This window comes from Clarias gariepinus, chromosome 12, assembly GCF_024256425.1.
Source record: "Clarias gariepinus isolate MV-2021 ecotype Netherlands chromosome 12, CGAR_prim_01v2, whole genome shotgun sequence".
Classification (NCBI taxonomy): Eukaryota; Metazoa; Chordata; class Actinopteri; order Siluriformes; family Clariidae; genus Clarias; species Clarias gariepinus.
In genome coordinates, this window is record NC_071111.1 from 14,000,585 (window position 1) to 14,072,673 (window position 72,089).

Here is a 72,089-nt window from a genome sequence, read left to right on the forward strand (position 1 = left end):
TCGTACTGTATCTGCTATTTATGCTCTGAAAAGTCTTTATAACGACTCTAATCTGAAATGCTGTTAATTGGTGATTTTTGAGGCTGGTGACTCTAAATGAACTTCTTCTCTGCAGCAGATGTATGTTTTGGTCTTGCTTTCCTTTAATGGTCATCATGAGAGACAGTTTTATCCTGGTGCTTGATGGATTTTGCAAATGCACTTGACAATACTGTTCTTGCAAAAACTATTCCAGAACAGCTGACCTTCATGTCTTCAAACATTAACTGACTGTTGGTGTTGTTACTTAATTACCTAGATGCCATATGTGTTATTCCATAGTTTCGAAAAAAAAATCTGGAATTGCTCTTAAATGTAGAAAAAGAAGACAAAAACTTAATTTGTGTCCAAACTTTTGCCTGCTATTTTATATATAAATATAAACTGACATATATTTAATCAGTCACCATGCAGTGGTTTAGGTATTCCTTCTCTATGTCAAACACTTAAAGACATCGCGATTTCATAACTTTTTAAGCCTCCACACACACACACACACACACACACACACACACACACACACACACATACACACTTCCAAAACATCAAGCAATTGAGCAAAAGAGCCTGAAGTATTTTAAGTACTTTATCCTTAGTGCTTCATTGGCCAAAGCGAATGCAAATGACATGCCAGTCAAATCACCACAGAGGCACGAGAAACGCTAGGAGCCTGTTTAAAAAGACAGACGCATAGCTGTGGTTTACAACACTCCATAAGCGTAGTGAGAAGAGAAAGAAAAAAGACAAACTCTAAAGATGTTTTTGAAGCTAGCAGAAGCTCCACAAGGGGATTCCATGCACTCATCATCTTGTTTAGAGTGCATTAGCAGGCAGCGCCTTCGCTCCTCTCGGTCTAGTTTTCTTGTTGTTGAGGTGGAGTGTCCTGAGGCAATAACAGCCCCCCTCACAGCTTCTTTCGGAGACGCACATGGGCCTAATTTTCCATCAGTAAAGCATGAAATCATCACAGAATGCACCGACGAGACCCACTTTTGCCTGTAACAGTCATACATCAAGCCTTAAAGGCATTTTTACTCCCATGTAGTGAATGTACAGGACCCAAACACAAAGACCCTCATCCTAGTCTTCGGGTATATTGTGAATTCTCACTCAAGCATAGATCAACTTGATTGGTAAAAACAACATACGTTCATCTTTTGTAAGCACTGTATCCGGGTCAGGATCTGTGTAGATCCAGAGTCTATCAGAGAAAGACTGGCCATGAGGTCAGAATACATGCTCTCAATGAACAGTCGATCACAGGGCACAGGATTTAAACATACATAGTATGAGGGAGAATATGCACAAGATTCCAGACAGTAACCTGAACACGACTAATCTTTAAACCAGAGCTAAAAGGTGATAATGCTGCCTGCTTTGCCCCCACACTGCCCATGATTAACACATACAGTACTGTAAAAATGCTGCCTACTAAGTCTTAGGCACTCTGTGTTTTTAGTATAAACGTTCTTATTTATTATTATTTTTGTTTATTTTTGAATTTTAAGTCAGGACATTTAAGTCATGATTTTTAACCATCAGTATTCCACTACAAAATTAAAAGTTAAGAAAAAAATATTTGCATGCCAGGAAAGAAAGCAGCACATTTTGGACTAAGGTCCCAGGTCCAAATCCCACGAACACCAAGTTGTCCATGTTGGGCCCTTGAGCAAGCCCCTTAACACTCGATGCTCACATGTATAATGAGGTTAAAAAAAAAAAAGGAAGTCACTCAGGATAAGGGTATCTGCCAAATGTAAAATATAAATGTCCATTTTTTAGAAAAAAGAAAGCTACTGGGTTTTGCGTGCAAAAAAAAAAGGAGCAGGTGCAACAGCCCAAGTTCCTCGTAAGACTGTACATTATAGTATGTGGTTCTGCAGAGTACTCAGTAAAACTTAGTAGTCAAGTTCCCTAGAAAACTGCACAAATTGTACCTGAGACTTAAGGGTACTCAAAGCGTTGTCGACACGAAATACTGATTTTATTTCATTCAAGTATTTCTTCCTTTTTTCTAAAACACATCCTTGATCTACAGTATTTATTTGCATGTGCCCAAAACTTTTACACAATACTGTACATTCATACATATTGTACTGTATAACTGTATACATATGACAATGTTCACTCCTTGTCACCTGAACCTAGTCAGTGTTTGATGCAGATATGACTATATCTTAGCAAAGTGTACAGTAACCAGAGCTTATGGGAAGTTCTTTAACTTTACTAAGTACTGTACGCTACTAACGAAAACGACTGATCCAGTATTCATGTTATTCTATAATTTAGTAGCCTAAAACTGTATCAGCATTCTTTCTTCCGGCATACTAAAAGTGAAGACTCGTTTGAGGACAGTGCCTTCTACAAACTCAACACGAAGGCCATTTCACAGCGCTGACAACCGAGCCATGCAAAATGAATGACGAGAAGCAAAGCGCACATAACAAACTTGAGCCATGTTCAAATGATTTTTCCCTTCAATAATGAATCACCACCAGCGTGGCATCAACATTCAGAGAACAAGAAAATAAGTCAGGCTCTCTGGGAACAAAACTTCTATATTTAATCTGGAAGGAAAAATAAAAAGAGGCTCGCATACAAAGTACTGAAAAACAGAATGCATCACAAGTTCTGTGGCATGCAAATTGCCTCCTGGATATACTCTAAGCTTATCTGTCCTTGTCTTTGTGACTGACAGGCTTTTTTTTAATGTGCAGATTATAAATATTTATAATTGGGTTGATATTGGCAGCCCAGTGTTGCCAACTGCATCTATTGAACTAAGGAAGGCAGAAAGACAGACAGAGCACTGTAAAATCTTGGAGCGCAATATGGCATGCAGATGGCACCGGGCTGCAATAAATAAGCCAAGCTTCTGAGCGCTGCCACTTTTTTTTTTCTTCTTTTTTTTTCTCCCCAGGAGTTAATGAGTGTAGCTATTTCAGTTTTGAGCTGTCAGTGTTGACGTGCACTGTCCTCAGCGGACTGAGCAACGTTCCATAGGTTCAGGTGAAAGTCAACACTAGCTTTCCAGCACTCTAGAAAGGAAGGTGACGGAGAAGGAGGAGGAGGAAGAGGAGGAGAACAGAGGATTTGGATTTGGACACTGAACCATTCCCAGGAATGCCAAAGAACAGGCAGTAAGGCTGGGTATACTGCCCAATAAACTTAGATTGAGCAAATCTTACATAAGCACTACAGTATATAAAGCCTGACAGGGACAACTCCTTCGCTTTCCCCTCCATCCAACCTCTGCAGAGTCGTCCAACATCAACATCTCAGCTCTGTAAAAGAGTTTGTAGCCTCGCTGAACGCTGCAGAAGGGCACAGCTGTAAACAGTGGCCAGTATTCTTCAGTATGGCGGCGCAAGGTGAGGAATTTGGACATAGCCACAATGGCTTCATTATTCTGCTGTAGCTGAGCCTGCTGTGTGCTTGCTGTGAACAGCTGTCAGCTGCCCTGTCTGCCTCTCCCACTGTGCACAGAGCAAGCAAGAGAAGGAATAAAGTGGGGAGAGAGAGAAAGAGAGAGACTAGAGAGTCAAATACTCGACTGAAGAAGAAAACACCTTCTTCTCTATGAAGGAAAACCAAATCTCAGAAACAATAATCACCAGCAGGTCTCCTTTGGGCACTGAATGATTTTTCTTGAAAGAGAAAGAAATTACAGAGCACAAGAAAAGGTTTTTTTTTTTTTTTTTTTTTTTTTTCTGTAGATTGTAATAATGGCAGAAACACTGGCATTATTCTGTGTAAAACTGAAAGAATTTCATTTGTTCCTCTAGTGAATTTATTCTATTTTACACACAATATGATGCAAGGTGTCCCACAGGTCCAGCATTATAGAAGAGAATAAAAAAATAAAAAAACTCAAAACAATAGCTTTGAATTTAAGAAACTGCTCAAGCTATACCTTTTTTTGTAATTTTAATGTAGTCATAAGAAACAAAGCTCCAGGCTTCCTGAAGAACTTTTTTCGGCTCACACTTCCGGCTCTCGTTTTCAGTGTATCGAACTTCTAGTCCTCCTGTACCTGACCAGTTTCGGAGGAATGTGTTTTGTTTGTTAAGCCACATGGTAAACTATGAATCATTCAAGCATAAATAATTATTTAACCAGTAAGAAACAGGTGCAGATGATGACATATGATCAGAAGAGTAATTAGTATACTGGTGATGCTGAATGCTGACTGGGTGGGAACAGATGAGAGGGGAAATGAGGTTGCTGCTGAGATTGTTACAGAAACAACCGATTTTTTATTTGTAACCTTCTGTACTTTGCAGCCTGAAACAGTAAAACATTTTGTTGGTTAATTTAATCTACATCTTTTAATTTAACGAAATTTATTTTTATAGCACAAAACTTTTGCACAGTCCAATACACACCGTTGTGCTCAACAGTTTGCAAACCCTGAAAGAAATTGTTAAATTTGCTATTTAATTGAAAAATAGGGCTAATATTGCAAATTAAACAAGTGTACTTGTTTTTATATAAGGTGTGAAGTTATTATTTGAATCCTTTTAAAAACCACTCAAACAACCCTGATCAAAAGTTTACATATTGTTAAATGTTTGGTCACATTATAAACACACACTGCACTGACTTTTCTGGATACTGCACCATGGGCAAGACAAAAGAACTGCCAATGGACCTGCGTAATAAACTTTATAAAGCAGGAAAAGTAAATAAAAAGAGCTTATACTCTCTTTTTATACTCTCTAGAGCTTATAAAGCGGTGGGAAATGAGAGGTTTTGTTGGTACAAAGCCAATGGTCAGGTAGACCAGGAAAAATTTCACCCAGAAGAATTGTTCAGAACGAAAAGAATAAACCCACAAACACCTTAAAGAGAAATACAGTCTTCTCTGGAAATGGTTGAGTTGCCAGGTGAAAGCGGTCACTGTGCCCGTGGCACAAAAAAAACCCGCTTGCAGTGCACCAGACAGCACCTAGACAAGCCTCAGAGCTTCTGGAGCAGAGTCATCTGGAGAGACGAGACCAAAATCAAACTTTATAGTCACAACCTACATTTATGGTAAAAAGTACACTGTAAGTCATGGTGGTGGATCTCTTATGTTTTGAAGCTGTGAGCTCCAGTGACACAGGGAGAGAAGTTATATCTTCAGTATTGATAAATGCAGCATGGCATCAGAAAATACTAGCAGACAATTTGCATTCTAGAGTATCAAAGGTGTGCATGGGACTCTCTTGGATGTTTCAACATGATAAAGATCCAAAGTTGACCCTCCAGTGTCAACAGCAGATAGCTACTTTGGAGAAATCTGAAATGTGCTGGTAATGCAAAACAACAAAAAAGTTTACAGGCACTGGAGGCATTTTGCCATGAAGAATGGGTGTATATCTACTGTACATCACCTGAAAAAATTTAGTTTAAAAGAGATTTATTGGCATTAATATTAACAAAAATATTACAGTGGAACCTTAGATTACAAACATAAATCGTTCCGGTAGCAGGCTTGTATTTCAAAACACTCGTAAACCACATCAAATTTCCACATAGGAAATAATGGAAACTTAAATTATTCATTCCACAGCCCCAAGAAATAAGTACAGAAAAATAATTAATACAAAATATTAAGTAAAAATAAAACAAATTAACCTGCACTTTACCTTAAAAAAAAAGTAAAAATAAATGTTTCCGTTTGCAGGCGCTGTGTGTGTGTGTGTGTGTGTGTGTGTGTGTGTGTGTGAAGCTAAAGTGAGGAGCCCCTCCCACTCTCCCCCTTCTCGTCTTACAGTTACCCTTCCTCCACTCTTTTCACTCACACGCACATGCACGCAACGAAAACACTGTTTTATCATAAAAATAAACAAAAAAAATCTCTTTAATGACACTCGATTGAGCGAAGCACTAACGGAATCACTGCTGTAAAGTGAAAATAAAAGAAAATTAACCTGCACTTTACCTTTGAAAAGAATGGCGACAAAGCAGTGTTTCTGTGTAGAGCAGAGAGAAAGAGTGTGTGTCTGTGAAGACGAAAGTAGAAGGGGTCTGTGTTGGGGCACAAAGAGCAGGCTGAGCCTTGAGCAGAGAGAAAAAAATAATCTTTAACCTCTCTAATGAGACTTGCTTTTGCTTTACACGCGCACTGTACACACACGCATACAGACACAAAATAAAATGTGTTTTACGCACACACATGGTCACAGTGTTATAGTAAACAGTACACGCATGCAAGGATGTTGATTATACCAGTGAGAGACGCGCACTAAGACCCGGCAAGGGAGACGATTACGCACAATTCCACAGCACAAGAGAAAGATCAACCATTGGCTCAGTTGTAATCACGTGATGCTCGGCATCAAAACAAGACTTGTTAGTTTTACAAGTCAAATTCTATAAAAAATCTGCTCGTCTTGCGGAACACTCTCAAACTCTTTCACTGTAACTTGTTGCCAAAGCAATTATAAAACATTTATTATATTGTGGCGTGGGCGGGGCGGCGGCTGACGACCAGCATGCCTTGCGGGGATGTGTGAAATGTACATCCAATTCAGCACTAGCTTGAACTGGAGCACATTTCACACGTCACACACCCCTCACACAAACAGGGCCGAAGCCACCAACCCAAACACCTTTCCCCATCATGGTGAACACACACCGACATCCCCGCAAGGCATGCTGGTCGTCAGCCACCGCCCCGCCCACGCCACACTGCCCCCACCCGAGCTGTGACCGTCCCTGGTCACCATGAAGAACTCCATTTCGGAGGCGTGGAGGCGGTCGGCGCTGGCGGTGGGAACGCCGGCGTCCTTTGGCAGGTGAGGAGTGAACGCGAATGTAGTCCTGAGGCGGTCCGGCCTCCAGAGTTCGATGGTTCCCCGGCGTGCGGCTGTGGAGGCGCAAGACGGTCCCGGTGGGGCAAAACTCGTGCCCGCCCTGCCAACCGCACCCGGTAGATGACATCGGAGAGCCGAGCTGGCTGTGAGTGTCCACGCCCATTCGCCCCTTCTGCCTGGCGATGAGCGGTTCACAGTTCCACAACCCGTGGGAAACAGTGGAGCCGGTGTCCACGAGCGCCCGCAGTAAGACGCCGTCCGGCACACAGTCAAGGTAAAGCCCCGCGGGGCTCCCCAATCGTCCACCCGGCGCTAGTTTAGCAGCTGCTAGTGAACGCTGTCCCTCAGGCCTGAGAACGTTACAGCGGTAGTCCGGCTGTCCCTCAGGCCTGAGAACGTTGCAGCGGTAGTCCGGCGGTCCCTGGCCTCGGCGTCGTCGCGGAATCTCGGAAGCGGTGTCGAGGCCTAGCCGCGACGGGTAGCCCTGTCCCCGGCTAGGTTCACCTACCAAGCGCCACTGAGCTGCGGGCGGTCGCTCGGCTCTTTCTCGCTCTCACTTCTGACACCAATGTAGCGTTTTTACGCCGGGAAGAATGCTGGAGAGACGAGTGAGCTTATTTGCTACCCAATGCAATGGCTGGGAGTACTTTATTTAGCACACAGCCGGTAATGGCATGAGCAGCATCTTCACTCAGGAGCCTACTTCTAATTCAGCGTCAGCCTGAACTAGAGCACATTTCACACGTCACACACCTCAACACACACACAACAGGGCCGAAGTCACTAACCCAAACACCTTTCCCCATCATGGTGAACACACCGACATCCCCGCAAGGCATGCTGGTCGTCAGCCGCCGACCCGCCCACGCCACAATATTATAAATAACATCAATCTGAATTCATAAACCTATATAATTATTATGAACATATTAGATATGGATGAATATCATATTAGGTAGACACAAACAAAACAAAAATAATAATAATAATTATTATTATTATTTTCTTTTTGTAATTTTTTGTTTGATGATTGCGCCATTCTGTTTTAACTTATACACACTACTGTGCAAAAGTCTTAGGCACCCTATTCTATTCTATTCTATTCTATACCAATTATGTTATATATGTTTATCATGTCTGCACAATAATGTACAAAATCATTTAGTTTTTTTATATATAACCTACAAATTAATAAATAAATAACATTACAGAAGAATATATGCATGGCTGTAAAGAAAAAAATATAGTACAAGACAGACCAGTTTTTAGATGGAAACAGAAAATCTAATGTATGCTCCTGGGATTTGCATAAAAATAGAAAGGAGCGAGTGTGACAAAGTTACCAGAAGAACTCATATTCTCCAGCAAACTCAGTAAAACCTTACAACTGTTTTACTTATAGTACTCTGCAAAAGTCTTGGGCACATACAGAAATATGGCATGAGCAAAAGATGCTTTCAAAAACATTTCTGCATAAAAGAAACTTCTATAAAGAGCAATAAAGAGTAATAAAATAAACAGTTAGTATTTGGAGTGAAAAGTCATTGCTTAAAATCTGGAGTTTTAGAGACAAATCTGTGCAGTTAAAAAAAAAACTGGTAATACTTATACTGTTGTCGCAGTCTCTTCAGAAGCACACTGTTGTGTAACTTTACATCTTCTATTGACCCCAGATTAACTGATCCTTACAAAAGTTGCATCGCAAAGTGTGGATTCATATAAAACATTATTACTGCACTGCTCTACCTAAAGATAAAAATGAAATCAAACGGCGAACAAACTCCCCAACTTTTTACCTTAATCACTACAAAATATTCTCCTTTTTTCAGCCTGCACATGTTAGGTTCGCAAAAAATCACTCTGTTTAATTCTCCAGTAAATCACAATCATGCACAGATAATGCTGGAGAAACTAGTATATAAATTATGCAACCGAAGTATAAACAAAGTATATTCACCATCACAACATGGACTATTTTCCTTTGTTTTTGTCACACACACTTTATTAAATCTCACAGGGTGTTTGAATTTAATGTGAGCATGAAATACAAACCCTTCAAGCAGATTAAATTCGGAATCAAGCTGGCCATGTAAATGATGTGACGACAGGGGGCCCTGTGCAATTAGCATGCCAGCTACTGCTAGTGCAATTAGGCAAAACAGACAGCTAGAGCATAGGGGCCAGGGACAAGGAGGAAGAGAGAGCATTTCCATATTACTCCAAAGGACAGTGGGTTGATGTCAGAAAGAGAGAGAGAGAGGGAGATTAAATGTGAAGGAAAACAGGTCAATCTGTGTTGGTGAATTTAACAAAATTGTACAAGCTGAAACAGAGCCAAATCTCATTAACAAAAAAAAGAAATAGAAACTAACTGTGATTCACCGTCACTAAACTACAAACATTACAAACAATCACAGGTGAACAACCTTTAAAAGCAAACACTTCAGGGGAAAAGACATTCATGCAAATCATTCAGGTGAATCCAACAGCATGCCAAGATACAAAAAAAAAAGAAAAAACACCAAGAGAAATAAACTAGGTCAAATTAGCTAATCAAGCATGACAAGCAACATCGTCCTCTTCAACTATGCATGAATGCATCGAATTTAAACATAAGGGGAAAAGTAACAGGTAAAAACAGGCAACCGCATGACACATCTCGGTATGTTTTTTTCACTGGAATGCATGTAAATGATTTAAAGCACTTCTGTTGCCTTTCCAGATGTTGACGGATAACTCTTTGCGTCCTTGTGTATTGAGAAAGAGTAACTATGGACCAGAGCACTGCTGGAACGTATTCACAGGTCAAACTTCTGATATCCCAAACTCTTACAATGACAGCTTTTGTCAAACGTTATGCCGATATCTCGGCACCATTTTGCAATGCATGTTTTATTAATGTGGACAACTGCCAGGGAGAACAGCATAAGATGCCCTATTGCCTGACTGGTAGTGCTGGCGAGTCGTGTGATCTCCCATTGGGTTGAGTGGCTTTAGCCTTGGGGCTTAAACACATCTCATACTCCCACAGCTCACCTCTTACCACGTGACTACCTGTCAGTGCAGAGGCAATTGTGCTTCTCGGCTAACAGCTGAGGTCCGGCACATGCACACATATACACACACACACACACACACACACACCAACCTGAAGTCCTTTTAATGGGGCATGTAGTCACAATGGCAGAGTTCTCCAAGATGTCTAACCTTTCTAGTGCTTATCCTAGTTGCCCGGCTCTCAGCTGACATCCATTAAGATCAGATCCTGACTCAGGACTGAGCTAACATTTATAGCACAGAAGCAAAGAAAGCGCTAAACTGGAGCACCAAGTCTACCTTAAAGCTATCAGAATAAGACTGCTGATATGAGCAACTGCCAGATGGACAGATTAAGGATCTGCTCTGTATCTAATTAAAGACCAGAAAAAAAGCAGGAGGCAGATTTAGAACGTATGCGGCCGACAATGGGATGATCAGCAGAGAAACTGAACAAGAAAACATTTCAAAACTCAAAAAGTGACACCCTGGTGCATTCAGTTAGTCACACACTGAAAGAGGATATCAGAGCTTCCCTTTTCCATACATCAGGAAGCACATGGTTCCTTAACCTAACAACTTTTTTTTTTTTTTTTGCTGTAGTCAAATGATCATCGCGTGTTTGGGGAACTGCTCTCCGAGCCTGGGTTTTAGCAAGCATTTGAGCAAAATTAAACATATTTCTCTGTATGCAGCAAGCCGTGTTATAGCAATGTTAGATGTGTATTTACATTAAACTCTTAAAGTCTTCAACTGCATGAAAAAATACCTCTTCTAAGCAATGGATATCTCTAAGCTACTATGTTAAAAAGGGTAAAAATAGTTTAACCAGAAAGACATTTTTTTTTTAAACTTTCTTTTTTTTTTTTAAGTTGTGAAAGCAATACAGAACAGATCTGCACGAAAATGGAATCACCATGAGGCGAATTAGTAGCATATTTATATTGTAAAAACCTGAAACCCTGAGCAAAAGCAAGTGCATATGGCAGCAGCAACCTGCGTGACATTTACAGATCAAACTTTACAGACACATGATAATCAATGTTAATGCAATAATCAATGTTAATTGATAATCAATGTTAATGTAAACGTTATGTGGTGTTGATGTTATATGTTTTCAGGTTCGTTGTTCTTTTGCAAACCAAATGATGGTCCTGCTGATGAAGTTCAAACCAGATGGGATGGCTTGTCGCTGCAAAATGCTGTGTTAGCCATGCCGGTTAAGAAAAAAAAAAAAAACCATAAAGCACCCTGAGGAATCGCCAGTTCCCCCTTACCACTGTTAGGACCAAAAATCCTAAATTTTGACTCATCAGACTCATCGGTTTCCACTGATCTAACATCTATTCCTTGTGTTTTCTTGGGACAAGCAAGTATCTTTTGCTTGTTGTTCTTCTGAAGTAATGGTTTCTTTGCTGCAATTCGACCACAAAGACCTGACTTAAGCAGTCTCTTCTGAACAGTGGATGTTAAAATGTTTAAATGCTGTGCGGTCTTGGTCACTTCATACAATCTTAAAATTAAAACATATACTGAGTTATTGAACACTTTTTGTTTTTACTACATAAAAAGAGTTTATATACAGGTATAAACACTGTGCATCTCACTGGTTGTGCAAAATGAATAAAATAGAGCGAATCCCACAGAGCTCTGTGTCCCCCATCAATGGCTCAATGAAATCATCTCTTATCTGCCAAGAACAAATGGCACTAAAACACAGGCTCATAGTTAAGAGGACTGCTCAACAAGACCACACATGTCATATCAGATGAGATCCAGCAACGAGAGCCTTTGTGAAGTGTATTATTTGTATGATGAAATATTTCAATTCCACAGCAGACTCTGGTGCACCTTCTAGGGATTCCACTCAACTATCCAGGAAAAAAAAGCAAAAAAAAAAAAAAAAAGCTCTCAACAGGTAGAAACTGCAGTCTGGTGAAGATGCATTACTTTCTTCAGTTAAGTGAAAAAGAAAAACAGAAGCTGTGTGTTATGTGCAGTGGATGCTGTGAGGTAGAAAGCGTAAACAGATAATCGTCTTTCAACCGATGGTCAAGGTTTAGCGCCTTTCCGCCCTGTGTCTGGATATAGATTCGAGAGCTACCGGTAGCAGCACTCATTCGAGCTTCCAGATCCATACCCGAGTGCTTCTCTGCTAATCTGTATGGAATGAGAGAGGATACGATGATGTCACAAAAGACAGAAAAGATAAACATATGGGGATAATAATGAAAATGGTATGAAACTATTTCAATCGACGTGCTTAAAATCAGTAGACGCGAAATACAATAAAGAAAGTCTTTTCATCTTCAATGTCAGGAAAAGCGGTGAAACAAAAGGTTTCACTAACAAAGCTTTCCACTGAGACTTGACACTGGTGTTAGTATCTATTTACATACTGAAAATGCACTGGCAGCAATTTGCATAATGTTTTTCTGTAGCCGTGTGCTCTGGGGAGCGGCATTGTAACATATTGATGCTTAATGAACTCTGAAAAAAAATTGATTTTCCACAGAGTAAATTAAGAAATGCATTATAGCTGTTAAAGCAATCTTGTGGGAAATCGAAGCCTTCCACTGCTAACCTACGCTTGATAAGTAATAAATTACACGTTACAGTTATTTGCTTTAATTCATGCTAATTTCGCCCAATTAATGTATCACAGCAGCTCTGCAGTCTGCCACAGGAGGTTTAATTATTATCTTGCTTTCTTAGTCCGTATGTTTGTGTTTCCTGTTTGTACTGGATGCATGCATAATTACATATACCCTACAGTATATATGAAGGTACATGCTTATTTAAGGACGCAGGCCAGTAATAACGTGTCGCACATTCGACACACATGGAGCTAAAACAAATATCATATCATGGCCTCAAATCCATCCATGTATCTAATTTCTAAAAACAAGTACAGTCATGATAAATATTTTCTGACAAATGTTATTATTAATACACCATTACTACTTTTTCTGTACACTAAGGTCTGCCTTCTTCTTCTTCTTCTAAGGCACCATTCCCATGAGCTCTGCTGTTTTTTCCTGTGTGTGTTACTCTGACAGGACATCGCTCTTCCTTCCTTTCTCTCCTTCCACATGCTGATGACACACTGTTTACAGACTCTGAAGCTCTGCTATCCTATCAGGCCTTTCTGATGCCTCTTTTCCATTCAATCAGTATGTGAGCATGTGGCAGGTCGACACACACACACACACAAACCGACAACACTGAACACTTCTCACCCTGAGGCTCAGCTCCCTGTTTCTGGAGACATTTCTTATGAAATCAAAGCTGGAGGAAAACAAACACTAGATTTTCTTCGGAACAGTAAGACGCCACAAACATCTGTCGCTGGGCAGGAAATTTCACACCGCATGAACATCAGGGACTGTTCAGGACAATACAGTTTTTCTTTTTTTACAGCCCTATCAACGACTTCATACTGTACAGTATATCAAATAAATCCCATGTTCGCTCACAAAATTTGGCAGCGTCACTGGAAAAAGTTACTCCTTGATCAGCCTTTTATTTCTCTCGCTGTAGCGGATCTCTTTACCTCTACAACTCGGCACATCAGTACACCCTTAGTGACAATTTAAAGTATACAGGAAGCAGTGCAGTGCTATTTCGACTCTTTTTTTTTTAAAGAGAGAAAAAAAATAATAATAAGACAGCGTGTCGTCTTTTCTAATAGACTGGCAGCAGTCGCTATTCGGCTCGCACTCGGAGTAAAAAGCTTAAGCGCTGCTGGTTTTTTTCACTAAATTAAAGAAAAACTAAATCTCCTGATTAGTCAATTAAGTGCCACATTAGCTCGGGAGTTAATTAAAAGATAGGGCACAGTCTTTAACAATATGCTAAGGCAGAGTGTTTAAACAGGAGACTGAACAAATGGTGCTTAATAAAACTTACTGTGAGTCACTTGACATCTAACATAGCTGTACCTAGAGCTACACAAACAGATTGTCAGACTGGGGCGCTCCCTATATCCATCTATGCTAATATTCTGGAGACAGCGAGGAGAAGTGAGACGCGTCAGCAGCTGGCACCGCGGGATGTAAACGCTTACAAAAGCAACGCCTGAGCTACGTCAATTACTGAAGCGAACACACACCCACGCGCAGACTTTAATCTACGTCAGCACTGCGATCAGTATTCAGTGTGACCGGCTAAACAATTAGCAAATTAACAAACCTCTTATGATACAATTAACAAATTAACAAATCCTGTATGATGATTCTTTTTTATAATTATATGTGGATGTACTGTATACAGAACAGAAGGCTATTTTTGGATGTGCACTCACTGACCATTTTATTAAAAATACCTGTACAACCAGCGAATGATCGGGCAACGGCAACTAGCATGAAATCATGCAGATACAGGTCAAAACAGTGCTAAAGTTAATGCTCAGAAATGTGATCTTAGTGATTTTAATCATTGCTTGGCTGTTGGTACCAAATGAGTACTTCATGAACTTTTGATCTCATTAAAATCTCTTGTTTTTTTTATAATCCTGAAAAAAATTGCTAAACTGGTTCCTCGGGTAACGCAGATACAGTAAGCACTCGTAATAACTGTTTTGAGCCAAAAGGCATCTCTAAATGCACATTAAACCCTTTAGATTTTGAAATGACAACAGAAGACGACATCACGATCCGCCGCTCTCAGCCAAAATCAGGCATTGCCACAGTGTTGCAGGACGTTACTTTTTAAAGTAACTAATTACATTACAAAATTACTGTCATTAAAAAGTAATCAGTTACATTACAGCGTTACTCTTTGATGAAAGTAACTAGTTTGAGTACATTTCCATTACAGAAAATGAAAACTCCTTTGTGATTCCTCATGCATGTTGTTTTAGTCAAGACCTTTATAACATTTCTACCATCATCACTCAGCGAAAACTATTAATACCCCTATCTCACCTACGTCAAACCACATAGATGAGATAGGGGTATAACAGCAGGAATAACAGAGGGGGGGCAGGTCATTGGGGGCGGGGCTAGTAGGATGACACACACACTAACGGAATGACTGCTGTCTGGCTAATGGATTACATAAATTGTCTGAATATGAGGGATCTAACAAGAATGTAGTAACAATGACGTTTACTAGTAGAACAACTACTATTTATTGCTGGTGCAGTGGTGGCTCAGAGGGCTAAGGCACTGAGTTACTGATCGGCAGATCAGCGGTTCGATCCCCAGCTCCACCAGGTTGCCACTGTTGGGCCCTTGAGCAAGGCCCTTAACCCTAACTGCTCCAGGGGCGCTGTATCATGGCTGACCCTGCGCTCTGACCCCAGTTACGCTGGGATATGCGAAGAAGGAATTTCACTGTGCTGTAATGTATATGTGACAAATAAATGCTTAACTTAACTTAACTGAACTAATAACTAACAATTGGCTTAATTTACATACTGTACTACAAGCATGGTGCAGAGGTGAACGGTTCTGAACGTTCCTGACTGAGGTGTCATTGTGTTGTTGCTCCGTCAATGAAGTTCTTACAACGACCTTTTCGGACTAGTGCTATGAGCAGGGTACAGCAGGTCCATGCCACGCTGTAGAAAACCACATCAAGTTCATATTACGTTCTTCTAGTAGCTACCACATTCATTGCGTGCATTCATAGTGACACAGTGTGTGTCGTGGTATTAACACCAACTGGCCGAATGCAATGACAAAAAACATAGTACAGTAAGTGTATGATATGATATGATAAGCGCCTGGTAAGATAATCAGATGCAGTAATATCTCAGGTCAATCTCATTGGACATGGAGAGCATGTGATCATGATGTGACATGGCCAGGAATTCGTATGAACTAGATAAATTTATTAAAATAAAACAGATTTATCCCATTTTGGCTGCGTTCTTTGAAATTTAAAAAAAAATTTGCAGTGGTACAGGAACCTAAAGCTGATTTTCAAACATACAATAATTGTGAAACATGTATGACCCATCCCTTCACTCTTTATCGGGGTCTGCTTGGACATTTTTTATTTTTTTTGCATGCACACACACACACACACACACACACAAAAAAAAGGCAAGATGGTGCAGGTGCCCTGAGAGCTGATAGTCGCTACACTGAGACATCACAGTTCACTGGCTGTGTTGCCATATCAGCGTCACTTTCCATCCAGAACAATGCGACAGCTGACAGCTTGCACAGAGAATCATCCTGCTAAGCTGAATTATTTCTGCCACGTGTTAATTTATTAACAACCTGTGCATGCTCTAATGTAGTGAATTTGCATATACATTTTTAAGCTGGAAGTAAGATCATGAATATTCCTCAGGCAGCCAAGCACTTCTCTTTGTTAGTCACTTTTGATTCGTAAAAGAAGGGAGGGGGAGGAAGAAGTCACAACTACTAGAGTGCCTGCAGGGCCTGTATTCTTTTAGGGCAAATAACACTTTTATACACAGAATGGTTAATGAAATATCATTTGAAACCTATTATTATTATTATTATTATTATTATTATTATTATTGGTAGTAATAGCCGTAATAGTAGCAGTAGCAGCAGCAGTAGTAGTAAAATTCTAATGTAAGTAGTATATTATAATGCATAATATATATAACGGAAGCAGTGTTTGTGCGGTACAGTGGGAATGGAGATGTTCTAGCGCGTGTGCAGGAGTGTTTTGAGGCAGAATAAAGCCAGCACGTAATTTGTATGAGCTGCACTCCTAAGGTATCAGGACAAGAAGAGTTATTCCTACGAGACAACTCCACAGGTTCCTTCTCTCTGCACCTGTGAAGTTTCTTGTGTACGCGTCTTATTTTGCACAGAGATGCAATGCTTAGCCCTGAACATAAATAATACACTGCCTTCCAGCTGCAACACACTTGTCTGTACAACAGACTGCTTTTGAATGCTGAGTGCACAAGACAAACAGAGAAAAAAAAACAGATGAGCCTATTGTCTGAAGAAACAAACCGTGACAAGATAATAAATTAATAGAACACGTTGCGTTATTATTACTGCGGGTACTACTCGGGGTAATTGTTATTCTTATTTATTTATCATTTCCGCGAGGCTCGACAGAGAATAGCAGACGTGCGAGTCTGTAAACGCTGAACGTATTGTATAATATGATTAGCAGATCTAATGAGTTAGCAGCGGGCGAGATAAGTAAGTGATGAGTAAGAGATCTTATCGGCACGCGATGGTGTGATTTGTGGCCTGGGATTATTACTACTGCCCGCGGCTTCGCATGCCGTATGCCCACTGGTAAACAGTGGTGGGGGGCGTTAGCCTTTAAAGTAACTAATTACATTACAAAATTACTGTCTTAAAAAGTATTCAGTTACATTTCAGCGTTACTCTCTGATAAAAGTAAATATTTAGAGTACTTTTCTATTGCAGAAAAGGAAAACCTTATTTGTGATTCCTTATGCATGTTGTTTTAGTCAAGACCTTTATAATTATTCTACAATAATGACTCAGTGAAATTTAGCCCATAATTTATTAACTACTGCTGTCTGGCTCACAGATTACATAAATTGCTTAAATAACGGATTTTTTAAAATATAACTAAATAACCGAGTACTTAAATGGCGGACCTACTTACTCGTTACATCAAAAAAGTAATCCAAGTACTTTTTAACACGTTACACCCAACACTGCTGGTAAATAGTTCAATGATTACTTGTTAAGTTGTGTACAATAAAATCATTGTCATCCACAAGTCAGAATCCCATCCGTAGCACGTCGCAGGTTATTTCTTGTCTCTCCATCTGGATCTTCAGACTATGACATCACACCATACAACTATTTGTAACTAATCAGCGATATCTCTGGCATTGCTGTACCAAAACCATTTTTTCTGTGCCCTAATGTACAGCAGCACCTGTGTATTTTGCTTTTGCTTTTTAGTTCTACTGCAGCGATGTGTGGTATAAAATGTAAAAGTGGAAAATGGGCAAAGGTAGCTCTGTGGTTAAATTACTGATCAGAAGGTCCCAGGTTCAAACCCCAGCACCACCAAGCTGCCGCCGTTGAGCCCTTAACCCTTAAATGCTCATAGTGATAAGTGTACTGTAAGTCGCTCTGAATAACAGCACCTGCCAAATGCCATAAAGAGGATTGATTAATGAATTGTGAATCCACATTCAGCATTTTGCTCATGTTATTTCACAAAATTTTTCATTCAAATTTTATTTGTTACATACACAGTCATACACAGAACGATATGCAGTGAAATGCTTAGACGACTGTCGTGACTTTAAAATTCAGATCCATCAATAAGAAATAAATATGGAATAAAATAAGAATAGAATATGGACAAACTTGAGCTATGGATAATATGGCTATAGAGGATAAGAACAAAATATAGAATATAAGAAAAACTTAGCTGTAAAAATATAGAAAACATAAAAGACCTTAGTTGTGGACTTTAGTTACACCAAACCAATGGAGAATAATTTTAAAAACACTAAAATGAATCAACTCGCTTCACTACACAACTGAAACAACCCCTTATCAACTGTGTTCAGCGTTCCAAATCACATTCTATAGGAAGTAGGACACATCAAACCCTAAACACTGTCTATCTGCTGTCCCAATCAAATATTAGGGATAAGGCAGTGATCTGACTCCAGCACCGAGCATTGTCTAGACTGAGCACACAACAGTCACGTCCGTCCCTGAGCGCCACTCCAGGCCATGCAAGCCCTTTGTTTAAGTGATGTTAAGAGCAAACAATCAAATCCGCAGCTCGCTTTGCTTTCCACAACACCTCCATATACGAGAATGACAAATAGTGGAGGTGACATCTAATTTATAGCTCAAGGGCTGAGAACAAGTAAATAAACAGGGACTTCCACTCCACATGTCCTATCCAATTTGCCTCTCCGATGAACCAAAGAATTTACAAAGACGGAAAAAAAATAGCTGAAGGTATAACTCTGGCTTAATGTTTTACTAATAGAACGAACGAATGAATCTCCCTTCCTCATACATTCATTTCTACTTAAACACACACACACACACACACACAATCCTGATCCATGCACTCTTTCAGTATCCAAGCTTTCAACATGCTTAGAATTATAATTCAGATGATATTAAAAGCAATCCCTTTAAGCCAAAATACATGAAACAGAAAACTATGTTTAGCATACATCAGAATCTGCTGCTCGTTCTGTCTCAAACTGCTAGACCTCAAAAAGCTGAACACTGAAAAGTTTTTAAAAAAATGTTCTGTGCCTCGTCAGCCTCGTGGCTTTTTTTTTTCTTCCAGTCCTGATCTCACTCAGTGCTGACTGCTGTCATTACATCTCGGTGCTACTGCTCCCTGCTAAAGTAAGATTACGTATTACACTGTTCTCTTGTAAAGCAGCACAGATCTTGTGGATTGGGTCTTTAAATATTTAAGCAGCGAATACCGTAACGTACTGGTGCGACAACGGGACACGGATCTGCCACCATGGATGTAGCATTTGCATTTCATTTACTCTGTTTGTTTCAGTTAATAATTTCTAAAATATAAATTTCCTGTTAAAGTCAAAATAAACGAACAAATGTTGTAGTTGTTTGCCGTGAGATGGCTCCAGTGAGGAAGCTTTGAGAGCTCTAACGCGAATCCTCCATTAAATAAGACCCGGTAAAACCCTTATTATACACAAGAAGTTTTTTTTTTTATTTGTGTGATTTTCTGAATATAAAGAATCATTATGTTTAGCACATGTACTGTAAAGTTTATGGATAAAGATTATCCTTTATATTCTGATTTTGAATTTTTAAATACAGTTAAACTCTGCAGGCAACAACCTTGTTAGCATCATAAAAAAAGTCGTTATGCATGCAGACATCAACAGAGACCTTAATTGACGGTGACATTACTTGAACTCTTGTCCTTCTTGGCTCTGTTTAGCTTAGCGAGCTGCCACTTTTATACTTACACCATACTATCTATAAGAGTGCACTTCGTAGGTCCTTCAAACTTTGACATGTACGCGAGGACTGAGTACTACATTATGCATGTGGTGTCGGCTGAAGGCTCCCTTCCTTTGTGGATACTTTGTGGAGCCCCAGATTTAGACAGCTGATAGAAAGAAATGGTGTTGAAAAGACTGTCAGAAATGTGTATTCTCAACAGCCACTTTAATAGGAACTCCTGGCCTCCGAGCGGCGCAGTGGTAAAGTGCTCGCCCTACAGTATCACCCGGGGATCACTGGTCCTGGTGATGCTGTTACCTCTCACAGTCGGAGGCCTAGAGAGAGCTGATTGGCCAAGCTCTCTCAGAGGGGAGGGATGAGAGGTACTTTGTGCTCCCACATTAATCACGGCTCTACAGCCAATCAGGGGCGCCTGTGAGCTTGTGCACGCGGAAGCAGCGGCTAGCGCCTTCCTCCAAGTGTGTTGCTCCGCCCCTAACTTGGCGTGAGCAAGCAGCTCGAAAAGATGCGGTCGGCTGGTATCACGCGGTTCAGAGGAAACACGGGATAGTCTTCGGCCCTCCCGGCTGAATGGTAGTTGTAGCCTTAATGTGGGAGCCCCCTAGTGACGGGGAGGAATTGGCCACAACTAAATCGGGGATAATATTGGGGAAAAAATCCAAACAAATTATTTAAAAATAAATTAATTATAGGAACTCCTGTACACCTGCACATTTATGCAATACAGTGGCTGCAGACTCAACTGGACAAATTCACAATCAGAGGTAAGAGGTAACTAAGTACATGTTTTTTGTACTTAAGTTCATAGTGTATTTATTCTACTGTACCTGAACTTTATGTGAGTAGTTTTATTGGAGAATATTTCTTACTTTTACTCGATTCAGCTAATATCTGTACTTTTACTTAACTAAATTTCTGCACTTAACCACAGTGGTGTGTCGTATTTGAAGAGGAAACCTGCTGTCTATTGTGCTTAATTGTGTGACCTCCTTTTCCTCAAGACCCACAATAAATTTAGACTTGGAAAACAAACAAGTCTTGGTCTACAAGTACCGTGTATCATGTATCCTGCATGCGCTTCTAGTTTTACAGCCAAACGTCACGTGATCACAACGGAGACAACCTTTTTTTTTCTCTCTTGCGCTGTGGAATTGTGGGTAATCGTCTACTCTGCTAGGTCTTAGTACATGTTTCTTACTGGTATAATCAACATCCGTGCACAAGTGTACTGTTTACTATAACACTACTATAACATTGTATTTTGTGTCTGTATGCGTGTGTATACGGCGCGCGTGTAAAGCAAATGCAAGTGTCATTGGAGAGATTTCTTGCTTATTTTTCTGATGAAACAGTGTTTCCGTTGTGTGTGAAAAGTGTGGAGGAAGGGTAACTGTGTAAGACGAGAAGGGGGTGGGGGTCCTTACTTTAGCATCACAAACACACAGTGCCTGCACGCACAAACGGGAAGACTTACCTGTCTGGATTTATTTTTTACTTTTTTTAAAAAAAGGTAAAGTGCAGGTTAATTTGTTTTATTTTTACTTTATATTTCGTGTTAATTATTTTTATGTATTTATTTTTATGGGCTGGGGAATTTATTATTTTGAGTTTCCATTATTTCTTATGGGAAATTTCGGTTAAAAGTGTTTTGAAATATGAGTCTGCTTCCGGTACAAATTATGCTCCTAATCCAAGGTTCCACTGTATATAATAAAAACAGAGAGTGTTGCTGAGTTACCGGTATAGTTACAGTGATAATCTCTTATACACCCAGGACAGCAGCTTCACAGCCTTTATTACTAGTAAAGGTCTAAAGTAAGCTCATAATTTCCGAGCATTATCGTATTAGCGACTCAAATTGCAGTATTATGCAACAAAGGACAAATGTTAACTGATAGCTAAATACACTCATAAAAAAATGCCTGTGATGCAAGAATAGTGAAATAAGCTGCAATTTATGCCGGAGGGCAGTGACTGACATTTATTTATCTACTAAGAACATGGACTTGGGGTGGTCTCTAAAGGTTCATTTGATATGATAAAGGAAATGACCTGCACTTTAGAGCGAGGCACCAAACCAGAAATCATGGAAGCACTGGAATTTGTAAAGAACAAGTAATAACATGTAGGAAAAACTAAGCAAAATCTGTTTGTAGTGATCGAAGTTTGACTTCTGGGCAGAAAACAGTGAAGAGAAACACTGTTGGGAATAACGAAGAGGTTAACAGTGAAAGATGTCCTGTAAAGGGCAAATACTGCACAGTATGTTTATCTATTAACTTTGTGGAAGATTCACCTAAGGGTCTGATGTTCAAGTCCACAACCTTTCGCTAATGTATTGTAAGATAATGTGTGGACCGACTGTGCAGCAATTCCTCAAAAGCATTGTAGTTAGGAAGCAGAGAAGCAAACACATGTCAATCACCTCACAAAGAAGAGGGTCAAAATATGACAGCTACAAATAATGATCACAAGCAAGACCACCAAGAGTTTGATTTTAAATGCAGTTTTATTCTAAAAAATAATAATAATTATTAAAAAAACATTATAGTGTCTCAAGTTTAAAAGCAAGCAAAGCTTTGTATTGTATATTCTAAGTCTAATCTTATTTAGGATGACTAAGGAAGAAAAAGATCAAATAACTCAGGATTTCCAAAATGATGTAGTACAATGAATACTGATAAACAAGATCCCTTTGAATAAATCTAAACAAGACTTATAAATGAATCTAATAAAGAAAACTTGACATTATGATAATAAAAAATAAAAAAAACGGGACCCTGTTTTAACATGAAATGTCAAAGGATAAATATGCAAGAGCTAAAACAAATAAACAAACAAACAAACAAAAATTATTCACATTTTGTCATATTTAAATTTTTGGCCCTTGCATCCACATAAAATTGGTTTCTTTGTTTAAAAACAAAAAAAAAAAACATTTACCGAAACAGTTTACTGAAAAAAAATAATAAAATACTGTGTTTTTTCACGCATTTTGTACATAAAACAAATTTCTAATTTTTTAGGTAATGTCAGGATTATAAATCACTTTTTACAATAAGTATTCAGGGCACAAACACAATTTCCAAACTGGCATATATCTACTGTAACAAACACATTTACCCTGCAACGGCTCAGAGCTAAAATATAAAAAAATAATATTTAAAGTTAGTTTTATTTACTGAGTCTTGCTAGTGCTCTGAGAGTCTTGAGCAGTTTAGTGCATCCAACATTGCTATTATCCCAATTCCATTTCAATACGTCTTTGAAAAGTGCAGTTTAGCAAGTTAGTCTAACATTTAACAGAGATGAGTCAGTTTTCACAAATACACAAAAGCCGTACCAAACACATCAATACAACATATATTGGCCTTATTCATTATTTAAGTACAAATAAAATTGTGTCTGATAAACATCACAAGGACTAGTAATTTCAGCACAGTCTGGAGAAAAATAACTCTACCCACAATTTCCCTAATTTAAGCATCGTAGTGTGTGGTTTATCTGACTGTTTATCAAGCATTAATTAGTCAATTCAACCCGATGATTGGTTATGAAATGATTACTGTCTTCTATCACTAATACACACACTTCTTACATTTCTACATAAAAGTCCATAACCTATAAATGTGATTGTCAAGTACTTCTACTATTCTCCTTACTACACTGATACAGAAGGTAGATTTTAATAATAAAGAAAACAAGCACTTGTGAAGTGGATTTTTTTTCCCCTACACACTGACTACATGAGAGTTTAACTCATACTGACACACCTGTAAGCAACATTAATTTTATAAGAGCCATTATGACAGTAAAATGTAAATGTCATCATTAAAGTCAAATAAATCATTTCATCTAGATTAACAACTACAACTAACATCTACAACCAACTACAAAAATGCTGGTTTAGGAATGTATATTGTTTTGTATAATAGGTCCAGTATTTTAGACAAGGTTGTACTATGTTTTTACATTAGCAGAGGTTAAAGGAAAGTTTATATACTAACAAGAAAAACGCCATGTCTGGTTACCAAATAAAGAAAAAAATGAATATTGATGTGATTGAAAGCTATAAGCTAAATGGAAAGAAAGGACTCTACACAGGACGTCATGTTCTGTAGGATATTGTTTTCATAATCATGTCATAATTCATTTAAGCAACATCACACGAGAGAAAGTGCTGTTGTGCTGGTTATCAGCATGGCTGTGCTGCAGCCATAATGATGAGGGTGCAGCCTGAGTGCAGAACATATTCAGCACGACCATGAGTGTGATATGGCTTTTATACAACAGTTCGTCAAACACTGATTCTTGTTTAAAAAAAAAAAAAAAAGTATGCATTGTTTTTTAGTTTTTTTTTTTTATTTAACCAGTTATTTTGCTCCACCAACGCATTTCATTAAGCAAATGCCTTAAGGGAATTTAAGTGAGACTGTTGAATCTGGCGATCAACAGTTAGTGTAATTAACAGGGGAGAAAGTATTTTACATTTTTACTCGTACTGGTATGGCCATGAGATTGTACAAGAATGTACTGTAGAAGTATGAGGAGAATGAACAATGGAGGCGAGATTTCCTTCTGTAAATCTCAGAAGTTTGTGTTTCCACTTTAGAATATCAGCTTTAATAACTTCTGGGTTCTGGGGTCAAATCCCAAATGCAATCAAATGGAAAGGTAATGGCCAAGATTTACAATCCGTTGTTTCAAACGCCAAATAGGGTTGAAGAGTGATCAACCCTGCTTCAGATGGCAATTTAAAACAACTTAGAAGCGATTATTTAGGGGACAACTTTTTTTTTTAAAGATATCATACTATCAAATGTGTTTTCTTGCTGAAAGTGTTTCCGTGACTGGTTTTGAATAGAATTTTTGGCTAGCAGGTGCACACTCCTCATTATTTGTACCATAGTGATTATTGAAACAACGCTGATGCAGAGAGATACATATAGATAAACCTCCCACTGCTGTCAACGTCCATTATCACTGCCCATGAAATGCTTCGCATCCAATCAGATTATTCAGTCGGAACTGTTGTATAACAATGCTTATTAGACCTTTCTTTCACACTAAGAACTATAAACCTGTAATGAATCAAGATACAGTAGACGATGCTTAAAGAATGTATTACCAGACAGGAACATTGTAAAAAAAAAAAAACAGGCTTTTTTAACAAGTAAAAAAAATTTAAAATACACATAAAACACGCACAGAGACTTGACCTCTGCAGTATAAGACAGTCGTATACAGTACCAGTCAAAAGTTTGGAAACACCAGTCAAAAGTTTGGACACAAGTTTGAATTTATATTTTACATTCTAACAGTACTGAAGATTTCAAAACTATGAAACAACACATATGGCATTACGTTATTAAGTAACAACAATAACAGCCAGTTGACACGAAGGTCAGCTGTTCCAGAACAGTTCTTGTAAGAACAGTATTGTCAAGTGCATGTACAAAACCCATCAAGCACCAGGATGAAACCGTCCCTTTTCAAAGACCATACCAGGAAAGCAAGAACACATACCACTGAGAAGATCAATTAGGGTTACCAGCCTCAAAAATCACCAATTAACAAACAGCACCTCAGATTAGAGCCGTTATGAAGGCTTTAAAGAGCAAAAGTAGCAGACACATCTCAAAGTACACCTCTGAACACCTTCAGTATTGTTTTACAATGTAGAAATAAATAAAAATCAAAGACCATGAATTTAGATCTGTGTCTAAACTTTTGACTGGTAGTGTATCTGTGGAAATTACAGTGTTGTTTTAGAGCAAAGTAGTTTGAAGCCCATCCTAATGTAAGTTAGAGCACACCAATAACAGACCTCGTCAAAAAAGACAGCTCCAGAAATTACTGACGTGATTCATTAAATGAGCAAAAATAAATATATTGACACACAATGAACAAGGTTTGAACCCCAAACATATCATAATCATGTACATATCTAGCAATAAGTAGTAAATAGTTTTTTTTATTATTATTGCCACAAACATTTGGTAAGGCCTACTAAACTGAGAATTTAACTTGATTCCCTCCTTAATACCCAGCAAGGTTGTCTAAGACTCATAGAGAAAACATGGAACACTCCACAACATTTCAAGCTCTTAAATATTCCCAGATTTGTAAATGTGGACATCCGTCTTTAAATTAGACAAAATATGTTTAAGAGCAGTCTAATGCATATTTAGGCTTAAAATGTTTCAGAAAGATCAATTTGTGGCCAACAACCAGGATTTGGACTTTAAAATTACAGTTTTAAATAATATTCATAAATCTTCTCAAAAAATGTATCACTGTAGCCTTAATTTGTTTTTGTTTTTATTTGTAGCCTTATATTATTTTAGAAACACCAATGTAAAACATTTAACACATGTAATACATGACTTTTCAACTAACAATAACAACCTCACTCCTAGATTCTACATTGTTCTAATGAGCCATAACATTAACACCACAAAACATCAACAAATTAAACAAATGGTCACAGGACCCTGGACACGCAAGGCTCATATATGCCTGTGTTGTGACCAAAGGCCAGTCTGTTTAATCTGAGCCCACAGAATTTTTTTTTTAAAAAGTCAATGATAGAAAGGCACCAGAACACCCATAGCCTGCCGTACATGAGGCCCAGCAGATAAAGAGCCCAAGGCCACCGACCCAGCCTCCAAACTCCCCAGATCCCAATCTAATAGAGTACCTATGGGATGTGCCAAACAAACAGTCTGGTCCACGGAAGACCCACCCCAAAACCCCCAGTTTTTATTTAGACTGAAGACATGAGGCTCAGCTGTTCTGGAATAGTTCTTGTGTTCTTGCAAGAACAGCATTGTCAAGAACATTGGCAAACCCCATTAAGCACCATGAGGAAACTAGCTCTCAAAAAGACCATCTTATCCATAACACCTCAGATTAGATTGTTGTGAAGGTTTTACAGAACATTAGTACCAGACACATCTCAATATCAACAATGTGGCTGCCTTTAGAACTGTTCTACAATGTAGGAAGAAATTAAAATCAGGAAAGACCATGGAATTAGATGGTGTAGAACGGAGTGCTGGCTGCCCGCCTCAAAATTCACCAATTTACCGCACAGAAGATTATGAAGGCTTTACAGAGCATAAGTAGCAGACACTTCTGATCGAGTATTTATGGAAAAACAAGTCCGATCCATGGAGAGCCCACCCACAGCACCCAAAGGATCCGCTGCTAAAATCCTAGTGCCGGACACTGTAGCACACAGTCATGTGCCTAGGAGATAGGGCTGCCCAGGTGCCATCTACGCAACACAAGGCATAATGTTTTGTGTTGTAATGTTATGGCTCATCGGTGTAGGTCTGCATTATATGCTGTTGTTTGTTTTTTAAATATGTTGTATATTTTTATTTGGTAAATCTACAAAAAAAGCTGCATGTACAACCTCATTCAAAAACGTATACTTGATGAAAGGAAAAAGATTATTTGTTTGCATTACTTTTAAATATTCATTAGGGATTATTATTACAAAAATTATTCCACATTTTCAGAGAAAGTATTATTATTCCTCTTTTTTTGAGGAATGTTAAAGAATTTGTCAAAATTCATTTTGCATCATTGTGTGCGTTGTTAATGTTATAAAGTAACTTATGCCCATAGTCTTGAAGGTGCCAACAATTCTGGAGCTCAAAGCACTTTGTAAAGTAGTTAGAGATTTAAGCATAACTGATTGTTATACCCTTTACACACACATAACTTGAAACATTTTTAGTTTGTTCAAACTAATAAAGCATCTTGTTCAGGCGGAGGGAGGCCAGACTTTTTTCTTTTTTTTTCATTTTAGAGTGTGTGTACATGTGTATTTTCAAACACACACAACCTATATACAGGCACACGCATGTCACTTTCACACACAGGCTGTCTGTCTCAATGTGCTATCTGCAGGTGAACAAGGCTTTTATGTGGGGAAGCAGATGCCACAGCACTCCATGCAGATCTCGAGACAGTCGGAGGACTCGCAGCAGGCGTCCATGATGCCGCAGTCCATGTCGCAGGGGCAGTTGCAGTCGTCTCCCAGGTCGTCCGCGCAGCAGCAGCAGCAGCAAGCCTCCGATGTGCAGGCGCCGCATGATGCCTGAGCCACCACCATGTTGCACAGGTTGAGGAACTCACAGAACAGGCAGGCTAGGATGCAGTGCACACAACAGTCTGCTCCCACCAACCGGTTAGGAGAAGATAGCTCAATTAGCAAAGAACAATCATGAGTACAGCCAAATGTACAGCACATCAATAATCATCGATAATATACAGTGAATGTGCAGAATAAATAAACCAAAGTGCTACACCTATTAAAAAAAATGCATCCAGTTTTAGGATAATCTGGAGGGGGAGTTATGACTTATCACAACATAACTGTGTGGGTGTGTGAGAGTAGGGAGGATACCATCTAAGCAGTGAGGAGATATGGGAGGAATCAAGGAAATTCAAAGGAATGAATTCCACTTTAGGGTTGATTAGTAGCTTTGGGAATAATGGGGTTATCATCATGCAAGAGCACAGGCTTGATCACGTAAAGCTGATTAGCAGTGTCCGAGATTTTCCCTGGCAAATTGCACTAATGCTACCATTTCTCTCATCCCTGATTAACATTTGACCTCTACTCTGGCCTCTCATAGGGATGTGGCGCTTGATTTTTAAATTACAAATGACAGAATACTCAGCTTTCCTGGAGGTTTTTTCGCAATGCCCATCTGAGGAAGCTGTTTACATAAAGGACAAATAAGATAAATAAAACAGCGGATGATATTTTACTTTGTGAACTGCGAACACTATTTCGTCTACGTACTTAAACTGTAAAAATTAAACGCTAGTGAAAGACAAAAATGTAAACCTAACCACAGCAACAATTTTAACAGCAAAACTCATTAGTATCTTAAAAAAAAAAAAAAAAAAAGCTTTTACAGCAAACATTTTCAAAGTTAAATTTCATTCGGTGCACATCACAGGAATATCTAGAACTAGTGTTTAAGAGACTAACAGCACCCTGCTGGGCCTACGTTTTCCAGCTATGAGACAAGTAATTGGACCTGATACATATTTTAGAGAAATGGCCCTGATAGTGTCATTCCAAACAGTACATTTGCATGGCTTTCATCGGTTCATGGTGAGCTGTCAGGCAGAATACTCCATCTGACTCGAACTGCTATCAGAAGAATAAAGAGGAACATTTCAGCCTTAAGTCCTCTGAATGCTCATGTTTGTTTAATCAAAGTACTTTTATAAAGAAGAAGAGCTGACCTGGTGAAACAATAACCCTGCTGACATGCAAATCTACGTAAAGCTAAAATGCATCACCAGTTTGAATAGTAAGACAATCTGACATTATACTCTGAAGCCTTAAATCAGGGCTTATTAATTAAACTGATTGATTTTTAAATTTGCATGAATTGTAAACAAACCACTGATGAAATCCACCTCAACTTCCTTGTCAAATTTTATTTGTAGTTTCTAGATGCAGACTTAAATGATACAGTGCTTTTATGCATTCCCTTGGATTCATAATTTATCAGCAGTGATTATTATGAATCTTAAAGAATGAGAGGCTGGGTAATGTACACAGGAGACAAGCAGCCCTGCGAAAAACTGACATCACTTCTAGGAACATGTTATGCTTAGTGTCAGCTGTAGTTGAAAAAGCCCAGAGTTTAAGAAACCCAAACCAGCCCGAGCACAAAAGAGGAAACTGCAAGAGACATCTGGAAAAACCCAGAGGCGAACATCAAAAAGAGGGGCAGCCTGATTTACAGCAAGATGGATGTGGCACAGAACAGTGAATTGTGTAGAAACATTAAAATGAGAAAAGACTATCTTCTGTCCAAGACCCCAAATGTCAGGGGAAGCGAGAAACGGGAGGAGATGGGTACAGTTTTAAGCTGCATAATACATGGATATTATACTGCAACAGCAAACATTTGTGTCTTACCATGTCTTACAAAAAAAATATCATTATCATCAATATCAGCAAACCCACATGGCATGCGTGTGAGATGTCACTGGTCATTTGTATATTTTTAACTGTTAGTAACAGCACAGTGCACTGCCAGGAATAACCTTGAGAAAATTCTGGAAACTTTCTAAAAGAAAATGTGTGAATCTTTTCTTTTCAGTTAACTTTTTCGTCACCATAATTAGTCAAATAGCTAAAATAAGGGCATGGTTACAACACAAACCTAGTATCATTCAAGATTTATAAAATAAAGCAGCTCACAATTGAATGTCTCTGCACCTGTGTTGCTGTTATCACAGTTAAATGTCGGTGCCAGACATGCAAGCCAAGAATGCAAAAAGCAGAATCCCCTGAGTGGCTCGTGGTAAGGCTTTATTCTTCTGCTTTCCCACCTGTTTAGACGCTAATTTCCCATGCAAACAGATTATGGTAATCCATGTAAACATTAAAACACCACAGATTGCTGTTCTCCAGCGGGAAATAAGTACTTGAGCGAGCATACTGATTTAGACCACGATTCTACAAATAACAGAAACACTGCTAGTAATGAGGGCTTTTAACTGTACATCCTAAACAATTTACAAGTTCATAGGACGATGATATTAAAACTGGCACTTCTATCAAATCAATGAAAATCAAGATAAACATGTAAAGCTTTTACAGTATATTTAAATGAACGGTCTGTTCTTTAAAAGGTATATGAAATCCTTTTTTTAAAACTTAAACAAATGTGTATAACTTTAGAACGGACATAAGATTTATAAGACATGTTAGTAGAAAGAGCAGAATGTAAGAGCACTAAGCCAAATTGAGGCGTGTGAGACAGCACAGTGTATATTTACACATGTGTGTGGTGTGTCAGAGACATATTGAAGCGAGAAGAGGTGTGTGTTGCAGAGCCACAGAGCAGATCTTAATGAGAGGACAGTGTGAGAGAGGAGAGTGAGGGCCTATGCAGAGGTGGAGCTGACATATGGCAGACCCCCCACTCTCCATCGCCTTGTTAAAAGGTCACACCTTGGTGACCATTACTAATGCACTGGTGAGCTCCTTCATTACAGCATTCAAATCATCATCAGACCTGACAAGGTGCTAGCTGCTTTTCTGGATTATCAAAGGACCTTGCACAGTTTTAGCCTTGTGACTAATGACGCATATCCCAGAGAGACCACAAGAAAAAAAAATCTTGTTTGATAATTAGATATTGATATGAGACATTTACAAATAAATGTATTAAAATAATTGATTATGGTTGTGGATTAGCAAGGGATTGTGTAATAATTATGCTAAAATTAGCTGCTAAACAGAAATTTGTGTCTGTGGGAGAGTGTGTGTCTGTGGGAGAGTGTGTGTGTGTGTGTGTGTGTGTGTGTGTGTGTGTGTGTGTGTGTGTGTGTGTGTGTGTATGTGTATGTATGTGTGTGTGTATGTGTGTGTGTATGTGTGGTACTGCTTACCCTCAGGAGAGGACCCAGGTTTGTGGGAGCCTGTAGAACTGCCTTTGCTCCTCCTGCTGCTGTCACTGTTGACAGACAGGCTGGAGCGGAGTTTTTTCTGCACACGCTGAGAGACGGGAGGTGGTGGTTTTCTCGTCTCAGAGAAGGAATCAGACGATACCGCAGGTTGTGTCGTTCCTGGTGGAGTTCTATGGCCATTGCTCATGCCTGGGTGGAGGCCATTGTGCAGCCGTGTGACCTCTCCATCACCAGACTGAGGCTGAGCTACGTACACACAGAGAGAGAAAGAGAGAGAGAGATTTATTTGCAATATTTATTTATTCACTCACTCACTCTTATCTTGTACAGGGTCACTGTATGCCTGCAGCCTATCCCAGGGCACTAGGAAGGGTACACTCTGGACAGGGTGCCAAACCATCGCAGGACACACAAGCACGCTCACTCTAACACTGCGGGCCAAAAGACCAGTTAGCCTAATTCACCTGTCTTTAAACTGTGGGAGCAAACCAGAGTACCCAGTGGAAACCTACCAAGCACAAGAAGAACATGTAAACCCTTGAACATTGAAGGTGCAAGATCACCGAGCTAACCAGTACGATACCCTTTTTTATTATTATTTATAATAATTGAAAAATACACAATGGCATACAGTAGTTGTAACCTCTGTGTCCCTCCACCTCCAGGTTTCAGGGTTCAATTCCTACCTCAGGTTTCTATGTGTGCAGGCGTGCAGTTTGCATGTCCTCCACATGTTTGTCACACACACCACTGCTTGAAAGTTTGCGATTCCTCGCAAATTTCTTTGTACACATTTTCATGCCATTTACAAACAATTAAAGTTAGCCAGAATTCTGACTATAATCCAGTGGCCAGCATAGTCTCTGTTAACTTTAATGCACGATGAAAGACTCCATCAAGACAATCCATCGTGTAGAAGGTGTTTAACATGGGGTAAAATCTCATCAGATTATCATAAAAATTTGACAGCTTGAATGTTTGCCAGGCTGTAATTGCTGCAAAAGGTGTTTTTTTATTTATTTATTCAAGTTTGAAGAACACATTCATGATTTCCATCAATGCCAGCATGTCTTGTTCTTTTGCTATATTTTCTATTCAAACTAATTCTGTGTGTTTTTCCTTGGAAAACAGTTAAAAAAATTATAATTTAAAAAGTGATCCCAAAGTTTCGAGCGGTGCTGTGTGCATGTATACACTCACCTAAAGGATTATTAGGAACACCATACTAATACAGTGTTTGACCCCCTTTCGCCCTCAGAACTGTCTTAATTCTACGTGGCATTGATTCAACAAGGTGCTGAAAGCATTTTTTAGGAATGTTGGCCCATATTGATACAGTAGGATAGCATCTTGCAGTTAATGAAGATTTGTGGGATGCACATCCAGGTCACGAAGCTCCCGTTCCACCACATCCCAAAGATGCTCTATTGGGTTGAGATCTGGTGACTATGGGAGCCATTTTACTACAGTGAACTCATTGTCATGTTCAAGAAACCAATTTGAAATGATTCGAGCTTTGTGACATGGTGCATTATCCCGCTGGAAGTAGCCATCAAAGGATGGGTACATGGTGGTCTTTAAGGGATGGACATGGTCAGAAACAATGCTCAGGTAGCCCGTGGCATTTAAACGATGCCCAATTGGCACTAAGGGGCCTAAAGTGTGCCAAGAAAACATCCCCCACACCATTACACCACCACCAGCCTTCACAGTGGTAACAAGGCATGATGGATCCATGTTCTCATTCTGTTTACGCCAAATTCTGACTCTACCATTTGAATGTCTCAACAGAAATCGAGACTCATCAGACCAGGCAACATTTTTCCAGGCGAAAGGGGGACATTCTTCAACTGTCCAATTTTGGTGAGCTTGTGCAAATTGTAGCCTCTTTTTCCTATTTGTAGGGGAGATGAGTAGTACCCGGTGAAATCGTCTGCTGTTGTAGCCCATCCGCCTTAAGGTTGTGCGTGTTGTGGCTTCACAAATGCTTTGCTGCATACCTCGGTTGTAAAGAGTGGTTATTTCAGTCAAAGTTGCTCTTCTATCAGCTTGAATCAGTCGGCCTATTCTCCTCTGACCTCTAGCATCAACAAGGCATTTTCGCCCACAGGACTGCCGCATACTGGATGTTTTTCCCTTTTCACACCATTCTTTGTAAACCCTAGAAATGGTTGTGCGTGAAAATCGCAGTAACTGAGCAGATTGTGAAATACTCAGACCGGCCCGTCTGGCACCAACAACCATGCCACGCTCAAAATTGCTTAAATCACCTTTCTTTTCCATTCTGACATTCAGTTTGGAGTTCAGGAGATTGTCTTGACCAGGACCACATCCCTAAATGCATTGAAGCAACTGCCATGTGATTGGTTGATTAGATAATTGTATTACTGAGAAATTAACCAGGTGTTCCTAATAATCCTTTAGGTGAGTGTATATACTGTATATATACAGTACAAACACAAACATACATACATATATTTAAAACTGCTTTATATGTACTCTTACATGCAAATTAATGTCCCAGGACTTCACAATTATGAAGTAAAATTAGCCCTATATTATATATATAAAAAAATAACATAAAACATTTTACTCAATTAGTAAGCTGTGTTTTCTAAAAGAGCAGTACTACAAGATGTTTCAGAAAGAAAATGCCTCTTAGTAGCTACAACTGAGCTAGTTGTTATGTATGAATTAAGTCTAATGTATTAATATTTGCATGTTGCTATTAGTGAAGTGGCTTTAGTTTAATAGAGAACCAGTAAATTATGCATGGGATATCACACAAATAAAAAGCTATGAAGTTTTTTCCATTTGTCAAGGTGAATAAAACAGTTGCTGTGATCCATTATCAGAGGTGTGTCCATCCAGAACAGCACCCTAAGAATTTGACTTTTGCGCGGTCTTTGCTCTTAATAAGGTCCACGCTGCCATGATGTTCATTTATGCATAGTCTTCTCTTTTTTTCAGGTTTGAGGCGGTGCTGGAATGAGCAGATCTACCTGATGAAACAGGAGCAGGGTGCTCTCCTGTGTATTCAGCACTGCAGGGAGAGCTAGAGCTGCCTTCCTCCCCCAATCTGTATCAGAGAAGGAGTCACACCTCAGACACTTATTGAGCTCTGAATTATTAATTTTTTTTCTTTGCGCTTGTACATTGCTGGGTTTCACTTTGCATTTTTCCGTTTTTTGTGGAAACCAAGACAAGCGTAATCATAAGGCAACTTTTTTGACATCTTGCAACAAAGCATTGATTTGCAAAACAACTAAACTTTTCAATGAAGTCAGCAAGAGAACAGCTCTTTTTCCTGTCTTTTTTTTTTTTTTTTTTTTAATGTCAGAACACCAACAAGTGCAATTACAGTTAACAAGAGGGGGAAAGAAAATGCAGCCCACTGCTTTTTAACAACACATCACCGAGGGAGATCTCTGACAGGAATGCAAATGTAAAACAATGCAATTAAACACAGGCAGAGCCTGGATCTTCATCCTCCGGCCAATCTACATGCATGTTCTCCTAAACAAGTACAGACATTTGGAGTGCCAACCATCTACATGAGTCTTCAAGCCAGATGTGTCCATCAGCAAGCATGCCCAATAAGCTCCCGCCTATTATTCCACACCGTGGATAATTTTAAATGAATTTCCAAGTGTTGATTAATTCAGAACAGAAGCAAATCAATCCTATGACCGCGGCTAAAAATGTAATGGACACATACAACAAAGACCATACTAAAATCTTGACGGAAAGTTTCACTGTGCCCCTCTAAGATGCTTCTTAGTATGAGGGCATGACAAAAAAAACATACTGTACATTGATCATACACTGTACATGTGATCTAACATTATTATAGATTTAAGTCAACTTCTGTTGCCAAACTAAGATGCTTCAGTTGTTACCACCCGTCCTGATAAGGCACATTCCTTTACTACACAGTAATAAAGGGAGGGGAGTCATGGTGTAAGAAAACACCTAGTATATGACTATGCATTAATGAAAATAAAAAGAATGTCAGCACCCAAGGACGATGTCTTGTGCAGTACAATGGTGCATATACAACATCCCAAAGCAAAGTGACAGGGATAATCTATATGAACTTTGTATAATGCCTCAAGCTTAACATGCTATGTATTCAAACAGATGCAGCTAACCAGAGAAACATGCAGCATCCTGACTACTGTTATATACAAGCTGACAGGTTGCATTAAAACGCCATGTTCGGGGGTTTGCGGGGATGGGGGGGGGTGTTGGAAAACGTTTTAAATTGGACTTCTAACTGCTCTGCTTCAAACACATCAACAACTGTTGAGAGTGTACATTTGTAGTTGAATAATACATGGTATTCCTCTACTCACTCTGTCAAACACATCACAGGCAAACTGGGGGTGAGTGCTTCTTGACTGTCTAAGCAGCATCCCAATTTGGTCCCCTGTATCTGACAGGCTGAAATATCTTGGGAGCATTTTTAAAAGGCCAATGTTTGATGGATTCATGAAGAACACACAAATATAATTGCCATTTGTCACCATGTTTTGAGCGGATACCCCACACGGGGACTGTGCAGAAGGCGCCTGGAGTGAACCGGGCGCCGCCACGGCGCCGCTCTCTATGTAAAACTGTGGATAAACACCAGCGTTTTTGTGTCACAGAAAATAGCTCCGCTGGAAGAATTTAAAATTGCACCCCAAAGACACAGAGCCAAAGCGTCCGAAGAACTAATATGTATGAACATCAGTGGCTAGAAGAAGCATAAGTAAAACTTTTTTTTTTTTTTAAACCAAAAGACACTCATGTGGGAGGAAGTAGGAGAGATGTAAGGCAGGCCAGGTGTACACACACGCACACACACACACACGTTTGAAAAGATCACCTCCACACAGCAGTTCCTCCATCTCCACACACAATCATTTGCACTACTGTCAGTGGTTCCTGAATCACAGATAAGAACAGGAGTTAGATTCCTGAATTTCACATTTGTTAAGTGTTGGATTCTGTATTGAAGTAATGAACCTGTCCCTCTGTTGTAATCTTCAGTAAGTTTGGAGTTACTTCCTCAAAGTCATCCAGCCAAATATGTGACTAACAAATTTCTAATAATTCCTCCAGAGCTAAAATGAAAAGCAATAACTTTAGGCTAATATGTGCAAATGAACACAATATAGTGATATAGTGACTTACTAGATAGGCTTCTGTCTTTTACAGAAAGGAGACTTGGTATTACACACACACACACACACACACACACACACAATTTTGTCCACAGAGCAATTCTTTTCATTAGGAGCTACATATTTCTTGCTTCTGTTTAGAACTCAAAAACTATGGCATTATGTCAAAAACAATAGAGGAATATTATTCCAATAGATTATGAAAGCAAATTTTCTTTGGCTTGTCTAAGCTGACCTTCCAGCACTACTTCAAGGACTTCCTTTACTGAGGAATTGGGTTTAAAAATAGTGTTTTTAGATCAAACTGTAGGTGTGCATTGGCATTTGTGTAATGCAGGACCCCAGCAAGTAGTGAAAGTGGTCAGTTCTCATGCAAGCCAAAGTCTGATTTGATGACTAGTTTTTGGTGGAGCTGCCATGGTGTAAATTACTTAAACTATGTTATATATTGTTTATTTAATGCTGGCGTATTAAATTACATTTTGGGGATATAAGAAATATGATAAACAAAAAAAAAAATGAATGCAGGATTCCTTCAGGAGTGGGTGGGATGGGAATTAAAAAACACACACACACACACACACACACACACACACACACACACACACACACACACACACACACACACACACACAGAGTGTTTTTATTTTATTTGCATAGAACCCGAATCACAAGTTACTAAGATAATTGTATATGCTAAAATAAACACCTTTTGTATGTAAAGTGGGTATGGAAAGTATTCAGACCCCCTTAAAATTTTTACTCTTTGTTATATTGCAGCCATTTGCTAAAATCATTTAAGTTCATTTTTTTCCTCATTAATGTACATACTGTACAGCATGGGGTACAATATGGGGTATATTGACAGAAAAACACAGAATTGTTGACATTTTTGCTGATTTTTAAATTTTTTTTAAAACTAAAATATCACATGGCCCCAAGCATTCAGACCCTTTGCTGCAACACTCATATATTTAACTCAGGTGCGGTTAATTTCTTCTGATCATCCTTAAGATGGTTCTACACCTACATTTGAGTCCAGCTGTGTTTAATTATACTGATTGGACTTGATTAGGAAAGCCACACACCTATATAAGACCTTACAGCTCACAATGCATGTCAGAGCAAATGAGAAATCATGAGGTCAAAGAAACTGCCTGAAAAGCTCAGAGACAATTGTGGCAAGGCACAGATCTGCCCAAGGTTACAAAAAAAATTCTGCTGCACTTAAGGTTCCTAAGAGCACAATAGCCTCCATTATCCTTAAATTATGACGAAGAACCCTTCCAGAGTTGGCCGTCTGGTGAGAGAGGTAAAGAAGAACCCAAAGATCACTGTGGCTGAGCTCCAGAGATGCAGTCGGGAGATGGGAGAAAGTTGTAGAAAGTCAACCATCACTGCAGCCCTCCACCAGTCGGAGCTTTATGGAAGAGTGGCCCGACAGAAGCCTCTCCCTTAGTGAAAAACACATTAAAAAACACCTGAAAGACTTCAAGATGGTAAGAAATAAGATTCTCTGGTCTGGTAAGACCAAGATAGAACATTTTGGCCTTAATTCTAAGCGGTATGTGTGGAGAAAACCAGGCACTGCTCATCACCTGTCCAATACAGTTCCAACAGTGAAGAATGGTGGTGGCAGTATCATGCTGTGGGGGTGTTTTTCAGCTGCAGGGACAAGACGACTGGTTGCAATTGAGGAAAAGATGAATGCAGCCATGTACAGGGATATTCTGGACTTCAGACTGAGTTGAAGGTTTACCTTCTAACAAGACAATGACCCTAAGCACACAGCTAAAATAATAAAGGAGTGGCTTCACAACAACTCTGTGACTGTTCTTGAATGGCCCAGCCAGAGCCCTGACTTAAACCCAACTGAGCATCTCTGGAGAGACCTAAAAATGGTTGTCCACCAACATTTACCATCTAACCTGACAGAACTGGAGAGGATCTGCAAGGAGGAGTAGCAGAGGATCCCCAAATCCAGGTGTGAAAAACTTGTTGCATCCTTTCCAAAAGATCATGGCTGTATTAGATCAAAAGGGTGCTTCTACTAAATACTGAGCAAACGGGTCTGAATACTTAGGACCATGTGATATTTTAGTTTTTCTTTTTTAATAAATCTGCAAAAAGGTCAATTCTGTGTTTTTTTGTCAATATGGGGCGCTGTGTGTACATTAATGAGAAAAAAAATTAACTGAAATATAACAAAGAGTGAAAAATTTCAGGGAGTCTGAATACTTTCAGTACCCACTGTGTGTGTGAGTGTGTGTGTTTGTGATTAAAGGAAAGTGTCTTGAACTATTTACAGCACTGTTCTAGCACCTCCTCTTTTCACGCTGCCTGATTTCAGAAAACCTATTTTATCCATCATCTTATTTTATTACCACTTAAACCAGAGAGTGACATACAGAGATTATAACAGGTCATAATCCTTAATTGTGTTCTGCCATACTACATTTTTATATTCTGTAACAATCATTTAATTTCATCCCTTCAAATAAATTGTACGAGTGTCAATAATGTGAAGTTAGTACTGTACACACCTGCTGTATAAACTTGACTGCTGACAAAGGTGTTTGATATTGCAAATCACTCTTATTCACGCTCACCCACTGTGTGTCTGCCCCCTCTGTCTCCTTATTTAATAGTGACTAGGAAAGCCAGGCATCTGGGATTTACTAATTTCAAATTTGGTAATTTGGCTGCTGATTGAGTGGGAAAAAATAGCCCCTTCGGACCTTGTTCTGCTTAATTACATTTTACAGTGGAGAAGGCAACTTAAAAGACAAGAGCGGATTCTTGTGGAAGAAATCTTTTTCAGCTCCGGGGAAAGCAGAAGCAATCATCAATCATTCTTTGATTTCAAAATTGTATTTACTGAGATTAACATGTCTGCCTGCTATAGAAATCATTACCTCATTCAGCAAGAGACAATTTGTGGCAAAATGACATGCACTAAAAAAAATCATTTTCAGTTTTCAAGAGCCTGACTACAAGCTCTGAAGTCTCTTTTTTGTTGTGCCATCATCATGACAATGCAAACTCCCAAAAGTCTCAAAAAAGAGACCCAAAAAAAAACACACTGGTAAAAATCTTTTTTTTTTTACTTTATTTTTCTATTTTTATTTTTTACTAACCTAATCTTTTAGGCCTTTTTCTTACAATCAGTGTGTATTCTGGGAAAACAGAGGAATGCAGTAAATGCCAAAGTACCACAAATGCAGCTGTAAAATGCACATCTTGTACAGATTTAGTTTTTACACAGCTACCACATTTTCTCGAAAGATCAGTTACGACGTGACTCAGGCCAGGCAGCTGTTGCAGCTTCCAGCGCCAATGTGCTCCACCCAGCCTCCTGAACAACTCCAAACAAAAAACCCAGCAACACAGTGGTGAAAAGGGCAAGATGGAAGGAGGGCTTTATTTTCAGTTTCAGTTACGCAGATGACTCAGAGATTCCAACAAACTTAAAAAAAAAAAAAAGACTTGCATCCAGCGCCTGAAGAGTCCAGCAGCATTATATATCATCTTTACCAATAGACACAAGCTTGTGAGAGAGCTTGTGGGAAAAAAAAAAAGAGAGAGAATGGAGAGGGAAAGTATGGGATCGGGGAAAGAAGCACTTCTCGCCAATCCACTAGAGGTTGAACAGTTCATAAAAAATATCTATAGACATGGTTCCTTTATTTGCTCTGTATCAATCTCTAACATTAACAGCACTAATATGACAGCTGTGGGTCAGTGGGCTCTGGCTTTGGGGTGCCAATCAAGACCTTAAGCCTAAAAATCAGGTTAAAGGACAGAGGGGCTCATGTGTCTGAGTGGCTTTTTAACGGGAGACGGCTGTATCGATTTTAGCGCTGTGTGCACTCCAGCTCCGTGGTCACCCCTGAGTGATCAGAGGCCTGACGGAATGACCTACTACGGAGCCAGTGAACCTGCAAACACGCAGGGCCAGAGGGGGCCACATCACCAGAGAGCTCTGTAATAGAAAAGGGTTTTAACCTTAATGTCGAAGCCAAAACCCTGTTAGAAGGCCAGTAATCCCCCTGCTCTGCTATCATTTGAAGTGTTTTTTTTCCCCTCTTCTCACTGAAAGGCACCATTTCTTGCTCTGGATGCTTCCACGCCAGGGCTCGTTATGTGCTGCTTTAAAGTAGCTCATGATTCTCACATGGGGTACTAGGCTCTATGTAGACTGCAAACACCACAGTGGACATCACATCCACCTCATATTTCCATATGTAAACGTTCCTTTCAAAATGAGCTCACCTTGTTTAAGAAGCTTGAGGTTCCTTATTTTGCTTCAGAGCTGAATATATTGACATAATGGTATTGTGAAGTTGTGAGAAGTCAAACACTGATTGCATGGAAAGAAACGGATGCATGCAGAAGATAATTGGACTAAATCCAACATGCAGAAATTCATTGAAAGGCACAGGCATTGGCAGAATGCTAATTAAAATGCTAGAAATTTTCCATATGAATTGTATCTACACCCAAGACAATGAGGAAATAATTATCACAGAGGTAGAATCACAATGGCCATTTTAATCAACCTCTGTGCTAGCATTTCACCCTATTTATACCGCTTTGATTTCATGACCCACTGCGAAGTAATCACTTGAAAATTAGCCTTCTGTTCTAATGGGCCCTTGCGTTGGAGACATGTGATCAGACAAAATTTGCATTCTGTGTAACGTGAATGATATGAAGCTATTCTTTAAAACTAAAGTGATTAGAATACGCAGAGGCGTCAAAAACATATGCTGCTATAATCTCTCTTACTTAACAATTTTTTTTCACAATGACATTGTGTTTTGTTAGGAAAATAATAAATACCCACAAAGACCCTACAAGATTAATGCCTGTCATATTGTAATTAATATGAGTCAACAGTTTAGATAAACCCTGTACACAATCTGGCCTGATCTTTAAATAGATCTGTACAACATACTGACGTCTCAGCATCAGACTGCTGTGCTTCTTTCCACAGGGAGTACGTCATCAAAACGACATATGTACTAAATTCACATGAGTCCACACCAAGCTTTCATAACTGCAGACATCAAAAACACCATCTAAAACAAAGTCCATTTGATTCCATCATTGAACTATTTTTATTCAGTGGTATTCATGATAACGAAGTGGCCATGAAAAACACAGATATCAGACATAAACAGACCTGCTGGAGAATGATCAGGGAACAATGTAACCTTGTAAGAATAAGCAGTGAAGCATAGCTATTTCTGGCTGGTATTCAGGAGACCACAATTTAATTTAGACACTAGTGTCATACAGTCCTGCTGTTCCTTTTTAAAACAGCAACAATCACTTTATAAAAATGAAACCATAATGGCAACAGCAAGGATGATTAACAACACCAAGAAATACCTATACAGGTGTAAGAAAGGACTCTCTCTCTCTCTCTAAGTCTTACATTTTTGTATGATTCTGTCCAATGCACCCACAGGACAGCTAACTGCCCTGAAGTTATTAAAAGCATAAAACCAAACTTCACTTCAGCTAGCTATCAGGCTAGGAAGAGAGAGCATCTGCTATATAAACAAAGTACCCAAGGATTGTTTAAGAGTTTTCAAAATGTCCCCTGTGTGTGAGTAAAAGTGTGTACTTGTGTGCCCTGTGATGGATTGGCACACCTTCCAGGGTGTATCTTGCCTCATGCCCCTAAGGCCCCCGGCATAAGACTAAGTGAGTGAGTGGACTTCAAAACAAATATACAACTATTTAGACAGTGTTGTTACAGTAGGTGTGTTTTAGAAGTTTTGGAGACAACGGACTGCCACACACAAGGCAAACTTGAGGCAGTCAGTTTATAATTACAAGTGTGTTTAAAGTCTAAGTCTCTTAACTCATAAGGCTTAGACACTTAAGAAACTTTCCTACACACTTAAATATAATCTCTAAAAGGGACATCTTTAGGAAAACGCCCCTTTATCTCCTGATGTGGTAAACATCAGAGGATATTCTCCAAACAAGCCAAATATTCTAAGATGTAAATCTATCCATGATTTGATGAAACACTATTATTAATATAATTAATATAATGCTTTTTTTATACTTAAAGCAGCAAAACATTTAAAGACCATTACAGTACATCACATGCCTTTTAATGTCAACAAAGCAAGTGTCCTCATTAAACAGACTGGCTGGCCAGTGACTCCCCACTGACTATAAGGGTTGTAGCCAGATATACCCATTAACCAGGTCAGGATTGATGCAATACTGTAGTTAAGGCTGGATATGAATGTAACATACATACATTATTAGCTATGACTTAAGATCATTAAAATGTAAATAAAGTTTATTTTTCTTTAAATATATAATGTTTATATACATACTATACATGCATGTGTGTTGAACAGCAACAGAAGTATTTAATTAATTAAACACATACTGAATAAATTAATTACATTATTGTATAATAAAGTTGCCTCGCTAAACACGGCAACATTTAATTTTCTTAATTTTAGTTTCGATGTTACAGACATTTAAATCATCTGATTTGACGGACATCATGATAGTTGGATATTCTTAATAATTTATCGATTCATGAAGTAATCATTAAACATCCCAAGCCTATCAGTTGCAGGACTGATATTTCACAAACACAATAAACTTTTGTTCAAGAAATCCCATTTGCAAATCTTCTGAAATATCAGTCTGGCAGAAGCTGATGCCACAGTACGATTAACAAACGGTACACTGTTTCCAATTATGGACGCTTGGAAAAACCACAAATCCTCCACACACCCACATTCTGCATTCTGCATGGCCTAAACTACAGTATATTGGGAAATGAACGACTCTAATTCTTTATGATGCAATAGCACCTGTCTGTTAAATGTTCAATAAGAACTTTGCAGGAGGATTTTTGTAAAATTCGTTCAAAAAAGTGTTTACTGATAAAAGCATGGCTTGGTGTGTCACGGGTGAAACAAGCCTTAACCTTGTCATGTGAACCACATGGGTTTTACATCTGAAAGCACAATTTGGTGAAGTCACACGATGGTGATGTGCTGCGAGTGTCAGTGTGAGAGAAAGAGAGAGAGAAAGAAAATGAGAGAAAGAGAGCGACACTCTTAGACAAGGCATCTAGCATGAAACTGGGGGGGGGGGGGGGTTTGCACTCCACACAATGGAACTGTAGGAAGAGGGTGTGTTAGTAATTTTCCCCTCCAAAACAAGTGTTGAGAAATTTCCAATCACAACCTCTGTTTTAAATCTTTTTCCATACTTATTTCCTACCAGGGGGAATTCAGAAACAAAACATATTTTCCATCCATACCTGTTTATGCTTATCTATTTGCATAAAACATACATGTACCTTTACAAACACCTGACACTAGGCTCAGAGTACACTTTTTTCCTATATATTATTTACAATGAATTCTAAAATCCATGCAATGTTTTATCATGTGAAAAGCTTTTGCTTTAACCAAGCTCAAACTCTTTCCTGGGATTCCGAGCTCCAGGCCAGCCAATGCCAAACCACAATGGGATTTCCTTACTCACACAGCTCTCAAAGAGGAGGCTTTGGTGAGGAAACCACATGCAGAATTATCAACCATGATCCAAGTTAATTGCTGTATGAAGTGAACGGTCATCAGTTACTTAAAACTTAGCACATTATGTTGCGTGAAAAATAGGCTTCTTCTTTGTAACCACTTCATCCAATAAAAAATAACATTTAACTCACAACCACAATTTGCATAATCAAACTGAGGCATTTTAGATAACAGGCAAAAACATCAGAACTGAGGCAGATACGTGCAAGAAAAAGTTTAAAACCAATTGTCAACAAAGAGTGTAACAATTAAAAGCACTTTGATGAGTTGTTGGGATATGATTCCGCGTACGCATTAATGCTGAGTGACATTAATATCCATGCTGATAATTCTTTACAAGATCGAATCCAAACATGCAGGCTTTGTAGTTTATAGCACAATATCTCTCTTCAGACTTCGTCTCACATCACACATGTGACTGATTTTAAAACAATTCTCTTTCCATGCATCTTAATAATACTCTAGATCTTAAAACACCGCCACAGATTCAAATTTGATAACCGTTCTATTAAATTTATCCAAACAATCAATGTTTTAGGAAGAATTTCAGAGCCAGAAGGCATTACTTTTTTTGCTTTAGATATTGCTTGATGAAGAACTGCCAGAAGTCTAAGAACACTTCAGCGGTGAAGTTTGCATCCTATTAATTTACCCTCTTATCTTTCATATAGATCATTATACCTTTTTTATAAAAACGTCTGTGAAACATTTAAACTGAGCGAGGAACTAAAGGAACTGATTCATCTCACCGTTAAACCTGTTTTCAACGTGTATTTTAGAAAAAAGTAACCTGAAACATATTTTTGAACATTAATATATGCAAGAATTCTAAATAATCCCCTTATCATCTATGCTCATACAGTTCTAAAGCTGTATTTAAAAAAATGTACACTACAATTTTCTAATTAATATAATTTGGCAAAATTCAACTCTGTCTTGTCCATTTCTGACTCTGCACTTCTTTGCTATCTTGTTTCTCAGTGATATGTATTTTTCTCTGCAGGTTAGAACATGTGCATCCTGATCTGCATTTTGCAACCAGCTAGGTTTGAGGACAGTATAGAAGAAAAGCTATTTGTAATAGTGATCTCTAAACCCCTGGCAGACGCAGTCAGATTATGAAATACCTCAGTATTTAATGATTTATAATGGAATAAGTCCTCACATAAACCACCAGCCACAAAACAGCCTTAAAGCATCACTCATCCACTGCCATATTTAACTCTGGGTATCAGATGACAGTATCAAAATTTATTGGAATTTTAATAAAGCTGAAACAACATGATTAACCACATAAATGAATTATGACATAAAATAAATTCAGATTTATAAAGACCTACATGTGAATAAAGAAATTACAAAAATTGTCTCTATTCATTTTTGTTAATTTCAAGTGCAGTCAACAATGAATAAAGAGAAATTAATAGTCTTGGGTAAAGCAACAAATCCTAATACAGTCAGGATAATTGTGGTAATGATACAGAGAATCAGAGGGGTATACTGTGACCATTTCAACTTTCTTGAAAATACAACTATAAAATTATAACAAATAACATGTCATTTATACTTAATTGGAGGCAGGCAACATTCTGACAGATATTTGCATTGTAGCTGCTATGTCAGCATCTAATCTACAAATGAACACTTACTTCTTATCGGTTCAACATGGGCAGGGCTCTCCCTATTCATGCCCACCTGCCCATCAGCACAGCAGTCTCTGGAGGATGGAGTAGTGCACGTTTCTGCCATGTCAGGCAATCCTTTAGCATCAGTTTGGCATGGGTCTATGAAACCAACAAAAAAAAAAGAATTAGATATCTTTAAAAGGGAATTGAAAAGGGGACAAAGTGATGATGAATGATTTGCTTCTGCATCAGGAACCAAAAAATGTATATATAATATGTTCTAATAGACATGCAGACAGTATTTCACCTAAACTTACTAAATATTTAAACATGACTGATTAAGGTACAATAAAAATGTTACAAATGGCATTGCGATACAAAACTATATATTTTTTTACAATAACCACTGTACAAGACTTTTTTTAATTGTGTTAAGCGGTCATTAGACCTTAAATTCCCTTATATTTTACAGTCCAACACATGATTTTTTACATTATAACAAAAACTGATTACTAAACAGCGTAACTCTGATCCCTTACAACATCTCTTTCAAAATAATTTAACTTATCACGTTTTAGATGCAGTGCTGTTAAGTTTGGGTTTATATGCAAGCTCACACTGAAAAGATAGCAGTACGAGTCAGCAGTTTTTTAATTTAGTTTTATTTGTATAGCACTATTAACATTGAACATTTACACATTTAGGGTTAAAATTTGACATTTATTTCCAGCGAGTAAACCAGGGACAAAATGACAAGGAAAAAACTTTATTAGATGATATAAAGGAGACACCTTAAGAGGAACCAGACATAAATAAGCTATTCTCATCTGTACAACACCATTATAATGAATAGCAGTCTTTGACTACATCACAGAGTTATGAAAGGGAGTTCTACAACTGTTCTACTGCACAGTATATAGTCAAAAAGTGCAATTTAGCAACCAGAAAAATTATCCCTTTTTTTTTTTTTTTTTTTTTTTACACAAAGTTATCACTTATGAAAGTTTGTGCAACTAAAGGTCCAAAGCCTCAATTTCTTCCTTTTCTGGCAGATCAACACAATTTGTTTTACTTTTGTGCTACCCAGAGCACTGCTTATTACACAAGACTAAAGTAAATGGCTGACATGCTGAAGCAACTACATATTCAAAGATGAATATGGTGTTACCAGAGCCTAGGGCTGATTTATGGAAAGCCTTTTCTCAGACAGTGACTTCATGAATCGATGCACACTTGCAGTATGGTCAGCGTCTAATGCATCACAGTATTTAGTGATTACAATTTGAAATAAATTGCTCTATTCTCTGCACCTAAGAGAGAAATCCAGTGTTAACTGTGAGGCTTTCAAGGTCCTGTGATTATCCATTTGCAGGCAAAGCTTGTGATTGCTTACTTTGTCCTACTTTGCTCTTTTTGACAGTACTGTAATGATGCTTTGTATAAATGTTTAAATAGGATTGTTAATGGTTCAGTGCCTAAAAAAATGAGACAAAGCTTATTTTGTATGTGATCATCTCACCAGCAACTAGAAAGTTAATTAAAAACTATAATTGGTAGTGGTCCATGTTAAGAAACACTCCCTTAAGGCTCAAGTTAAAAATATTGAAAACATCAGCATTCTCAATGGAACCACCCATTAAGTTAATGTACTCAGTGTGCAGGCACACACACACACACACACACACACACACACACACACACACACACACACACACACACACACACACAGGCCAATAAAAAGCTTCCCATTTCAAAAGGGTCAAATTATTGTGCTGCATTAAGCTAAGAAAACAACTAAGGAGATTTTAAGTGACTGGAACCAGGTTAAGAAAACTTTTAAACAATATCAAAACCTGTTAGAATAGCGCTGAACCATCAACTTTATGAAAGAAATGTGATCGGAAAAAGATGAATGGAAATCACTTAAACATCAAGTAAAAATCATTGCTATGTTTACTAATAAAAATAAAAGCATTTGCATGTGCAAACAATGTGATGAGAACTCACAGAATTGACACGAAACAGCTGTGTGGCCATAAGAAAATCACTAGTTAGTGACTAATCAAAAGGAGAAAAAAAGCATGAATTTGCTTAGTATCATAAAGGTCATGTGGTCTGATGAGTTAGATTCCAGAGTTCCTTTTCCAGTGCAACAGGGTTAAAAAGGAAAGAGCATGAAGCAATATACCCATCATGCATACTGCCCACTGTACATGCCTCCGGCTTTGGTTGGTGAGGTCTAGACTCATTAACATTATGGGAATTGACCAGGTTATCACATCTAGTTTTTCTTCCCTGATGGCACAGCCGTATTTCAGGATTCGAATTGTATACAGTAAGAATGGTTATTAGACAACCATTTTCAAGAATGGTAGGAGCATAAAGAATCATTTTCATACATGGTGATTAAAAGTAAAGGTGAACGAAATCTTAGAGTTTGTGACTTTTCTGGCCAGGCTGTGTGTGTGTGTGTGTGTGTGTGTGTGTGTGTGTGTGTGTGTGTGTGTGTGTGTGTGTGTGTGTGTACACACCAATCAGCCACATTTACACTACCACCAGGTGAAATAAATAACATTGACAGGATCAGGACCACCCAAGGCTCACCCATGCCAGTGGAGACCAAAAACAAGCCTGTCTGGTCTGATCCCACAAAAAAGTCTAACAAAATATATATATATATATACACACACACACACACACACACACACAGTACGTGCAAATGTTTTGGGCCACCCCACATTTCATGGTTAGCACTAGATTACAGTTTGGAAGGTCTCAAACCCCACAACCACCATGTTGCCACTGTTGGGCCCTTGAGCAAGGCTCTTAATCCTCAATTGCTCAGATGTAAAATGCGATAAGAGATAATAAGATAATGATAAGTTGCTCAAGAAAAGGGTGTCTGTCAAATGCTGTAATCTAATGTATTTTAATGGTGATGCTGAATGGTAAGTGGTCAGAACAGATGAGAGGGGAAATGAGGTTGTTACATAAAACAACCGATTTTTAAACTGTATCTTTATACACTTTGCAGCCTGTTCCAGTAAAGCACTTTTTCCTATTTCTTTCATTTAATCTCCATCATATCATTAAATTTTTAGGACACCTGAAAATGACACCCATATACACTTTTTAAGCACTTTGCTTTAAATAATAATAAGCTCTAATCTTCTGCAAAGGATTTCTATTTTATTTTGGAGTGAGGATGTGGAAACTTTCATCTTTCAGCCACAAGAGTATTACTGAGGGCAGGCACAGACACTGGGATGAAGTTGGTATTTCAGGTTCTCCCAAAGGTGTTCAGGGCTTTGTGCAGGACATTTAAGTACTGTACTTTCTCATGAATCTTGTCAAATCATGTTTTTATGGAGCTTTATTTGTGCACAGGGGCACCGGCAAGCTGAGTGTGTCTCTTAGATCTACTGAAGGGACATTTTAATGCTACAACAAACAAACACAATTGTTTGTACTACTGTGTACCTACAACTTTCTGAAAGAACCACATATGGTAGTGATGGAAACTTAGTCATACACACATCTGACATCACTGTAGAATAATTTAAATAATTGTAGACTTGTATAAAGAAAGAGTGCTCTTCATTTTTAAGAAAAGTTCATTGACTGTGCAAGCAATAAGCTTCTACGACTGATTCAGCAACATTTCACTTTGATGGCCTTTTCTCTGAGATGACACGTTTCTTTAAACTCTTTGTATGCTCCCTAACGAAATGAAACACTGCTTACTTCGACTACATCTATAGACACACACTTGTGCACGCACATGACCAACATGTTAGGACCTACAGCTGCAATCTCAGTCCACATTTTAAAAAGACAGAGTGAATGTGCAAAGTGCAGTGATGGGCTCTGAGTTTAGTTGAACTGTGTGTAAATACAAGCTGATGGAAAAGCTGTCACTAAATCAACCCTCTCTCACCTTGGGAGTTAGCCAGCAGCAGACTCGTCTCATGCTGTTGCTTGTCCGGACCTACAGGCCCCTCCGGAGGTAACACTGTCTCCGCGGACATGAGCCAGACCTCTTGTGGAGATACTGTACACACCCGAAACTAACACACAGCCTCCCTTTTTGGATCAGCCGTCGACCCTGTCAGAGAAGACGCAAAAAAGTAGAGAGTGTCCGCAGATGAAGCATAGCCCCAGCGCTCGCGCTTTCTGAAGAGAAAAGTGACGTCAGCCAGCAAGATGTCGTTAAACTCAAGTGGAAAGTTTTTGCCCCCCCTCCTTCTTCTGCATAAACATGTAACCAATACACTCAAACAGCCGACATATTTCACTTTGGTACAGGTTAACTAATATTTCTTCCTGTTTTTTTTTTTCAAGTGAATGTTTCCACATAAAGCTTTTCCAAATAAACAAAAATTTCCATTAACGTTACCTTTCAAACATGTCAAACTCCGCTGCTTGACTTCAAGTGTACCTCATGTTGATCATCCTCCGCCTAGATAAATCTCATCCAGTTAAAACGTTCCCTGAGAACAACGAAACGAAAGAAGAGTCCGCCCGCTTTTCAAGGAAAATAATGTTGAAATTAGCATTTCCAGTTAGCATCAGCGTTCTGAGGCGAGTCGGTCTCGTGAGTTAGCTCAAGAAAAGTTTTTCATCACATCCGGATTCCGCGCGCTCGGCCAGCTGCACGCTAAGAGAGCGCGCGCGCTGCCACACACAGAACATGGCGGATTTCCCCCCAATTTTATTTAGTTTCCCAAAAAAATAAAACCGTTTAAACGTCTTATTGACAAGCATGTATACACAAAAATAAAATATTATTGTTTTGTTATGCACTTAAATAATACGTATGGTAATAATAAATCGACACCTTTCTTTTCTCAGCTAGATTTCCAAGCATCTTGTGCTCAGCTGTGCCACAACCAGTGCCAGCTCTTCTCACAGCAAAGCAGCCAATGCATATACAAAAAGTCACTTCAGTGTTAATACCCTGAAAACTTATTTGCCCCCTTGCATTTTTTTATTTTATTTTTGCATATTTGTAAACATTTCAGATCATCAAAAACATGTTAATATGACAAGATATAAAGATAACCAGAGTAAATATAAAATTCAGGTTAAAATATTTTATATTTTAACGGGAAAAAAGCTGCCAAAACCTACTATTGTGCAAAAGTTATATTCCCTAAATGTAATAACTGGTTGTGCTACCCTTGGTGGCAACAACTGCAATCAAGCTTTTGAGACAACCTGACATCACTGTGGAGGAATTTTATCCCCCTCTTCTCTTTAAATTCAGCCACACTGGAGGGTTTTTAAGCATGAACAGCCTTTAAGGCCATGTCACAGGATTTAAGTCACTTTGACCAGGCCACTCCAAAACCATCCAAAAAACTACCCAAAATCGTTGTCCTGTACTACAGGCAGCAATCAGGCCGGTGTGCAAGTAAATTTCTTTTCAGCTTTCTAAAAAAAATTTTGTTAATCACAGTTCATTCATGATTTAAAAGGGGGGGTACAATTATTTGTTCACATAGGGCCGGACAGGTTCAGACAGTTTTTTTCCCTTAATAAATGAAATCATCAAATAAAAACTGCATTTTGAATTTACCTGGGTTATCATTGTGTAATATTAAAATTAGTTTAATGATCTCAATAATTTAAGTGTGATGAATATGCACAAAAAATGACACAACACTATCCATGTCAAAATGTAACATGAAGAACGTAGCTTTTTATGTCACATGTAGAGTTAATTTATAAATTAATATATTATAGTCTATTATTATAGATAGAAGAAGTTAATTAAGTATTTATCACCACCCCTTTTTCACTGCCATGCTTGACAATGGGTATGAGGTGTTTTTGCTGAAATGCTGTTTGATTTTCCCCAAACCTGATGCTGGGAATAAAGGCCAAACAACTCCACTTTAGTCTCATCTACCCATAGGACGTGTTCCAGAAGTCTTATGCTTTATTCAGATACAGTTTTGTGAAACTCATTTGTGCTTTCATGTTCTTTTTAAATAGAAGAGGCTTTCTTCTGGCAACCCTTCCAAACAAAACATAATTGTTCAGTCTTCTTCTAATTGTGCTGCCATGGACTTTAACATTTAACATGTTCAGTAAAGAATATAGGGTCTGAGATGTACTGTAGCTCTCTCTCTCTCTCTCTCTCTCTCTCTCTCTCTATATATATATATATATATATATATATATATATATATATATTTTTTTTTTTTTTTTTTTTTTTTTTACTTTTCAGAATGTTCTGGGACATCCACTCCTTAAAAGATTGTTTTCCACTTGTGATCCAGATTGACGTGGAACAACAATTACTTCTATAAGGCCATTGCTTATGTCTTAGCGTTGTTAACACATACCTGAATGCTTCAAACCGGCAAACTGTCAAAAGATGATTAGCAGCATCTGGGTGCAACAACCTATGGAAGCGATAAGTGTACTTATTATGTGCCTTTTTTCTCTTTTTGTGTGTGTGTCGGGGGGATTTCTGTTAAATAAATAATTGGCAGTAAAAAAAGTAATATGTTGTTATTTGTCTGAGTTTGTATTTGCCTATGATCTGAATTTTTTATTAGGTTTTTACACAAAAACACATAAAATTAAAAGTGGGTGTACTAACTTTTGAACATGACTGTTTTGCAAACTATTACAATTTCTATGGAGGATGCAGACAAACTGGTGGTGTAGTTAAGAAATTGTCCTGGAAGAAAATAATCAATGGTAAAAGAATGGTTGCTAGGAACAATAGAGGTCAGTTATTGGTTTTGGTGACCTTTTATTGTTTTTTTTTTTCAAGAATATAGATTGATGGAATCACAGTTTAGACTGAGTCAAATACACCTGCTCTCTTGCATTGTATAATCAGCAGCTGTAATATGATCTGGAAATCCATCAGCACACTATCCCACTACTGAAATCTTCCGTCACTGCCGTCCTCCATCTTTACTAGTACAAAATGTTGACGAATGTCATGATGGATTGATGCAAAAGTGGTATGAATTCTGATTTGACTGTTCAAACAGAGGTTGCAATGCAAAATATCAGACCTGTATCTGATTTTGGATGTGGTCTAATAAATCATAATTAAAAACATCAGCTTCTGTCTGTTTACACTGTTGTGAATAAAACAGATCTAAGTCACAAGGAGAGAAATCTGATTTGGGCCACTTTTGTCTGCACTGTGAACTTTATGCAAGTCGTACTCACCTGTGGTTTACATGTCTGTTGAATATCAGTATGAGAAAAGGAATGCGGCCAATCAGTTTCCATCAAGATTCCCATCTCTTGCAAATGAACCCCCTATCCTATTTATAATTAAAAAGGCATCAGCCGTTAGTAAGCTTTTGCTGTACACCTCATTACACTACAGTATGTCTAAAAATCTGTACAGACCACAGCACTAGCACTAGATCTACTCGGCCTGGAGTCCATAAGCATAGGTGATAGATGTGAAATATGCCCTCTCCATTGACTAGGTGAACTCCATTTTCTGCCCATAATGCAGAAATCATTCTAGGTCTCTGGCATAATGATTCACGATGAATCTGTGTCAATGTTGAACTCACAAACCCCACATAATCCATCTTGCAGGCAATGCGCCCTCCTCCATTTATAAGTGTTGAATCTATTACCACACTGATTGGTAATAACTCTTGGCCTCAATGCTCCATGGACAGTCATTACTTAGATGGCAATATTCCTAGACACCCTGCACTAGTGGCAAAAGTCAGCATTGACACGGATTTATCCTGAACTTTTGGCTTGCAGAATCATCTGTTATCTAAAATCGCCACAGAGCTCAGTATTCCACATAATCACACTTGGAAGCAATACAGCATCAAATTCCCCCAAGCTGGTTTAGTGGCACAGCTTGACACAAAATAATGCAAGATCCTCATCTGAATATTTTACTCAGGTTCAATGATTTGCTGCAGAATTCTATGATGACACTCCTGACAAACGTTTATCATGTGTTAAATCAAAAAATTTAGCAGGAGACACAGCACTTGTATCAGGTCATCACATAGTGTCAGTGTAGTGTCAGCAACATGTCAGAAGTGCATATGTCACAGTCCCTCCTCAGATATGACAGGAAATGTCTGTGTTAGCTCGTGTGTATTTGGCAGCATGCCTGATTGCTGAAGGAGTGCCAAAGCCTCCTAGATAATCCTCTGTGGTGACATCTTTCCAAACAATGGGGTGCACAGTGCATGCATGCAGGAAAACACTCTCAGTGTTGACAAAAAGCCACCTCCTGTCATTTAGTAAATATTCATTCACATCATTACTACATTATAGTACATGGATGTTAATACTGGCTGTCACAAGATCTTTAATTCAACAAGGGATATTGAACACAGTGCGCAAAATTAACCTGATTGTTACTGCATCTATTCATCAGTGTCACATAGTCACCTAATAACTATAACAATTTACTAAATTCCTGACACACCCCAGAACGTGTGCTTCTTTTCTTTTCTTTTTTTTTTTTTAAATAAGAAAGTCGTTTTGAATTTGCCCCTTTCTCCAACTACAACTATGGACACACTCTGGTTCAAAATTCTAGCACTTAATTATAGCTGATATTCTACACAGAGGACAAATTGTCCAAAGCAGACCTGCAATGGAGAAGGCTTTAAACCTGGAGCGTACAATGCGGGGCATGGGGCCCTTTGTGGAGCTTGGCTTCTCGCTCGTGGTGTTCCGAGCATTTGGTTTTTGTTATGGAATTAAAATCAGAAGAAAAAGCAGCAGAATAAGAAACCTGTAATTAGTACTAATGAGCTTATTCTTTGGCCTCTGTGATTGGAATAAAAATGGGAAACTTACTGATTCATTTCTCATCTTGACTTTAATGGCCAACGAAATAAAGGTGTCACTTTGAACCATGGCACAGCCACAATGCACATCAGCAACTGATCAAGTCTTCAAAGAAAGCTGGCCGAAGTCTCAACTGAATGAGAAGAACTTAATAAGTCCTGCTTTGAAGCCAGGAACAAGACCCTCACCCCCCAAGCAGAGCGTGAAAAACAGGATGAATTCTAGTGACCTACATGATTAATGGCGTTAGGGTCATTTTTACATATTTTCAGCACAGCCTCTGATCAATGGGTTCACCCCGGCCTCCCCCTTACAGCTGGGAGACAGAACAAGGTCTGGGCTTTTGACTTTATGAGTTTTGAATGATTATAGCAGATAAATAATCTCAACTAGTCTTACATGTGTACACCGCAGTAACTATTTAAAAATGAACATTAAAAATGTTGTTTCTTTCATCTCTAGAGCAATAAACCAGTTTAAAACATGACTCTATAATACAAATTCAAAACGACCATTATCATTCTTAAACAGTAAAAGTCTTAGAAATGTGATATGGTGTAAAACTGTTCTCATGTAGCTTTTATAGTGAAGAATAATTATGGACACATACCGGTGACCAGACTGGTTACCCAGGCTTCATTTACAAACACATCTCTGTGGAAAAACCATGAAAATGTTATACAGTACATAACTTTGTCTGCATACTCACTTTTTCAACACGATTAGTAGTGGCTCAGTATTACTTTTGAGCCACTTGACAGGTCCAGAGTAAAGAAAGCGCAGATCAAAATGCTGCCAGGTCTGTGCTACCAATATGGCCCTAATGATGTTTTTACAAAAATCACAAATGTATTACATTTATCCAGACTATAGCCATCCTGTAGCTTTCCACTGAAGTTTTACACACACACACACACACACACACACACACACACGCATATATATATATATATATATATATATATATATATATATATATATAGAGAGAGAGAGAGAGAGAGAGAGAGAGAGAGAGAGAGAGATTAAGGCTTAAGGCAGAAACTGTAGTGTGGATTTCTAGCACTATGACAGTTTTTTTAAGATGCACATTTCAGGACAAATCAGGATTCAATATGCCAACCCTACTAGCTTGTAAGAAATCTGTATGAATTCTCAGCTCCCTTCCTATATCTTCTATTCGGCTTGATGGTTTGTATTAAACCATTACAATTTAATGTTTTGATATTTTTTATGGTTTTAAAAGACATTCATGATGTTGATTAGTTACCGATCCAGAATATTACCCGGTGTGCAATAAATTAAATTACACCACAATGTTGTTGAATGCTTGATTCTATTTGGTCAGAAGTTTTCCATAATTAATTAGTTAACAGTTCAGATAGTCGTTTTGGCTGCCCAATTTATATCATTTCACTTGTTCCAACATGGTATTATTAACAATTTACACAAAGAGGAGTACAGAAGTTCTGCACACTGTTTCAATGTTATACTATTTACTTGTAATAAAATGTGTTGTAAATTGGAATATTTTTTGTATTTATGTATAACGATATTTATGCATAATGGAATATTTATTGTATTTACACTATTAATAAGATATGCCTTTGTCTTTCCTTGTAGACTGTTTATGGGACTTGCAGGACATTCAGGATCAATACTGACCCATGCATCACGGATGGTTCTCTGAATCAGTGTATTAACACACATTTACTATCAGAGACTGCCTGCCTTTGTATTTAATTAGAAACTTATTAAGTGTGTGAAATATAAAATTCCATTACACGTCAACTAGGAACAAGCAGAAGTGTAGAGTAATGGTCACTCTTGGGTAACTGTGGATCGGTGAACACACACACGCACGCACGCACGCACACACGCACACACACAGGTGAGCAACCTTCACACATTATTGAAATATAACAAGGAACATCTAACGTTTTGGCCTCTTTGATTAATTCAGTGCTTTGCCTTAAAGTCCGAGATCAGGCTTCAGCCTACAGTAGGTTGTAATTAAATATTGAGAGCATGGAAATGCAGTAATATTTAATTCTTCTTTTAACCAAATTGGAGTTTTAATTTACCTCATGCAGTGTGCACCTGCAGAGCAGGAATTAACATGGCATCGGTTAACACGGGAAGCCAGGCTTAGCCACGGACCAGGCGCCTCCAAAATGAGCCCTTGTGCAATATCTGGAATGGCAGTCAAATATTTATCTAGTTGATGAAGCAAAGGCAGTGTGCTGCACTGACAATAATTAAAGTCTAGCCCATGCAACGGTGAATGCTTAGATCATTTCTAATAACCTGTATTCTGCCGGACAGGCCCGGCGCACTGGCTTTCGGTAGCTGTCTCAGGGAAGTGAGCTACTCTGTTTATGAGGAGTTTACTTAAGAAATGATAAATACAGTTACTGAATGCTGACATTTAACATGAGAGCTTGTTTCCTGCTGGAAGGCTTATATGCGGGATGATTAAAGCAGTGGAAACACAGTTTACCAAACACACGTCATGTCGGACAGAGGCTTGGACAGACCCTGCCTTAAGAATGAATCTGTGGCCTCATTACTCTCACTCTGCTCAGCTTGTCAAACATCGCTACACACTCAATATTTCGCCCTTTTATTTATCAGTTTAGGGCCCTATTAATTAAATAATTTAGATTATCAATGGTTTTAGAAAAAACACTGCAAGGTAATATTTATGATAATGGCTAAGGAACACAATAAAGAGCTACACCTACAGTATACCGGGCAGTGCCGAAGCCTGGATCCATCGCCATTTCTCCTAACATGAAATGATTTTATGATAGAGACCTAAGATAGCTTTGAAATGAGCAAAATGTTATTTAAGAAAAGCAACACCACCTAACATCACTTGTCTCTGGAGGTCATCCAAAGGTCAGTCTCAGTCCCAGAACAATAAATGCATTAAAGGATGTTACTGTTACATTATCGGTTCTGATACTTTGAAAAATGCTCAGTGTTTTTGTATTTAAGTGCCTTTAAATACCTAAAATTTCATCCCTAAATGTTGAAACACTGTAAAAACTATTAAACGTTTAGAAAATACATTTTCCAGACACTTTGTTGCGCCCCATGTTGCGTCTTCCTGCTCATTGCTAAGCTTTGAGGTGTGTTTGGCATCTTTAAGAAATCCACACTGACACATTCTGGCCAAGTAATTATTGTTTTTAATCATTATTGCTTCTTTTAAAGATTTCTACAGCTTCGACCCAAACATAGAAACACATTCCTAAGCAGAGGAGGACAGAAAATCTACACCTTAAGGGTTGAGAGTTCTTTACAGTGCTGCACATTGACCTACTTTTGGATGCTTTCACTGAAACTAGTTTGACCGGAGTTTTTTTTAGATGGTGATGATATAAAGAAAGGATGACTGAAGTATCTGAGCATGCCAAGATTGTGTGTGTGTGTGTGTGTGTGTGTGCGTGCATGTGTGTGTGTGTGAGAGACAAAGAGAGGGAGAGCGAGACAGATAAAGGGGATAGACAGTTGTTATGAAAGCTCTTTATTGCTTCGAATGAACAAGTTTAAACTCGAGCATTTCTTCTTTTTATACCTGACACAGGCATGAAGGCATGAATAACAAGCCTCAGTGTTTACAGCAGAAGCATGTGTTTAATTCATTGAGGATCAAAATCAGCTGACTTATGGCTGGCCCTGGTAAACAAATGTTCTTTTTTTTTCCGTTTCCTGCAAATGCAAAACACTTCATTTAGGTTACTGAGGCAAAAGTTAAAGTGCATGTGCATATGTGTGTGCATGAAGTATAGTGTTATTTTACACACTCCTCTTTTTTCTGGCATATTTTTGAACATGCTGTTGTAAATGTCAGCTCTAAGCCAGACTCACAGTATTAGTGCAGCGACTGCAAGCTGTGTGTGTGTGTGTGTGTGTGTGTGTGTGGGAACAAGTCCTCACTGCTAAAAGAGAGGATTTCACAAATCACTGATCAAAGTTGTCTAATTATGTAAATCAAGAACTCCACCAAAGCAGATTTTTAGGCGTAAATGACAACTTGCCAATCAAGTAGACACATCGACAACAAATTATTTTTTAATGTAATGTCCTCATTTATTTACCCTATCTTTGGCTTATGATATGATTTGAAATACAAGAAAAGCTGCTTAATATGTTTCCAGACCCATATTAATACTTTGTCTGCAGTTTAAATGTATTTTGTACTCAAAAATAGATACTTCTAAATCACATAATTGAATTATAAATGGAAGCTATTTTATCATAAAATAAATGGATGTTAATGATATGATAGCTGACAGCCTGCACATGAAAGGTCTACAAAAATACAAGACAGTGAAATCACTCATCAGGTCTCACAGATATAATCAGATATAAATAATACATATTAATAAATAAATTACTGATCGTCTGAATGTGTTGTGGTAATTTTTACCTGTGTGTGTTTGTGTGCGTGTGTGTGTGTGTGTGTGTTTATAAGGGGGTGAGCAGGTAGAGCTTGTTCCCATGGAATATTTTGCTTAAAAGAAAAGAAAAGGAAAAGAAACAATATTAGACATAATAATAATAATAATAATAATAATAATGAAACCAAGGTACTGTATGTTTGAGTTTTAAATGAAAAAAAGCCATAAATTATTTTACAAATACAATGCAGACTAGAAATTTTGCAAAGTATTTATTTATGCAAATGCATGTAAAGTGCATTAAAAAAAAAATCACATAATCAGCATTTAGAATTCCTTGTCCTACTTTGATTAAAAAGGTGTTTGGTATCTCTTTACATTTCTTATGTCCAAAACTCTGCAACAGAAACTGTTACTGCTTCAGCTCTGATTTTTATGTTTCGTCATCAAATATTATAATAAGCCTTGGTCACATGACTGAGTACATCGTTTGGAAACGTTTGTGAACAAATGTGCATATAAAAACTTTGCGTTTAGTGCATTTATTTTAAAGGGAGTTGTTACGGTATACACATTGTTTTAACTAAAATAATAATAATTATAGTATAAATATTCAGACATTACAATGGAAAGATTCCATGAGTAAATTTCACAGGCTTTACTCGGAGGCCACACAGCTTGCAGTGACATTGCTCTGGGCTTGAGAGACTCCCCTCCATGTTCATCGATCTCACATATTGATCACCGATCCTTAACAAATAATATTAAATCGAATAACACAATAAAGAGTGTTTACCACTGACACAAGGCAGCGTGTAAAATCTATAGCGCAGGCTTACTCACCCCAGCCGGTCGTGTGTACGTAAAGGATGTTTTCACAGTCATTTTCAGGGTAATGAAATACGGTGCTTATCAGTGGGTAAGGTATTCCCTGACTTAATATAATGCAGTCAAACTCATCTGAAAGCAGAATTCCCCATGGTATCATACTGGGAGAGATGCAAATGTATGAACCTTGCGGATGCCCTGGGCACCACTGCAATCATTACCTTTGAATAAGTGCTGTTTACCCACCAAACACAAATTTTACGAAACGCACCTGACGACCAGTTTAGATTTTTCAATACCCTACTGGACTTAGAAGTACTGTATGTGGAGATTAAAAAATAGCTCAAAGTTTTATATATATATATATATATATATATATATATATATATATATATATATATATATATATATAGTGGCACATGATTAACATATATATACACGCATCACTCACTGTCTGAAACAAATCATTGTCTATCATTATTAAAATATTTCAATCAAACATCACAGAAAAAATAAAGATCAAGACTCACATTTAAGTCTTTAATATCAAAGTTGAGTATACTAGTTTTGCAGTTGCTCGTTGTCCATCTTTGTGTTAGATTCTGGAGATCTTTGGCTGCATCATGAATAAAAGATCAGAATCCTGCTTTCCAGCTGACCATAGTGTTCCTCAAACACACCAACCATGAAACACACTGGAATTTAACTTGAGACAGAACAAAACATTGCGTATTACACCCCATTTGCATCTCATTAGCAAAGTGGCAACCACCACCCTCTATGGGTTATCCCCTTATAAATATATTTAAATATATAAATATCATGAATACATTAATCGATATTGCCCTCTATATTGCCCTGACTCTCTAGAAGCATCCCATTTCCTCATCATTGTATATCCAGCTCTCTCGGGACACACCCGCATACATACAGACACATATTTTAGTCGCTGTCCCTCCCTGTTTTATTTGGTGCCTAAATCAGAGCAAACTGTGTTCTCCATTTTTTGAAGAATGTATGCAGGGCTGAAGACACGAGCATCGCTTGGGGCAAACACCTGGCTGTGGTTAGAACAGCAGTCAAGAGGTGTAGGTCAAGCTTGTGTCAGAGGGTGTGTGTTAAGAGAGAAACACGCAAGAGCAACAATGATTATAATTTTTTTTAATTCTCTTTACAAAATAATTTATATACTGCTGCCTCACCCCAGATTTTGTCTTCTTCAGATCAGGCCCCCCGTATCACTGGCTTGCTTGCTACATTTATCTTCAGTAACTACGATATCCTAGTCAGGGTTCTGATGGATAGACGGCCTATCCTACTACTCTACTAGCTCGACCGTAAAAGACCTGGGCGTGATATTAGACAGTAACTTGTCCTTTAAAAATCATATTTCCAATATCACAAAAACCTTCTTCCATCTTAGAAATATTGCCAAGCTTAGGAGCATCTTATCCGTATCTGATGCAGAAAAGCTAGTTCATGCATTCATGACCTCCAGACTGGACTATTGTAATGCATTACTAGGTGGTTGTCCTGCTACTCAATAAACAAGCTACAGTTAGTCCAAAATGCAGCCGCCAGGGTTCTCACTAGATCTTCATACTCCAGTACATCTATACTGAATGGCAACTACACTAATTCTCTTCTTCTGTTCTCTATTTTCCACTCATCTCGAGGCATCTGGAGATTGTGCCAGCTTCAGTAGACAAAGACCAACCCTGCGAGGTTTCTGAGGCATCCAGAGAAGGACCAGCTCCAGCTGGATTCTGCTTTATGATGGCTGGAGCTACACATCCTGCTCCTGTGCTCCCAGTGATCCAGACCCCATCTGCCCTCTGCACCTACTGACTCCTTGTGCTGAACTGGACTTCATGTTAGTTTAAATAACTTCTTTCATTTTTGTGAAGCTGCTTTAAGACAATGACCATTGTTAAAAGCCCTATATAAATAAAATTGAATTGAATTGAATATCCGGAGAACTGGGCACAATGAAGCACTATACAGTATACTAGAGAGGACACCAGTCAACTACAAAGCTCTATGCACATACTTTAACCTTCAACTGTTTTATTCAGACATATATACTATGTGTGTGTGTAAAAACAAAATTAAAATCATTTGATTGTAGTTGGTCTTAGAATTAAGACCAACCATTTAAGGCAAATACAACCTCTGACGAATGACAACATATAACTATGTTTAAAATGGTTTATTTAAGAAACTTTTAAAGTGAGCACTGGTGGCTCAGTGGAAGGTGTTTCTCCTGCCATGCGGAAGGCCTGGGTTCGATTCCCTGCCACTGGATGCAGTGCTGATCCCAAGCCTGGAGAAAAAAGAAGGGCATCTGGTGTAAAATCTGTTAAAATTTTGTTGCACGGACCGGATAGTCCACTGTGGCGACCCTTTGCCAAAAGCAGTTGAAAGACCAATAATATTTAATACAAAAATATACAACAAACATGTGGGCAATAATAAGTCCCCCATAATACTTACATATGCCTTTGATTAACTGGTTATTAGCAGGTGTCTGAGTGATCTATTAGCAAGATCTTGGCAGTTTGCTGGTCTGGAGCATTCAGGTGAGTGTTAGCGCATAATATAAGAAATAGTCTTAGAGAAGCTGTTGTTGGTACAAGTCATTCTGAAAAGGGTTACAAACAATTTGGCGTTTATCATTCTACAAGTGAAAAGCATTCAAGACAGTTGCCAGTCTTCACAGGAGTGGACGTCCCAACACATTCACCCCAACATCAGATCATACATATCAGACTCTACAGGTCTCAGTGAGAATGTTCAACATAAAGTCCATGACAGCACAATAAGGAAAAGACTGAACAAGAACTGTTTGTTTTTTTAAAGGTTGCCAGGGAAAAATGTCCCATGGACAAATGAGACCAAAGTGGAGAAACACGTCATACACACTGTCAAGCATGGCGTTGAAGGTGTAATGATCTGGACTTGTCTTTGCAGCCACAGGACCTGGGCACCTTGTAGTCATTAAGTCAACCATGAACTCCGTGGTACAGTATAACACAGTATTTTAGATGCAAATGTCCTCACATCTCTCTGACAGCTAAAGCTTGGTTAAAATTGGGTCATGCAACAGGACAATGATCCGACCAGTTAATCTACATCTGACTGGCTGAAAAATAAAAGAATCAAGGTTTTGGAATTTCTTAGTAAAAGTCCAGAATTTAACCCAACTGAAATGCTGTGGTGGGACCTTAAGAAAGCTGTGCATAAGCGGACGGCCAAAAATCCTAAAAATTCCCAAAAATTCCAATCGGATCAAGTGTTACTTGAGAGTACACTACCTCTCGAATGCCTCAGGTTTTTGTAATCCATCTGTGTGAGATTTTTTAATAGTTTTAGATACAATACCTAAGCTCTTAAATGTGTGGGTTTTTTGTATTGCATAATGTATAATATAGCTATTTAAACTATACTATACACATTTTTTTTTACAGAATGGGTTAAATATTGTCAAATAGGTATTACTTCTCTCAGGTCATAGGTTACTCTGTTATAGCTGTACAACTCTGCACAAAACAGACTTTTCTTCAGTATGATTGTATATCCGTTAGTTTTCAGACGATGATGTCCCCACTGAAAACTTCATGACCCTTCTTCCTCTTATTGTTCATGTGACAGCGGTGGAAGTAATTCCCATTCCACCCTCACAGCATCACTTGTTGCTGGCAGAATGCCGCCGCATGACGCTTAGCCAATTAACGGCAGAATAAAGCCAAACAGATTTCAACTGATAAATCTTTAATGATACGAGGGATTTTACACAAACGCACACTTGACAGTGCTAAATTAAAGTAAATACTGTGCATGATTAAAATTCCCCCGGCTGGGGGAAGATAAATGTTTGAATAATTTATCTGATTTAATTGACACGACTGTGATGTTGTAAACAGAAATGTTTTGATATTCATAATACATTTTGACAAGAAGACTTTTTTCTTTTCTTTTTTTTGCTTCTTTTTTCGTGTGGGGGGTGGGGGGCAGCTGGGGATGGGATCCAAGAAATCCTAAAATGTGTGTGTGTGTGTGTGTATGTGTGTTTATATTGATGATTGATGGCGACAAAATGGATAGGAATATCTGTAATTTTCTCTGCTAGTCCTGATAAGGAAAATTGCTTTTTGCTTATTTCCCCCATTATTTACAGAAACAAAAGGAGAAAAATAATGTCTGGTTTACCGAGGCCTGGGATTAGGTTTAGATGTGCTATGCCATTAATTAATTACATTAATAGTCATGTCAAAGGAAGGTCCTCGCAAGGATAACAGGACATAGATGGGGTAACCAATTTAAACTTTCAGTGCTCAGTATAGCTTCTGCTCAGACTTTGTAAAATGGTTAAATCTACCATATATTTTATAATAAGTAATATATATATATATATATATATATATATATATATATATATATATATATATATATATATATATATTATATTATTAATATATATTATTATTATATATTAGTTGAAAAGTGTTCTGCAAACACATCGGTACACAAAGTTCAGAGCCTGCCCCGGGCTAAAGCACTTTATTTTAATCCCGGGAAGGCGATACTAAACAGGGGTATAAATACAGCTGCAGAGTGATTATGACAACGGGGACATGGCAAGTACTCGGTACACACAGATGTATAACCCTAATACACAAAATAAAGCATCACTTAGACTAGGAGCATGGGGAGAATATGAATTGCATGAAATTTCTAAGCCACCATATTAAGTTGTGCCACAGGCATGGTGTCCAGCTCCTTTCTCAGATAAGCAGCGTTCTCTCCTCGCTCTTCATCTGCCCTCTCCCTGCCCGCTAAACTTCAGCTTGCTATCTGTAAACAACAGGCTCACTCACCACCATAAATGAATACATCAAATTTTGATGGAATGGCCTTGTCATGCCTCTGTGGCCCTCAGTAGCATGCGCCATGATACAATGTACACCTGCATACATGAATAGGAAAGAAGGAGGCTGCTGTTTGCCAGGCTCTGTTGACTGAATCTTTAAAGCTGGAACTCCGATTTGATGCTAGACCACAGCTCTGTGGATACACACAAAAGAGGCATGTGGAAAAGGCCTTCTGCTGCAGTGCAGGCTCGAGGATTCTCCTATGAAGTGATATCGCTTTGAACCGAATCACAGAGTTCAACAGAGGAACAAAGAGACTGATGCAATCCTGGGTTTCGAAAAGTGCCCTTTATGGATGAGGGGTCATCAGCAGGACATGGTGAAACACTTGAAAAATATGTCCCGTCGTGTTAAGCCAGGTATTAAGTTGCACAGGTTAGTTAATGATTCAAATGTATGGATCGGTCGATTTTTGAAAATGTGACTTAATACCTGATCTGATGTGACAGGTCACTGTATAGAAGACGTGATCAACCTGTAGACATCCCTCACTCCCGGATGTTCTGGGAGACTCCCACATATTTATAGCAGTTCCAGATTTTTTTATGGATTTTTTTTAATCGCAGGTGTTTTTCACAGACTGTTCAGGTATTTCAGAGTTCTTTTTAGGAGAAAAACAAAAGGTCAGCACACAAGTGCTTTTACTTTACATCTTTCATTGTCTCGCTGAGCCTGCATTTTGAGGTGTGTAAGCACTCTAGATAGTGTTTTTGGGCTTTTGATGGTCAAATTTTTGGCGTGAAAGTGTAAATAAAAATGTTATTTTAGTTTTAAATAAAATGTCTGAGCTTCTGTTGCAGATTGTTTCCCCGTGCTGAAATATCTAACGATGAAAAAGTCAAGATGAAAAAAAAATATCTTGTCTGTTTCGTATCTATGGCAAAAAAAAAAGATGGAACATCTGTAATTTTTTTAACACTGTCGCCATTAATCATAGCAACAAGTCTTCATCTCCCTTTAAAAAAAACAAAAAACAAAAAAAATATATGATTATACATTATACATGTTTGATTGTGTGGGTAGGCAAAAAAAAATAATAATTCTGCCCCAAAAAGTAAACGTGAACTCAAATAAACACCCGTGACTTCATGTGAACAATATGTGGTCATGTGAAAATAATCAATCACGTGCAAAAATCGTGTGTGAAAATAAATGAACCATCATGTGAGAATAAAACCACATGTGAAAAATGTGAGAAATGCTACATGTGAATTGTGTAAAAACCACATGTGAAATCCTGTAATGGTCAGTTATGAATTTTATGTAGCTGGAACATAAAAGAACGCCAGCACATGTCTATAATAGACTGTCTAACACTGAGTATACTCACACACACATACACACACACACACACACACACAAAAAAAAAAACAAAGCAAAAAAAAAAAAAAGAACATGAAGACATACTTCAAATACTGAAAGTCTTTTGCTAAATGAAGGCATTCACATGGTGGCGCGCTTTATTAACTTTCAATCAATAAACATGCAGTCGGGGCGAGAAGTAATCAGGAAATGCAGCCAAATGGGCTGACAGCGTATCAAAGCACTGCGCTCGAAGGCAACAGAGAAGCACTAACAAGCAGTTTATTACCGGTAGCTGTTACTGACATTAGTCAACACTGAGAAAGATAAAATGGAATGAGGAATGGTGCGGGGGAGAAAGGCCCACAGGCGGTGAGTTCCTTATACGCTTTTGATAACGGCACGTCTCCTCTTTGATATGATAACAAATATATGTTGCCGAGACACATCAAATGCACAGAGAGCTCTGGCCATGGCATCGTCTACGAGAGCGGGCTACTCTGTCAGATCTCCTCATTTAGCCACGTAGGCCCTCTGGATGCTGCTGGATGTGATTCACTGATCCTGGATCTGTTTCTCTAAGCCACACTGGTGAAACAATAACGCAGAGATATTTACTGTATGTCTTTCTCGTAGACCTTGATGTCTTCTTATTATGGAAACTTTTAATGATAATTGGATCTCTTATATCAGAGCTCTCTAGAGTGGCCTGTAAGACGACAGACTAATTGTTTATTATTTGAGTGACAGTGTAATCTTATTTAGAGCTGACCCGAACAGGGCGATGAGATGATTCTCTATAGTCAGAACCCCTCCATGCTGATCAGTCATAGTCCCCCCCCCAGCAATGGTTAAAGCTGGGATTGAATGCTCCTTGTCTTTAATATGCTAAATTTATCTTTTAGACCTTTTTATAGATTTATTTGTTTCAATATGGCCACCTGATGTCATATTTATATTACCGGAAAAAGTTACTGTAAATCAAAGCAAATGTAACTCGGCCAAATATAACAAAGTCACTGCTTCAGGAATTTCATTCCATTGCAGATCAAACTCAGCAGAGCAAGGACTCTTTCCTCACCCTTCCACTTTGTGAAATAAGAAAGATTTTGTGTATTTTTGATTTTATTTCATTTTAAAGTGTAGAAAGAGTTCTGCAGTAGTGTGTTGTTCAGTTATTGAGTCATTAATATGTATAAGGGTCATGTAATACTAATAGCAGTAGCACAAGAACAAGTATGTATACATATAATGTGTATATTCTTGCTCCAAGAACATAACAAAGAATCCTTTAGAAAGGCACTCTTTCCATTTTTTTTTTTTTTTTTTTTGGTTACTGGTTTTGGTTTGGCAACAATAAAAAGTGTTTAAATTGCTCATTAGCAGTATTATTCTATACTGTACTGTAATTTGCAATAAATAAAAAAAACTGCAATTTGATTAAACATAAAATAAAGCAACTAACACCAAAACCACCACCACTATTACAATGACAACTAATAATGTTTCCATCGTCCAAACCACTTGTCCTATGTAGAATCACAGGTGGCCTGGAGCCGATCCCAGGCGCCCCTATGGCATAAAGGTGGCATGAATGGGGTGCCAACCCACAGCGAGCCACAAGCACACCCATACACTACGGGCAATTTGGAAACGCCAATCCACCTCTCCTGCATGTCTTTGGACAGTAAGAGGAAACCAGAGTACTCAGACGAAACCCATCAATCTAATAATAATAATAATAATTGTAATTATTATTATTATTATTATTATAGTTAAAGTATATATAATCTTGGCATTTGTTCAGACTAGTGGGGACCAAATGATTTTCTGTAGTGTGTAGTAGATAATAATTTTGACATTGAAAGTGGAGTGTGTGTGTTGTGTGTGTGCGTGCATGCCTATGCGTCAGGGGAAACATGACTCCATCACCCCTCAGGTATATTGAGAAGATGCTACAGAGAGAGAGAGAGAGAGAGAGAGAGGGAGGAAAAAAAATCTCATCTAAATAATTTTCTTGCCTTGTGGGCAGTTACATGCAAATATGAGATCAAACACATTTTGGGTGGTAAAAGTGAGATTGCTGTGAATATCATCAAGGTCGTGAAGTGGCTGGTGGACTACAGGTTGATAAAAGGGGCAGGATGCTGATCACCACTGAGCATTCTGGGAGGAGAGATAGAGTGTGAGTGTGTGTGTACGAGACTGATGTGGACCAAGTGGACAGGATATAAATGAAAATATAACAGCTTAGTTACCACCTCTGGTGCATGTGCATGGGAGAAACCGGCTTTCATACTGTATGCATAAACGTGAGAAAAGGCAAGTGTCAGAATGACCGCAGTACGTGTAGTACATTGTCTCCGATCTGCTACAGAATTTATGCTGCTAAGAAAAAGCAGGTTCTGAACGCGATCCCGGCAAAGAAAGCTCCTTCTCCTACCTTACTGGACTGCAGCAGCATACAGTAGTGTGGATTCAGATATTAAAACATGAATAGATTATTCCCAATCCAGCCTATTTGTCAGAGCACATCAAATTCGATTAAAAATATTTTCAATCTTGTAAGCTTAATCCTCAGAAATGTCATAAATAGCAAATAAGAAAGTTCAAATGGAAAAAATAAATGTGTCCGACTTAAATTCATTGTGTTTATCAAATGTTACAAAGCTAATCCTTCATTTATTCATTCATTCCATAGAGTTCAGGGTACGAGGCAGAGCAAAGCTCTGAGGTTACGAGCACACACACTCACACACCCAATCATACCTTACACCAATCTGTCTTTAGTGCATGACCGGAGGTGAGAGTCGAACCCTCAACACTGGAGGTGTGAGTGCGTCTCTTAGAACAAAACCTGGCCGAATCTCTACAGTCATCAAACTTTTACTGGTTGGGTCTAAAATAAAAAAAAAAAAGGGAAAAAAAAAACCTGTGTTGGTGAAGAAAACGGGCTTTCATTACCTAATCTCTCTCTTTAACATTGCTTAATCAACTGTGCTCTACAAGGATTTTTTTTTTTGCTAATTGAAAGATTTACAGGGAGATAATTTAATAAAGAATACTCCCTATTTGAAATCTCATTAAGTGACATTGCAAGGCGCAGCAGAACTTGTGTTGTGACACCAGAAAAAAAAAAAAAAAAAAAAACGCGAGTCCATTCGTCTAAATGTCATTTGCTTTAATCTCTAAGGAGTTGTGCCATTTGAAAGCGAGCAGTCGTGAGAGCAGAGAGCAGAGGAGTCGATGGACAGCAGGAGGACGGAGCAAAGCCGCTTCATCTGCGCTCATTCACACCTTCAGGCTGAGAGAGACATAAACCCTTAATCCTCTGCTTTTTTATTCTAGATCTCAGCCTGTCTGTCTGAGACATCTCTCTCTCTCTCTCTCTCTCTCTCTCTGTCCACCTTTCCACGCCTCATTATTGCCAATCATTTGAATGCTGAGTGCCCAATGTCACCTGCTCTGTATTCTGATTACTTCATGCAGGAATTAGTATGTATATTTAATGCAGGGTTTTTCCTGTTCTTTTTCTTCCTCGTCTTGATGAGTGCGGCAAGGAACGGAGGAAAGGTTGGGCTCGCCTGTCTGGCGGATGTGCCAGCATCTCGGCCTAATAAACGACAGCGGATTTATGCATCTGTATTCTTTTATTTATATATCAAAAAAAAAAAAAAAGAAAGAAATAGCAAGCCGGACGATATTCTGATATTAATAATACAAGTGGATCCACTTTGATTAGGCCTGCGCAGAGAGGCGCGCATATTCAGCATTACAATTAAATCTTGTGATGTGAAATGGGAATGACACGCTAATGAAGCGAGCCAGCGAGCCTGAACCGAGACTGTCCAACATCATTATGGGATATCTTAGATGAAGAGTAATTATACGAGGAACACTGAAATGTCATTAAAAATCTTCAGTAAGTGATTTAACCCACTATTCCTCTGTCATGCCATCTCTCTCTCTCTCTCTCTCTCTCTCTCTCTCTCTAGGACAGAAAAGTTCATCTTCAGAAGTTCCAGCAGAAAATTGTAGCCCTTCAAATACTCCGGGATTTTCCCAGACAGACACAATCAAGTGTCCTAACTTAATTTGGCGCATCAGAACTCAGTGGTGGCTTGATGTAATTGAAACTGTTACTTAATAATTTCAGATGAATTGCCAATTAGATCCTGATCTGAGACCGAAGCACTGGATTAAACCGAGAGCCGTATCACTCAAGAGGTTTTAAAGTATATATATATTTAATAGATGACCATTTATGAGACTTCTGCAGCTATGTATAGGATGAATATATTCAGTTTATTCTTTTAAAAATAACATATTTTACCGTGAACAATGTGTGTATGAAAGAGAGAGGCAAAAAAAAAAAGTTTGTTAAGACCAAAAAAGTTCCTCATATAGATAGAATAGTATTAAAAATCCTCGTTATCACAAACCCTACAAAAATATGCATGAATAAAAAATTCATTAATTGAAAAAAATATATTACTATGTGCAGCATAGCAATAATAACCACAAAAAAAAAGATTGTGCATGTTGTTCTCATCTTCTATACCACTTTATCCTGTATTCAGGGTCGCAGGAACATGGAGCCTATCCCAGGAGGCTTAGGGCACGAGGGAGGGGACACCCTGGACAGGGTGCCAATCCATCACAGGGCACACACACACATACACACACTCACACACACATTTGTGCATGTTATTTATTTATTTATTATTATTAACTTGGTGGCAATAACCCACACACTTAGAAATACATGTCAGTTTTGACCTTGAAAAAACAGACCATGGAAATAATTTGAAACTAAAACTGCAAAGAGGATGACGGCACAAGCTTGACACACAAAGATGCACGTGTGTATGTGCATTGAGGTACAAAACAAACTAGTTTTTATAACACATTCTGTTGCATGCTTCATATGTACAGTATCATTTTATCCCAATAACTGACAGTTTTACAGATTGTCACACACCTAATACGCAGTGGCACCAATAAAAAATAACATCATTGCATATCCTATATAAGAAGCATGTGTGCTGATTTTTCTTATTGTAAAAAAAAAAAAAAAAAAAAACTTCTCCATCATAAGCCGGTGCAGTGAACCCACATGAAAGCCTGGGTCTCTGTGGCTGTGCTGAGGAGCACATCAGTAACATGACCAGCAATACAGGAGGGGAGATAGAGTGCACTTGTGTCCCTGAGGGTGGAGAGAGAGAGAGAGAGAGAGAGAGAGAGAGAGAGAGAGAGAGAGGAAGCTATCCAACCCAAACGTGCCTTGCAGCCATGCAATTATTTTTTGCACTGCATTCCAATATCAGCTCGGGAGCAATGCAAATTATTTAAGACATACTTTTTTTTCTGGAACTGCAATTATAATAATGATGATCTCAATTAGCGTTGCCATCACCTTGGACTATTTAGTGGCCGATTGCGCTGCCTGAGGGTGCGTTCTGCTGGAGACATGCTGTCAGAGCCGAGAGGAGAAGGACTGTTCCGGGCAATGAACCCAGAACCTCAATATACCATGATTCTCATCTGCAATCATACAGTATCACAAGGGCCCATCGAAAGGGCCGTTCTGAGCAGTGGGTAAAGTTATGTGCTTCAGAATTTTTTAATATTTACAAAAACAAATTTTGCCTACAAAATTATGTCTTACTTGTATATGAGGAAAAAATATCTCAGCAAATAACTGATGAAGTAATATTGACCTTTGCTTAGTAAAAGTGTTGTCTCTCTGATTTCCTTTCATATGCTTCTGTCATCTTTCGCTCCACATGTCAATGGGGTGGATGGCGCTGACTGGCAGTGTCACTGCCTCAGGGTACCAGTATTTCCTTAGGGTTCTCCGGATTCCTCCCTCGAACACATACAGTATGTGCACTGGTGATCCTAAATTGCCCTTGAGTGTAAATAAGTGTGTGACGATATGCACTGTATGTAGGTGTGTGTGTGTGTGTGCATGGTGTTCCATCCCAGCGTGCCCAGTGATGCCAGGATGGGGCTCCAGATCCACAACAACCTTGACTTATATCACATTACTGAAGATAAATGAACAAATGGCTCAGCAAATTATGAATAGCCCATAATTACTCTAGACTTATCACCATGGTTGCCAGGTTTGTTCCATTGAATTGGAATAATAATAATAATAATAATAATAATAATAATGTTTCT

At 38.5% G+C, this 72,089-nt stretch overlaps 1 protein-coding gene across 2 annotated transcripts; it reads right to left on the minus strand.

Annotated features, from left to right (window-relative positions):
• Nucleotides 1-22,276: 22,276 nt before the first annotated feature.
• On the minus strand, nt 22,277-50,249 carry mdfic (MyoD family inhibitor domain containing). Of its 2 annotated transcripts, none has more exons than XM_053508551.1 (5): nt 50,022-50,249; nt 49,563-49,798; nt 45,650-45,784; nt 31,226-31,489; nt 22,277-27,970 (listed from the first exon to the last, which is right to left on the minus strand). In XM_053508551.1, exons 2-5 carry the CDS (start codon nt 49,651-49,653, stop codon nt 27,720-27,722), a joined length of 741 nt encoding a protein of 246 aa, XP_053364526.1. In that variant the 5' UTR covers nt 49,654-49,798; nt 50,022-50,249; the 3' UTR covers nt 22,277-27,719. The 2 variants fall into 2 exon arrangements, with proteins under 2 accessions (XP_053364526.1, XP_053364525.1); XM_053508550.1 differs by having other exon boundaries at nt 49,563-49,730; nt 50,022-50,248.
• Between the last annotated feature and the right edge of the window lie 21,840 nt (nt 50,250-72,089).

Bases quoted from the DNA above. Each gene is read 5' to 3' on its own strand.
- mdfic (XM_053508551.1), bottom strand. From the start codon at position 49,653: ATGTCCGCGGAGACAGTGTTACCTCCGGAGGGGCCTGTAGGTCCGGAC. The intron at 45,785-49,562 runs GTGAGAGAGGGT...TTGGTTTCATAG, and splicing joins GCTGCTGGCTAACTCCCAAG to ACCCATGCCAAACTGATGCT. The intron at 27,971-31,225 runs GTAAGCAGTACC...TGGTGGGAGCAG, and splicing joins ACCTGGGTCCTCTCCTGAGG to ACTGTTGTGTGCACTGCATC.